This window comes from Malania oleifera, chromosome 5, assembly GCF_029873635.1.
Source record: "Malania oleifera isolate guangnan ecotype guangnan chromosome 5, ASM2987363v1, whole genome shotgun sequence".
Lineage (NCBI taxonomy): Eukaryota > Viridiplantae > Streptophyta > Magnoliopsida > Santalales > Ximeniaceae > Malania > Malania oleifera.
In genome coordinates this window covers 16,605,484-16,677,572 of record NC_080421.1, presented here as the reverse complement: position 1 = coordinate 16,677,572, position 72,089 = coordinate 16,605,484, and the positions used below count along the sequence as shown (strand labels likewise).

General features: G+C 38.2%; 2 protein-coding genes across 2 annotated transcripts; both read left to right on the top strand.

Moving 5' to 3' along the window:
* The first annotated feature begins 21,374 nt into the window (after nucleotides 1-21,374).
* Nucleotides 21,375-59,856, top strand: LOC131156532 (glycoprotein 3-alpha-L-fucosyltransferase A). The gene is made up of 7 exons (XM_058110301.1): nucleotides 21,375-22,082; nucleotides 23,055-23,215; nucleotides 26,801-27,042; nucleotides 57,009-57,113; nucleotides 58,073-58,229; nucleotides 58,395-58,622; nucleotides 59,359-59,856. Exons 1-7 carry the CDS (start codon nucleotides 21,696-21,698, stop codon nucleotides 59,612-59,614), a joined length of 1,536 nt encoding a protein of 511 aa, XP_057966284.1. The 5' UTR covers nucleotides 21,375-21,695; the 3' UTR covers nucleotides 59,615-59,856.
* Nucleotides 59,857-65,465: 5,609 nt separating this feature from the next.
* On the top strand, nucleotides 65,466-68,840 carry LOC131156531 (ferredoxin--nitrite reductase, chloroplastic). The gene is made up of 4 exons (XM_058110300.1): nucleotides 65,466-65,978; nucleotides 66,725-67,079; nucleotides 67,310-67,598; nucleotides 67,706-68,840. Exons 1-4 carry the CDS (start codon nucleotides 65,591-65,593, stop codon nucleotides 68,444-68,446), a joined length of 1,773 nt encoding a protein of 590 aa, XP_057966283.1. The 5' UTR covers nucleotides 65,466-65,590; the 3' UTR covers nucleotides 68,447-68,840.
* The last annotated feature ends 3,249 nt before the right edge of the window (nucleotides 68,841-72,089 follow it).

Genomic DNA, 72,089 nt, shown 5'->3' with positions numbered 1-72,089 from the left:
GATGCGAGGGAGAAGTATGTGATTGCCTAGAACGAGTTGCATAAAGCCTGAGCTGATTCCGAACACCGGGAGAGGGCTCATCAAGAGGAGATAGTGAGGATCCGTTGTGAAGGAATCCCTACTGCTATTTCACAATACCAGCACTCTAAGAAGTTCATTCTGGATACCACGAAAACCTATCGTGAAGGCTCCAGGAGGTGTCGAGAACAGGTCAGGATGATGCACCCTGACCTTTCCCTTGCTGGCATGTGTTCACATGGCTATGACAATGAGAGCCCAGCATAAAAGGAGGAGATGGATTAGGAAGACGAGCCTGGGAAAGAGGATTTTACAGAAGGAAGCTAGGTTGATGATTGAATAGACCAACTGGTGGTTTTATTAATATTGTACTGTTGAAATTCTTATCATACAACTTTTTTGAGTAATGAATTTTCCACTCTATTGTACAACTTTTTGAGCAATGAAATTTCAAGAGTAATATTTTTTCAACATATCAGAATTTCATATGTTTTTTATCTCCCCCCCCCCCCTTATGTCTTCCAAGGTGTATATTCCCGGCTTGACCTCTGATGTCTCCCAATTTGGCTTCAGCTTGTTGGGTCCAGGTTCTGCCGGGTTGGTTCGCATCTTCCTAAGGACTAGTTCTCCTCAGTGGAATGTTCGTACTTTAACATGAGTGTTGTAGTACTTGGCCACTTTTTGTTGGTACACGATGATTCTCATATGCGGTTGCTCTTGCCCCTCCTTAAGGAGGTCTAATTCCGCCCTTAGTTCTTTGCTATTACTCTTTTCATCAAAATGTTGCCTTCGCCAAGAAGGGATCCCAACCTTGGTAGGAATGACTGCCTCTACTCTGAAAGCGAGCATGAATGGGGTTTCGCTTGTTGCTACTCGTTGGGTCATGTGATAAGCCCAGATTATGGACGGGAGCTCTTCCACCCATCTGCCTTGTGAAGTTTCAAGCCGCGTCCTCAAATTGTGCAGTATCGTATGATTCATGTTCTCCACCTATCTATTGCTTTGGGGATGTGCAATCGACACGAATAAAAGTTTTATGGACAGGTCGACACAAAATTTTTTGAAATGCTCATTGTCAAACTGTCTCCCGTGGTCCATGACTATGGTCCATGAGATTCCAAACCGGCAAACCACTGAAACCCACACGAATCAGGTGATGTTTCGCTCGGTTATATGACCTAGGGCTTCAACTTCTACCCACTTGATGAAGTAATCGATTGCCACCAACAAAAACTTCCTTTGTCCAGTTGCTTGAGGCAATGGTCCCAAGATATCCAGTCCCCATTGGGCGAAGGGACACGGACTGGTCAGGGAGGAGAGAAGGCTAGACAGCATGCGTGGTGTTCCCGCATGCTACTGGTGCTTGTCGCATCGTTTGACCATCTCAATTGCATCCTTCCTCATTGTGGGCTAGTAGAATCCTTGTCGTAGGGCCTTATGGGCTAAGGGTCTGCTGGCGAGGTGATTTCCGCATACTCCTTTATGAATTTCCCTTAGCACATATTCTCCCTCTCCGGAACCTAGGCACCGTAGGTATGACAGTGTCAGGGATCTCCTGTACAACTCTTTGTCTACGAAGGTGTATTTTTCCGCCCTCCTTCTTACCTTTATAAATTGCTTCTTGTCTTTTGGTAAGGATCCGTCGAGAAGGTACTGCATCAAAGGGGTCCTCCAATCCTTTTCTTACCTTCAACTACCATCAAGTCGGCACTGACCTGCTCGTAAGAGGGTTCTCCGACTCACTCCAAGTAGACAGTGTCCTTCCAATCTGGCTTTGTAGCTGAGGCTAGTTAGGGCAACACATCAACCTTTGCGTTCTCCGTTTGTGGTACATGCTCTATCTCAAACTGAGCGAATGCTTTGATGTGTTCTTGGGCTTTGGCTAAGTATTTCTTCATTTTCTGATCCTTAATCTCAAACTCTCCTTTCACTTGTTCCACCACTAGCTGGGAATCGCTCGCTACATGAATTTGTGCCACCCCCAGTGCCTCCGCCAAGCGTAGCCCCACTAACAGAGCTTCATACTCGGCATCATTGTTTGTCGTTGCGAACTCTAACTTCAATATGTATAACATCTCCACACCATTTGGTGCTGTGAGGATTAGTCCTGCTCCTCCCCTGGCTGCATTAGACGACCCCGTATACATGTAATGTCCACACCTCCGAGTTCTCTTTTGTTTCGTAGGATTGTTCTACCATGAAGTCAGCCAATACCTAAGCTTTGATGGCAGGATTTGGTTGATATTGTATGTCAAACTTCCCAGCTCAATTGACCACCTCATCATTCACCCGGAACTCTCTGGCTGCTACAGGATCTATCTTAGTGGTAGGTTTGTCAGCACGATTATCATGTGCGCCTGAAAGTATGGTCTAATCTTTCAAGCTACAAAGATAATAGAGAAGGCTACCTTTTCCGCTATGCTGTAATTCACCTCAGCTCCATTTAGCACCTTGCTGGTGTAGTAGATAGGTTTGTGCTACCTTTCTTCTTCTTTAACCAAGACTAAGCTGACCGCGTGTGGAGTCAAAGCCACGTATAGGTAGAGATCTTCTCCTGCTTTCGCCTTTGTTAATTGTGGGGGGGGGGAACCAAGGTAATGTTTGAGCTAATTGGAGGCTCTGTTTTGCTCTTCCCCCCATTCAAATCCTCCTTTCTTTCGTAGTGCTTTGAAGAAAGGTGGGCCTTTATCTCCCAAACAAGAGACAAACCTGCCGAGGGAGGCGATTCTTCCTGTTAAGACCTGGATCTCCTTCTTTGTTCGAGGGGCTTTCATCTCCAGCAGCGCCCTTATCTTGTCGGGGTTTGCTTCTATCCCCCTATGTGTCACCATGAAGCCTAAAAACTTCCCCGCAGAAACACCAAACACGCATTTGGAAGGATAAAATTTCATTTGATACCTGCACAGTAGTTCAAATGTTTCCTTCAAATCCTTGCAATGCTCTCCTGCTTTCAGGCTTTTTACCAACATGTCCTCTATATACGCCTCCCTCGTCTTTCTGAGCTGGTTTTTGAATATCTTGTTCACTATCCTATGATAGGTAGCCCCCACATTCTTTAGACCGAAAGGCATCACACGGTAGTAATAGAGTCCTCTTTCTGTGATGAACGATGTTTTCTCCTCGCCCCTTGGTACATTGGGATTTGGTTATATCCCGAATACGCATCCATAAAGCTCAAGAGCTCATGTCCAGACGTTGAGTCTACCAGCCAATCGATTCGAGGAAGTGGGAAGCTATCTTTTGGATACGCCTTGTTCAAGTTCATGAAATTGATACACGTACGCCACTTTCCATTCAATTTCTTTACCAAAACCACGTTACTTAGCCACTTCGGATAGTTGACCTCCCTGACAAATTTGGCATGCACCAATTTCATTACCTCCTCATTTATCACCTTGATCTGCTCCAATGCGAAGCTCCTCTTCTTCTGCTTTACGGGCTTATGGTTGGGGTCTACCTGCAACCTGTGTTCCATGATTGCAGGGCCGATTCCCGGCATATCATTGGCCGACCAGGCAAACACATTCGCGAACTTGTTCAGTAGTTTGCTCAGTTCCATTTTCAAAGGGTCGGACAGGCAACTTCTGATCTGCACACACTTCTCCTGATTACCGTTCATTAGCATGCGTGTAAGCTCATCATCCAGTGTCCTAATTTGTGGGTACTCTCCCCTCACCTCTAGGTCTTCAACGGTCAAGATTTCCCTTACTTTAGTTTTTCTTTTTGAGGCCATCACGTAGCAATTTCGAGCTGTTGCTTGATCTCCCTTGACCATTCTCGTCCCGTGTGGGGTAGGAAATTTCATCTTTAGGTGGTAAGAGGACGTTATGGATTGGGCCACATTGAGCAATGGACAGCCTAGTATAATGTTGTATACTGATGGTGAATCAACCACTAGGAAATCCGTCAACGAGGTGATTTGCAGTGGGGTCGTTCCCATGGTCACTGGTAGCATAATTGTTCCCACGGGATATACTACGTCTCCTCTAAACCTGACCAACGGGGTGGAGATCAGTTTGAGGCATTCCCTACCGATCTTTATTCCTTCGAGCACTGACCAGAACATTATGTTGGCCAAGCTCCCGTTGTTTATCAGCACGCACCACACTTTATAGTTGGCCAACAGAAGGGATACTACCAGAGCGTCGACGTGGGGCTATTGTACTCCTTCTTCATCTTCACTACTAAAGGTGATAGCGTCTTCATGTTTTAGCCTTTTGCCGTTTGGTTCCCTTTTCTCCGCTAAGAGCACCTGCTTGGCATACTTTCGTGCGCTTCCACTATCACCGCCACTAGTGGTGTCGCCAAAAATCACAGCGATTTATCCAATGATTTGTTCTTCTTTCTCAGTCCCGTTTGGCCTTTTCTGCTCACAAACTTCCCTTTGATGATCTCCTTTCTTAACGAACCTCGACAGATGACCTTTCTTTATCAAGGTCTCAATTTCATTTTTCAATTTAATACACTCCTCGATATCGTACCCGTGATCCCTATAGAACTGAGAGAACTTTGACATATTCAATTTATATGAGGGTGTTCACATAGGTTCATGTAATGATTCAAAGAATAATAGTATTTAAATAATAAAGAGGGAGGGAAATGGAAACAGAAACAGAAGGAGGCAGCAGACTTCATCGACGAACGCGAACTTGCACTTTGGGCTCGTCAATGAGTAGATACCGAGAATATATCTGGGCGACTCTGAATTTCGTTGACGAGGGGGGAAGTTCGTTGACAAGTTGCCTTATTGACCTCATCGACGAGGTGACGTGGCTCGTCGATGAAGGTCAATGTATAAATTGTACCAATCTCAGATTTTTTACGCAAAAAACAGCAAAAATTCTCTCTTTCTCTCTCTCTCCTCCCTACGGTTCCTCTTCCTTCTCTCTTCGATTTTGGCCACGTCGTTTGCCAAATTGACGATCTAAGGCCACCATTATGCTTTTGGGAAAGTTCTCCCTAAGTCTGCCGAAGCAGATCGTCGGTGGGACGAAGTTGGATTTCATCCCAAATTCAGGGTAAGGTCTTCTTATTAAAATTAGGCTTTCCAGCGGTTGTAAGGAATGTAGTAGACGTAGAAATAATGATATTTTGTTATGAGATATTTGGTTTTCAGGGTGTTGAATGGAAAACCCTGCGGGTGCAGGACCCGTCTTAGTAGGGGATTTTTAGTATGAATCAGGTAAGGGAAATATGTTATGCTAGGAAAATCTATTATGAATCAGTATAAATTATATGTTTTCAATAAATTATTATTCAGATTATCTATGCAAGTTCAGAGGCTGATAATGTTGATATTTAATTGTGTGGCATGAGTTAGTAATAGTTCAGTACAAGGTTTCCATAATTTTCAAAATACCATGAATTTCAACATACATGCAGAAACTTGTATTTTGCAGTATTTACAGAATATTATGATATACCTATTTCAAAACCATAACATACAGTTCATACAGTAAATTAAATATTTCAGTTATTCAGTTAAGCAGATATCTCAGAAACTCAATTATTATAGTTTACTCAGCAATTTATATGATGTTATGATTTTTTCAAATGTTCCAACATTATGGTAAAAACAATATTTTTTTTAGAAATATTAGTTATGTATATAGTATTAGACCTTGATGCACCATATTCAACAGTAGAGCACGGTACCGTAACTATATTCAGTTCAGAGTGCAACCCCTATTCAGATAATAGGTGGTTTTCAAAAGTCGATCGTGCCTATGTTGTGGACAGACTCCCCATCAGATATAGGTTAAGGGGGCCGATCTGACTATCAGAGTTCAGTTGACTTACCCTGATCAGCCAGCCAGGTTAGGTCCCTTTTTCGAGCTGCACAACCTTGTCATGAGGGGTTAATTCATAACTTCAGTTATCTATCCAGGGAATTTTCACAGTTATTATTTATACAAATTATGATCAGATTTACAGATGACAGTTATACTTATAAGTATTATTAGTATTATGAATAGAACATTCTGAATAATCAGTTTATATAACGAGTATACAGGTTTTCTCAGTTTTTTTATATATAGTATTTTTGTTTAGATCAGATTGTCCAAGTATATGACTCACTTGCTACACCCTAGTAATAGCATGTTTCTTCTTACTGAGCGTCGCCTCATCGCATTTAATTGATATTTTTCAGGTGATCCAGCCAGGCGAGCAAATCAAGCTCGCAGGTAGAAGGGCTACAGTGCTACCTTGCCCAAAGGGTGAGCATTTTTAGGAAAGAGGGTATTTTTGTATAGCCTTAGTGCAGTTATGTATTTATATTTTGGGAGTATTTAGCCCTCTGGTATTGTATTGTATATGTATATGGGTGTGGATACTTGACTTCAGCTTCTCACTGCTTAGGTTGATGTTTTATTCCATCAGAAGTTATTAGTGCAGAATAACTTAATATATAAATATATAGAATTTTAACAGGTCGTTACAGCTCAGGCCACGACACATACTCCTTCTTTCCTATGTGCATCAACACATTGGTTCGTGGGGCGTTTAAAGGGGTATAAGTTTGAAACTTACTGGTGTGCCTCGTAGCCCGAGAGCTAGCATGCAGTGTGCTGTTCTCCTGTCTCTTCCCAGGTCTAGAAGGTTCATCGATCTCTCTATGACCCTTCCTTTTCAACTCGATCCGATTTCTTCTTGTATCCATCATCTCTTCCAGGTTGACATATTTATGTGCTTTGGCCATCAACTCTCCTATGTCAGCTGGGGGCTTCTTCCCTAATGAGTACAAGAAATTTTCAAGCTGAATGGCTGTGGTTAAGGCTGCGAGCCCCACTACCATGTATAGGTTGCGGATCTCCAGGGTTGTGATGAGGAAGCGGTGTATGAACTTTTTTAATGTCTTCTGTTCTCCTTGAACCAAGCCTCATTAGATGTGCCAAAGTTTTGACAATTCTCCGACTGTTGATGAAGTGGCTGGTAAACTACTGCTCCATCTCTGAAAAGGAGCCGATCGATCCAAGTCATAGGGTTCGGTACCAATCCCTGGCATTACCTTTAAGGGTGGCTGCAAATGTGCGGCACATGATGGCGTCAGGTGCGCCTTGTAATTGCATCAACACTTTGAAGGTGTCCAGATGATCGATCAGGTCAGTCAATCCCTCGTACCTTTTGAAAGTTGGCATTTTGAACTTGATGGGGAGCTGGATCTCCATTACTTCTTTGGTGAATGGTGGCTCTAAGGATCTTAAAGAGGTCTCCCTATAAGAGGGGGATGGTTCACCCCTCTTTCATCATCACTATTTGATTTATTTTTTTTATCCTCTCCTTTAACTCATTCGATCTTTGCTCCTTTACTCTTATGATGTTCGCGTCTTCCACCTTTTTAGTGTGGTTAGTTTTTTCCTCACTTTCCGTCGGGTTCTCTACTTTCTTAGGTGAGCCGGGGCTGACCTGTTGTTAGCAAGGGACATGTTCTTCCTTACTTTTTTACCACAAGAGCAAGTTGAACATATCCTCCATCTTCTTTTGGGAGGCCTCCATTCTCCTTTGGAAAGCAAGGAACCCTCGAATGATCTTCAAGAGTGGAATGAACGGACTAAGGTGATTCTTTACCAACAGCAGGGCTGGAGCTTGAAACATGGGTTGTTGTCATATTCAGGAATCAGAGGTCGGAAGGCTGAGCACCTTTTAGAAACGGTTCCTATAGATAGCGCCAACTGTTGCAGGATAAAAATGGTTAGGACCTATGATGTGGCTCTCCAACTTCCGATGGCCTGAAAAGGGTGAAAAAAAAATAGGCTTGGTGGACCCAGGGTGTACTCCGGGGGATCACTTCGATGCCTAAGTAAGGGAATGTTTCAAAGAGGTTGAATGCAATAGTAAAGTGGGTTACGAATGACTTACCTTGGCCTTTTGCTCAAGTCCCTATTTATAGTGGCAGAAGTTGACCCAAGGGTGTATGACCATTTATTAGCGAGTTATGGCACGGGCTTGAATCGCTCTGGCCATTATGAGGCTGACAACAGCTTTCTATGGTGCGGGTGTGGATTACCCTTGTGACAACCTCCTTATAAACATAAATTCTCTACTATTTTAAATTAAAACAACCTCCTACACAGCGGAAAGCAAATAACAAGAAACACAACCTTATATATATACAATACCAGAGTGTCTAAATATTCCACAAATATTACATATTTCACTGTACTATTAAAAACTACTCTTACTAATACTAGAGCTAACAAGATTGAACCCCAAAACACTCACCCTAAAAAAGGGTAGACTAACAGCTCCTCTATCTGTGAGCCTGCTCTACTCGCCCAATTGGCTCACCTGAAAAATAATTCAACACTGGGATGAGCCAAAACTCAATAAGACAAAACATGCTATCACTAGTGTGTGGCTACTGAGATATGGATCTATAAAAAATTAATATGAGTTAAGAGTAGTACAAGTAACTAAATTTGAAAATGTTAATACTACATAACATATTATAAAACCTTTAACTACATAATTTAACATGTCAAACTGTATGAAATTACTTTTCATAATAATACTACTATTTCAGAAAATCTGATAATACTATAATATCTGAGAATATTTCCCTAGATGGCTGTATGTCATGATTTAACCCCTCATGACAGGGTTGTGTGGCTCGAAGGTTGGATCTATCCTGACTGGCCGCCCAGGGTAAACCACTCTACTCCTTGGTCAAATCAGCCCTCCTCAACCCATATCTGATGGGGAGCCTGACTAGGCACGATCGACCTCATACCACTTACTATCTGAGTTAAGTGATTGCACTCTGAACTGAATATCTGTATATCTGTAGCTACGGTACCGAGCTTTGCTGTCTGCTCCATCAGGATCTGATACTATATAATACGTTTCTATATACAACTAACTGTTTTACCACGATTCTGTAATAACTGTGTAAACCATGATGCTGTAATAATCTGTAACTATATCAACTGTATTTTTCTGAGATAAACTATAAATCTATATGTCATGGTACTGTAAAACTATAAAATCATGGTATTCTGAAATATACTGTAAAGGCATTTCATTGTCTGTATATTTTGTAAAACATATTCCCGAAAATACTGTATAAACATGTTTCTATATTGTGTTCATGCTCCCATGCCACACAATAATTTAAAATATTTTAACATCAATAATAAGTTGCATAAATTCCTGCTTTAAATAATAATCTAGTAAAAACATAAACTTTATACTGAAATCATACTAGGTTTTCCTGGCATAGCATGTTTCCCTTACCAAACTGTCGAAAAGCTCCTATCGTATACTGGTCCTACACCCGTAGAGTATCCTATTCCACACCCTGAAAATCACATTTTCCATAACAGAATATCAATATTTCTTTGCCTACATCATTTCCTACAGCTGCCAGAAGGCCAAAAACTAAATAAAAGACTCGACCCTGATTCTAGGGAGAAATTTGACTCAATCCCACTGACGATCGGCCCTAGCAGACTTGAAGAGAACTCCGCTAGGAGTGTTGTGGTGGCCTCGGATCGTCGATCCGGTGACTGACGAGACCGTCCAGGAGAGAGAGAGAGAGAGGAGAGATTTACGTCAGAAATTATGCGCATAAATGAAGTTTAGGCTATTTATACTACGACATTCGTCAACGAGCCACGTCATCTCATCGACAAGGTCAAAAGACAATTCGTCGATGAACCCTGACCTTCGTCGATGAACCTTGACCTTCGTCGACGAAATTTGTAGTCGCCCAAACATCTTCTCGGTATTTTCTCATCGACAAAGTTCACCCTCGTCGACGAGGTTCTGCTATACCCTTGTTGACGAAGTCTGCCATCTCTTTCTGTTTCTTTTTTCATTTCTATCCTTCTTTATTATTTAAATACCATTATTCTTTGGGTCACTACAGCTCTGGTTTATATGGGGTTGGCCCCTTTAGGTCAACTGTCCTTGATCGATGGTGGTCTTGATTGTGGATGTGCTTTAATGCTACAAATTGAATGTTTGACCTTGATATATTTAGGGTATATCAGAGCCCTTTAAGTTGAGGGCTCATAACTTTTACCTCTTCACAAAAAATTAGTGTAATTTTAAAATTTTGATGTAACTAACAAGTTTGGGCTTAATTCAATTTACTCATATTTAATTATCTTAGTCATACCGTTTGATTCAAATGATGACTTCATTTAATTTTATTTATTATATGTTTCTGAATTATTTCAAACAAAAACTCTTTATACTACTCAAAAGAAAATCCAACTAACCCAATCTATTTGATTCAATTTGTTTGGATTTATCCAATTCCTAGTTAAAACCCTACTAGGACACCTTCCCCAATTTTAGACCACTATATATAAGTTGAACTCATACTAAGATTTGATCTTCATTGAAGTTTCTTAACTTGGAGTACCCTTCAATTATTAATGAAAAGACTATAACTCTTGTCCAACCATTAATAGTTAACCTTCATTCAAAATTTACTAACATTTAACATTCACTTGTTTTCATCTTCTTTCAAAATAGTACACTGTGACAATTGACAAATTTGAGTTTCACTCCAATGAAAAGAAATAAGAAACTTATACTATAAATTGTTAAGAAATCAAACTTTAGAAACTTGATTATCTCAAATTTCCTTAAAAAAAAAAAGAGAGTAAAAAAAATTAGGTTAGTAATTTACAAGATACAAAATTTTGTAAACTCAATTCTAGCTCAAAATTCAGTTTAATAAACATGTGATGTTGCATTAATCAAGTATATTTAACTCAATTTTTGCCATAATTGAACTTATCAAATTCAATTATTTTTATTAAAAAACTCATAATGATAAGGTTAGATAGCTTTACCAAATATTTTTTCTTGATTACAACAACAACAAGCCTTTAATCCCATTAGGTGGAGTCGGTGACATGGGTCCTTTTCTATTAATTCATCCGATTTAGAGCACTTTCTTCTCGTTGTGACGTCCCAACCCACCAAACATTGGCACGGGTGAGGTTGCAAACTGGGAAAAATGGTGTGAATTTTGAAAAAGTATTTTCGTGGGGAAAAACAAAAGGTGTGATGGAGTCTCTACTAACCTTTTGAAGTGTAGTTAGAACACTTGATTACTACCCAATTAAGGGTAGAATCGGTCTGCATTACCAGAGTCAGGCTTGAAAGTTCGATTACGTGAGGGGAAGGTATTAGCACTCCCTATGCGCCTGTTCTTACGAACGGTACCTAATTAATCGAAAATTATCCCAAAATAAATTTAATAAGACTTTGAAAATTACTCCCTTTCAAAAAATTAAAAAAAATGCACAAAATAAAATATTATATTAGTATTCTCTCAAAATCGGGGCATATCACACTCTGAAGAATTCATGCCTCTCTTTGAAATCATCGGGATGAAAAATCAAGAAAATAGGGTACAAAATACACTTCCGACTTTTTAAAATCTTTATAAAATTTTCTACATGAAAAGTAATATTCCGAGAGGTTTTTTGGAATTTATTCGGGATGGAAACAATTTTCAAGGCCTCAAAACTTTTTTCTTATTTTTTTTGGATTTTTGGTGATTTTTCAATATTTTCCCAAAGTATTTAAATAACAAAAGGGGAATTAAGGCAAAACCCAAGAAAATTGAAAAAAAGATGGAAGGCTAAACTAGTTTCATACTGGTTCCGAGGACCCAAACCGGCTCGGGAATGAATCAGCCAAAGGAGGTGTCAACTAGTTTTAGGCCCGGTCAAGGCCATATTCAACACGTGTTGCCTTCCGCGTGGATTGTGTGTGTTCAGGTGTATGTTAGAGGGCATGAATGATGCATGATGCATGTATAAGCATGAATGCATGACTATGTGTACGCATGGATAAGAATGAACGTGCATGTATGGCGTGTGAATGGGCATACATATGCATGCATGCATGAATGAATAATGACCTAGATAATGACATGATGCATGAATATGTGTATGCATGGATGAGAGCGAAGATGCATGCATGGTGTGTGAACGGGCGTGCATATTGTGACGACTTGCTTAATTTCCACATTTTTTCCACATTACAAAATCACAAAACTCAACTCAACATATCATAATCCACCTAGACCCGTGGGTACTAGGGATACGTCAGAACACATAACAGAAGCCTAAACAGCAGGAAACATACAATCACAATATTATAAATGCGAAAACATCCATCACATGACCATAAATACCAAAGTCACTAAATCCACTGTATTTCAGTATATACATCCCAAAGACAAGATCTAGGGACATTTCCCACAAAATCCAACTATCTCTACTAAAACTTATCCTTCAAAGATGGCAGATAAACAGCACTAGATTAGTGGGGCTTTTCCCGCTCTCCTATCTGGGCCTCTTGAAAAGTTTATAAAATTTTGGGGTGAGACACCTCTCAGTAAGGGAAATAAACTAATACCAGTGTGTGGCAACATGAGTATTCCGTGTTATACATATACCATACAGAACATATTCAGTAACTATTTTGTCAAATCTGGGAAAACACATATGTATCATCAAAACATGACAAAACATACTGCATTTTCATAAACATATTTCATTTCATATAATAATAATACAAAAACATTTCTAGTAGGTTAGTTGGCTGTTGTCGTGTATTACCCCCATATAACTGGGTTGTGTGGCCTGAAGGCGGGACCTGACAATGGTTGGTCGACCACTGCCAAGTCAAAAGTATAGTTTATAAGTCTGATGGGTCTGCTAGACCTAGTCCGTACACCAGGGGCGCTCACATACTTCTTAAAAATCACATTGACCATCAAATCTCACACCATTCCATACAACGGCGTTAACACAAATATCATGATCATGATAACCATGGACACATAGCAACGGTACCGTGCAAGTGCTAGCCTAGACCAAGCCAACCAGATTCTGATATCATATAACATATATTGAAACTGTGATACATGGATATTTCATATCATTAATTATCAAATCAATCATATCATTTTGCATATATACGTATATCATGAAAATCATCGGCTTGTACGCCGGTATTACACATTTTACCATAGCTTGGCCTGTACGCCAGCAAATCATATCATAGCACAACCCGTATGCTGGAAAATCACATCCATAGCTCGGCCCGTACGCCGACAACTAATATCATAGCACAGCCCATACGCTGGCAAATCACATCTATAGCTTGGCCCGTACGTTGGTAAATCATATACATAACTCAGCCCGTACGCTGGCAAATCATACACATAACATGGCCCGTACGCCGATTTTCCATTATAAAAATTCATATCATTAACACATTCCCAGAAAACAGTATTTCATAACAATTTTTACTCATACCACACTAACAGGTTTTCGCATATTCAACATACCATCATTTTCAACAGTATTTTCTCAAATATAAATCATATATAAATATATTTATTTCCTGAAATCAAATGATATAACAATATACATAGTTTTCATAGAATACTAGCTTAGTTTATCCCCTTACCTGATTCTTGAAAAGCCCCTAAGAAAATCTGTCCTACACCTGCAAGGTTCCCAACTCAACACCCTGGAAATAAAAACTCTCAGTACTAAACTTCAGTATTTTCATGTGTATATCATTTCCTATAACTACCGTAAGACCAAATTTGACTTAAAAAGCCTTACCTCAACTCAAGGATGATTTTCAACAAAGTTCCACCAACGATCCGCTCCGGTAGATTTGGAGAGAACTTTCCCAGGAGCGTTGTGGTGGCTTCAGATCCTTGAACTGGTGGAAATCCAACCCGAAATCGAAGGGAGAAGAGAGAGAAATCGTAGGGAGAGAGAGAGAGAGTGAGTGAGAGGTTTCTTAATTTTGAAGTTAAAATCTGGATTTTTGATATTTATAGGACTAGATTCATCAACGAGCCATGTCTTTTTGTCGACGAGTCCTTTAATAATTTCGTCGACGAAACACACTCCTCGTCAATGAAATTCAGACTACTCAAAACCTCTCTCGGTATTTCCTTGTCGACGAACCTTGCCTTCGTCGATGAGGTCCTCTTATACCCTTGTTGACGAATCCCTTGTGTTCGTCAACGAGGCCTTGACAAATTCCTTCGGTTATTCCTTCCAAAGTGCAATGCATTCGTCAATGAAGTCGACTGCCTTCTTTTGTTTCCGGTTTCCATTTCCCTTTCTTTTATTATTTAAATAGCATTATTTTTCGGGTTGTTATACATATGCATGCATGAATAAGGACATTGATAATGATGTAATGCATGTGTATATGTTTGCATAGATAAGAACGAACATGCATGCATGGTGTGTGAACGAGCATGCATGCATGAATGAACAATGACGTGTATAATGATGTGAGGCGTGAACATGTGTGTGCATGGATAAGAACGAACTTGTATGCATGCATGATGTGTGATGAGTATGCACATGCATGAATAGATGAAGTCATGGGTGATGATGTAATGCATGAGTGTACGTGTGCATGGACAGGAATGAGCATGCACATATGCATGATGTGTGATGGGTAGGCATATGCATGAATGGATGAAGTCACGGGTGACGATGCATATGCGCATGCATGGGTATATATATATATGCATGAGGGTATGTGAAAACGTGTATGGGTGAGTATAAATGTGTGCATGAATATGTGTAAAGACTAATGCGTGCATGAGTGTGAGTGAGTGTGTGCATAAATGTGTGAATAAGAAAGTAAATGAGTTAGTATACAAGTAAATAAATGAGTTAGTATGCAAGTAAACAAATGAGTTAGTAAGCAAGTTAGTAAATGTTAGTATGCAAATAAGTAAATGTTAGTAAGCGAGTAAATAAATGTTAGTAAGTACGTAAATAAATGTTAGTAAGGAAGTAAATAAAGGGTTAGTAAGAGTTAGTGGAAGTTAGTAAGCAAGCAAATAAGTGTTAGTAAGCAAGTAAATAAATAAATGGGCTAGTATGCATGGGTTAGTATGCAAATGAATAAATAAATGTTAGTAAGAGTTAGTATAAATTAATATGCAAGTAATTAAGTAAGTTAGCGTGTGAATAGTGTGTGAAATGGTGTGTGAAGAGTGTGTGTAATGGTGTGTGAACTGTGTGTGTTAGTGGGTTGCAATATTCACAGGGAGCTAATATCAAACACCTGGTGTGCATGTGTTAGTAGTGTATGTAGTGCTATGTTCAAATAGTGTGTGGGGTATGTGTGAATGTGTGTGCAAACTGTGAGTGTGGAGTGTGTAAACTTGTGTGCAAACAGTGTGTGTATGCGTGCAAATGTGTGTGTTGTGTGTAATAGTGGGTGCCAATGTGTGTGTGAAGGTGTGTATAGGAGTTAGTGTGGGTTGTGTTTGTAACAGTTGGTGCGACATGCACTCCCTGTTACAATATCTAATTTGGGCATTTCATCAAATGGTTTGCAAGTGTCTTCTCTAAGACCCGTTTTATAGTTCATGTCAATGGTGCCATACCCCACAAAAACAACAGCAATTTGACCAGCCTTCACTACGAGTGCATGAAACTATTTTTTAACTATTTCACACACCTTGTTCACAATCTCTAGTTTGGGAGCGCAAGAAACCCGTAAGTGGGACTGCCCCGGTTACAACCTGGGTGATGTATAACTAATTCCCTTGATAGAAAAAGAAATTGAACCCAAATTTGAGATTCTTGTAGGTGCCAAGTTATGCTTGAAAGAGCATGATAAAGGGACCTTCAAAATCGATGTAGCTATGATTGGAGACGAGAGGGCGAGGTGGTCGGAGTTGCAAATAGGGTTGGGATCGTTGGTGGTGAACTGGGTAAAGGAGCAAGGATCCGAGGCGGCGAAGGAGCAGTGAGGCTGCTATGGTGCTTGATGATGAATCAGCAATCCATCCATATCATCAACCTCACCATTATCATTATTGTCATCACCGCCTTTCTCTACAGTGATCAATGCAGCCTCCTTGCAACCTGTAACTTTTCCAAGGGCAATCTCAATGCTGCCGTCGATGGTGACTTCGTGCTTCTCAGGAATTGTGAGGAACTCCTTGGCTTGGTGGTCTAGTGTCTGAATTTTTTGCTTGAGAGCCTCAGACTTCTTGCGCAAGCCCTGCTTGAGCGAAGTGAAGTGATTAGGGAGAGTAAGAGGATAGAGAGGCTGGGAGCACTACGGTTGTTTGCTGGTGCGTGGCCGGTGAATCGGATATGCAGGAGGGAGGTTGTGATGTCGAAAACAGAGAGAGTCGAAGGAGGTTGATAGTGGTGGGAACTACAAACGTGTAGCACCCCGACCCTCTTGGTGGGCCTAGAGTGCCACTAACATACATACATACATACATCTCTCTGATACCATATATAAACAACTTTCCCAAACAAAGGAAAAACTGGTGTTCCACACTGAATTGCTTAAACATACGTTGCTGAAAACATACATCTTCTAATAAAACTTACTAGAGTTTCTAAATGTTTCTCACATACATCCATACAGAATTGTAAACATAAGCTGGTATATATATACAATCCCCAAAATATAGACACTGCATAAAATCTCACCAGCTCTAACAAGGACTGTATACTATCTAACTCTACCTGGCAACACGCTAGGCTTGATCCCTCGGAGGACCAGAAACAACATTTGTATGAATTATTTTAATTCTTTTTAAGAATCCTTAACCTCTTTTACTTCTTTTAATGAACTCTTAACTTCTTATTGATTTATCCAATACACAACAAATATTTAAGTCTTTATACAATTCTAATACACAACCATACACCAACAAAGTAACCAATTAATCAAACATTCAATCAAGAAAGCTTTACAACAATTCTCAGCTTTTGTTAACAGCCATGTGTATATAAATTTGATTTAAGCCTTGTAGTAATGAAACTTGTTTCTTCAATGCAAATCACAACTCAAATTCCCAACAACTCAGAATTTAAATAAACTCTTAGTTAATTTGTCTTTGAGTGTTAACCAATCAACGTACTCCCTTTGAGGTTTCCACAAAGTATTGATCAACCAGTGTACTCCCTTTTGGTTTCCGCAATCCCAAATTAAAATTAAATGGTTTATTTAATTTCCAACCCCCGTAGTTTTTATGATTACGGAATTAAAAACATCCACACAGTTTATATTTTTGCTGGAAATTAAAGAGAGTAAGGGAAAGAGAGAGACACCGGGTTTTTTACGAGGTTCAGCTTATCCTCAGCCTACGTCCTTGCCTTAGGAAAACCACCAAAGGATTCACTAAACCAGTTCCTTTTCAGGTGGAACAAAACCGTTACACACTCCTTCAATAGGCAAGAGCACCACCTCTCCAAGTAATACCCCACACTTGGTTACTCCTTCAGTAAGCTAGAGTTGCACCTCTCCAAGCAATACCCCACGCTTGGGCAACGATCCAACAACCTAGAATCGTCAATGAAATAAAAAACAAGAGCTGTGTACAATAATGCTTTCACACAAAGCAGATTATACAATTTCAAATTATATACTTCAAAGTAATACAATATGAAATTGAAATTGAAGCTTAAGGAAGTTTATCACCGATTAATTCTTTCAATGATTGAAAGATTCAGATTTGAAGCACAAGATCAGTGATTGAAAGTCAGCAACACTCAGTGGAATTCGTGCACATGATGAGAGCAAGAGAGCCTTTGAATGTTGAGAGCATTTGAGAGAGTATGAAAGATGAATTTGATGCTTGGTGTTTAAAATCATTGATCATAAGGCTATTTATAGACTTGGAAAAGTATATTACTTGATCCCCAAGTTTACTTGGAGTAGTGCCTAAGTTTTAAACAAGTTTGAGCCCCAAGCAATCTAATTTTAAAAATTTGAAATCTGTCGCGTGGTAGTAGCCTGATGCTTTTTGGTTAGACGCCTATCACTAAAATACATAGTTTAATTTTAAAGTCAGTAGGGTGACAGTCGCCTGGCAAAACCCAATCAGGCATCTCAGTTTGCCTCCTCAGGCGTCTGTCAGGGTCTAGGCGCTGTTGACCTTCTGTATGTGCATTTTAAAAGCATTTAAATTGTTAGCCTACTGAGGATTTCAGTCAGGTTGCTATCAAGTACAAAAATGCTGATTTTAAGATATTTTTGTAAGAACTCTCTTTGCTTCTTAATTCTTGGAATTTTAATTTGTTTACTTAAAAAATATGTTCCAAGATTAAGTTTTAGGTCTCTAGGTCTCTTGCACCTGATGAGCTTTAAAAATAATTTCATACTTGAGTATACTTCAAGTACTTACATAACATGTCCTATGAACTCTTTCATCTTTTCATTTCTTGAACTCCTTGAAGTTTTCATGTATGAACATGTCCTATAGCTTCTTACAAACTTTCAATTCTTGATCACTTGGATTTGATGTAAGCTTTTAAAAACATTCCATGTGATCATTTTGTTCAAGTTTTATTAAATCACCCTTGAATCCATGCTTTAGGCTTCATATGATCATCATCCTTTGAAATATAAGCTTTCATGAATCCTTTTGAACACTTGACCTTACTTTCTCATAATTGAGTCCCGAAATGTCATCACTTAACCAAATATGTTAAGTTCTACTTATTTGTTAGCATCAAAACAGGATGTTAAGCCTTGTAAGGCCAACACTAGGGTGAGACACCTCTCAGTAAGACGGATTATATTATAATTAGTGTGTGGCTAGCATGAGATTTTGTGTGTACGTATACTACTAACATTTAAATACATTTAATTGACATTTTAAAAACTGTATTACTCTGTAAAACTGAAAATACATACTACTGGCTCAATATAACCCTTTCTATTGTAAATATGCCCATATATGCTTAGAAGATAAAGCCTGGTTTGTAGGACTAGCGTCGTCACGCCATCACATACATATGAGACATGCCTCCCCCCATGATGGGTTGTGCGGCCCGAAGGCTGCACCTAGAAAATAGCCAGCCGACTAATGCTAAGTCAAACATAAAATAGTACGATGGTGCTTACTCTCTCTCTCTGCCTGAAGGCCGTCCGAAGGCTGAGTCATCCGGAATAGTCTGTCGGATGGGACCTCATAATCATTCTTCGGGGAGTACTTTACCCAGATCACCAGTTGACTTTCCCATCCACACTCTAATTGAGCAGTGTGGTTGCACCCCTACATACATATAGCTACGGTACCGTACTCTAAACATGAGATCATCATAATAGGGCTCTATTATCATATATGGCAATTTACATCGTATAAAACTACAATCATCATTCATTTCATAAAAATGTAATATAACATACTTAGTACATATCTCTGTAAAATATATCTATCAGATACTGACTCAATAAAAATCGGTGTATCATAAATTCGGCATTTAGCCACCACATCTCATCTCATCTCTTCTCTTCTCTTGACATATAGCCATCATATCTCTCATCTCGGCTTATAGCCGTTACAATTCAGTATCACACAAAACTTGCTTATTTATTGCCAATTAAAAACTACACTCATGCCACACAATTTTCATCCGATAACTTATACATAACTCTTTTGCTTGAGAACATACATACTGTTGCTAAAACTAGGGTATGGATATCTCCAGATTATTATTTTACTTTATATAAATATATAGCTAAATATAAGAAAAATGGAGATAATCAACCCTACCGTTTTTGATTGGTTTTTTTTTTATAAATAGTGTATGGTTTGAAATAACAACTTTCCAACTAGTGAAAACGTTCATAAAGATCCATACTATACTTTAAAAATATCATACTTAAATTTAAACTGTTGGTTTTGAAAAAAAGTCGGTTAACCGAACCCTAGGCCCGAAAACCCTAGAATAGCCGTAACTGTTTATTTAAAAACCGTTTTAATATTTCAATCCGTTAGAACTCATAAATATAACTGACATAATATAATCCCCTTACCTCTTTCCTGAAAAATACCTGAGACGTTCGAAAACCAAACCCTAGGTTTTTCTCGAAATCAAGAATCTACTCCGCTAGATCTGTAAATATTCGTTGACAATCTCCGATCATTGAAACAAGCAATGAACGACGAAGGATCAAAGAGAGAGAGAGAGAGAGAGTGTGGACGCAAATTCAAGAGGGAGAGGGAGAGATATTTTGATTTCTTAACCATGAAGCAATTGAAAATCTATTTATAGACCCTTTGACCCGTCAAATTCGTCGGCGAAAGACGCCTTCATCGACGAGCCACGAAAGGTTGTTCGTCGACAAAGGAAGGGCCTCGTCGACGAACCTTAAACTTGATATTTTTTGGACTTTATGAATCTCTTCGTCGACGAAACTCTAACTTTCGGCGATGAACCTCATAAGGGTCTTCATCGACGAGAACATGGAGTTTGTCGACGAAGCTTGCTGAAAATCCCCTTTTCCTTTCTTATTTAATTTCCTTGTTTTCCTAATTCGAGTCTCTACAAAATGGAGGTGTTGGCATCGTTGGTGTCGCGAGAGAGGAGGTTGACGAATTGTGAGAACAAGGGAGAAGAGAGCCCACTTTGTGCTCGGTGTATGCACGAGAGATAGAGAGAGATGGGAGAGCCTGCAAGTGGTGAGCTGATGGAGAGGAGAAGAGCGGTTTTTGTGAGTTGGTTGGCGGAGTGGATGGAGACGTCGAATGTGGTGGAGGTGTTGGGTGAGCTTGACAAGGTCTCTGCAAGGCGGCTTGTGAGAGGAGAGGAAAAGGGAGTGCTGATAGAGAAAGTGTGTGTGTGAGAGAGAGAGAGAGAGAGAGAGAGAGAGAGAGAGAGAGAGAGAATGAAGAAGAAGATGAATAGTGCCCCCGAGCCCCCCCCCCCCTGTGTGCGTGAACAGTGTGCCTTTTATAGGCTTCTTTTCGTTTTCTTCTTTTTATGTGTGTGTGTTTTGTTTTGTAGTGATAATAATAATAATAATACCTTAAAATAATAATAGTGATAAGAATAATATTAATAATAATAAACTAATAATGAACTAATGATAATAATAATAGTAATAATACTAATAAAAATAATAATAGTAATAATACTAAAACTAATAATAATAATAATACTAATAATAGTAAAAATATCTTAATAATAATAATAATATGGCGCCTTTGTTATATTTGGACAGAGCAAAATGGGGTGCCTACACTTCTATTAGATTAAGGATTATTAAATCCTTTCTCTTCGAGTATTTTCTTGAGTAGTTAATTTGAAAAATATTTTAATAAAAAAACTCTTGGAACTTTGCCTTGCATTGCAAAATACGGCAATATCCAGCAACCAAACAAGTCTTATTCTCCTAATATTTTCTACATACCCTTACAAGCGCCCACATGAGGGAGATTGAAAGAATCGGATGGTTGTGATCGTTCCATCAGCCACCTTACATGGAAACATCAGAGTAGATGAAATGAATCGGACGGTTGCCATTGTTCCATCAGACAACACAATTCCTTTTGAGAATGTGGACCCTATTCCCTGAGCTTTCCGTAACACACACTATTGTTCTGGAGACGATAAACCCAAGTCCCAAATGATCCGTGGACTTTTCATTTTTGAAGGGAAGAGTCTTCCCCTGAATCCCTGATTGTTTCAAGGGAAAATATTTATAATTTTTTCTTTTCCTCAGCTGCTCTTTCCGCAATAATGTCTTCTGAAGTTCGTTAACAACTCTGAATCTCTGGGGCCGGAGCCTTCAGAGTTGGTTTGATTGTTCTTAACTTCTCCCACAGAGCAAGCACCAGAATAAGAAGCAAAATCGAACAAGAGAGAGAGAGAGAGAGAGAGAGAGAGAGAGAGAGAGAGATTATGGGTACGGTCTCGGGGCAACGAGGCCCCAGAACAGGGACGACCCAAGAAAGCTCAGGCGTTGCTGGCGGGGTTTTGATGGTCAACAGGAAGAAATGTCCCAATTTCATGCCTCTTTTCATAGCCGTCGTGGTCCTAGCCGAGATCGCATTTCTTGGTCGCCTCGACATGGCGAAGAACGCCGCCATTGTTAATTCGTGGACCGGCTCGTTCTATCAGGCATCGCCGGAGCGAGAACTGGTGGGGGAGGAAATGGGGTTGGGCATATTGAGTCTTGATCGGAGCTCAGAAGCAGATACTTGCGAGGAGTGGTTGGAAAGGGAAGACGCCGTCGAGTATTCTAGGCATTTTGAGAAGGATCCTATCTTGGTTTCTGGTGGCGATCAGGTTATTCGATTCTTCTTTGCTAATTTTTTCATAGTTTGTTGACTTTGTTTTCGTTTCTTGTGGCGTCTCTGGGTGGTGATTCTCGTTGAAAGTTGTCGCTGTGTGTCCGCTTATGCACACATGTACCCACAAATTTTAGATGAAACATGTCGAGCTGAAGAATTATGCCGCTTTATGTATATATGTTGTAATACTTAATATTTCTTCAAGTTATCGATCAATGACATGGAAAGCAGATAATGAAAGTGTCATATTTGAGTGGCATTCGAGCTTACTGAGCTACCTCTAGTTGGTTTCTTATTTGCTTGCATGGAAATGACACTTGTCAATTAAGCAACTGGGGTGTGTATTTGATACAACTCATCATCTTGCAGGTTGGCAATCTGACCATGTGCGACATAAATACTGTTCCGTGATCACATTTTGGTGTTAAGGAAATTTAAAATTTTTAAAAATTGAGTCCTTGATAAGTTCACCTTTTCTTACATTAGCTTCCTTTAGCTAGAGAGGAAGGAAACACAAAAAATGGACATAAGGTACAGTATTCTTCAAAAGACCATGTCTATATATGTGCGTTACATAATCTGGCACCCATTTTGGTTGATTTCCTGGATGATTGTAAAGTAAATTCTTGTTGTCATTGTCCTCCTCCTTTCCTTTTTAATTTATAAGCAAAAGGGTCGCCCAATTACGAAAGAAAACTACTTGCAGACTGTTAGACCAGAAAAAAGTCTCAAAATTATCTATAAAATCTTCAATTAAAAGGCAGGTATTACAAACAAAATTTTCATCCAAAAGTTCTTGTTATTGTTCTTCTCACTTTGAAAAAACTTAAATTTTTGAGTTATAATGGTTGTGTTAAGCTTCTACTTTGACTTCACTAAGTTGTCATGGACCTATGACTAAGTGGTTTTTGTCGTTGGTTTTGTTTCATGCATATTTCTAATATTCATAATTCACACATCCTTCTAGGAATGGGAAACTTGTGCCGTTGGCTGTAAATTTGGATTTAATCCTAGTAGGAAGCCTGATGCTGTGTTTGGTTTATCTCAACAAGATGGAGCAGCCACTGTGCTTCGGTCAATGGAATCAGCTCAATACTATTTGGAGAACAATGTTGCTCACGCTCGACGGTGGGTAAGCACAATCTGAAATGCCTTATTGCAAATTCAGTGCTGCAAACTTAAACTCCCATTTGTCCAACTTTCATTTTTGTTTGAAGTTTCCAAAGCCTTGATTCCTTTCTGTGAATAAGATTAATCTACAATTAATATTTCCTCTAGTTACTGACTGAAGGTAGGAATTTTATCGTCTTGATGGTTCCGACTCATCTTTTGCATGGATGTGTTATTTATTTATTTATTGTAATGGGTGCAATCGTTCATTGTTTGTGGATGACAGAAAACAGGGCGAGATATACTGTTAGCAGTATCACACATATTATTTTTGTATTTGCAGTCCTAGCCCCAAAAAGCAATTACCAATATGGTTTCCAAATCATATTAATATTGCAATAAATATTAATAAAAATCAAGTTTTAGTCCTTTATAATTGCCCTTTTTCTTTCAACTTTTTATTTTTGTTTATTTATTAAATTATTAATTAGCCTTTCAATTTTTTCCTTAGTTGGAGCATAAGGGATCTTATTTTTTGTAGTTTGTTTGATGGACAGGATGCGATATTTTGTTCTGGCTTTCAGTTGGATGTGGGGTTCTCACTTTATTATGATATACTCTGTTGACTTGACAGGATAATTGAGCTTAAAAAGATTGAGTGCATGATCTCAATGTGCTTGAGACTTGCATCAGAGGTTTAGCCAAGGTGAAAATTTGAGCATCGAAATCTGGGCTAAAAAAGATACTGGAAAAAGCTGATGAGAGGTTGAATTTAATTGGGGACCTTTGAATTTAAGGGCTCTTATTGGCTCAAGTTTGGTGGGTTAGTTTGGAGAGGTGTTAATATGCTGAAGCAACTGTGGTTGATTATTGATGCTGTGAATTATTTGTTGAGTTTACATGGAATTATGGCTATGCTGGTTGAATACTCATTGGATCCTAAGGGTGAAGCATAGATATTGTGAGGTTCCTTCAACTCCATAGGCTTTAAGCAGGTTGGCACTTGGCAGTTAGTGCGATGTAGTGTAGCTATTGCTTTGTTATTGGGGCTTAAAGTAATCAACAAATAGATTTTGGTTGGTTTTATCTGGAACTCTAGAATCTGGATTATCACTTAGTGAACATGGTCAAGTGGTGTAGGAGGATGTATGGGAGATCAAAGATGGTTTGTGGAGAATTACTCAGCTTATCAGGAATAGCTATTGCTTATCAGTTAGTGAACATGGTCAAGTGGTGTGGGAGGATGTATGGGAGATCAAAGATGGTTTGTGGAGAATTACTCAGCTTATTAGGAATAGCTATTGCTCATTGACTCTTCTTTATTACAGCCTATCATAGATTTCAAGATTGGTCAATCGATACGGAGATTATTTTATTTTTTATTTTTTATTTTTTATTTTTTATTTCTGGGTGCAGATAAAAACATCGTGCCATCCTTTATTTTTAAGTTTTGTTCCTTGTGAGCTGTAGGGGCTCATATGTTTTAGATTTCCTCTTCAGAGACATTCCTCTTTTTTAAAAAAAAAAAAAATCTTTTTCTAGTAGTTGTTTGATTGTGTCAAGCCATCCTTTTTTGTCTTTGTTTGTGTTAGATTACCATTTTACCTAAAAGCTTAAGCTGTTAGGTTGTGGGTCGACATTGTATATCAAACTTTAATGCTCCCTTGTGCGTGCAACTTGTTTGCACATGGAGAGATAAACAAATGATGAGTAACATTCATTATAGGGAATAAGAGGATTTTTAATAAAAAAAATCAATAAAAGCAAGCAACAATATTAGAATCCAGGATCTCTCGGACACAATGGCTTTGATATCATGTTAGATTACCACTTTATATAAAAGCTTAACCGCTCAGGTAGTGGGCCACCATTGTATATCAAACTTTAACAATTTTTGCAGGATTCTTCAATTTTTTTGAAAAAATAATTTGTACAAATTTCTTGCTCATAGAGGAACATTTAGGTAAAAAAAGGAAGCTTTTAGTTTTTCTAAGAGTGGATTTGTGGGGATTAATGTAGATTGGGGTGTTTTTTCCCATTATGCTTTGGTTGAAGGGTGTGGTATCTTGAGTTGGCCCTTTATCTTGGTATTCCTTTGGGAGGTAATTCTGCTTGTTCTTCTTTTTGAGACCCAGGGTATGGGAAGGTGTTAGACAGCGACGTTTTTCACATCAGGGGATTGGATTACCCTCATTTAGATTTTAGGCTCGTTCTCATCTACTTGTTGTATTACTTGTCTCTGTTTAAGATCCTAGTCGGTGTGGCTTTTAAGTTAGAAAAGTCAAAACAAGGGACCTTTTATGGTTGGGGATAGGGGATATGAGTAGAGATCATTTTGTGAGGCAGACATGGCTTGTAGGCCTAATAAAGAGGGATGTTTGTGTTGAGTGTCCAAGAATAATCTCTTGGTGGGAAAATAGTTATCGTGGTTTGTTTACAACTTGAGTCCCTCTTGATACATGGTAATTCGTAGTAAGTTGGTGCAAGGTGGGATGCTAGAGTTAGGGGTAATGTTATTTATGCCGGTCCTTGGACCTTTGTTTCACAGGTTTCTCATTTCCCCCCACATTTTCTATAGCATTGGAAATAGGGAGGGGATGCACTTTTGGGAGGGTAGTTGGTTTGGGGATGTTCCTTTGTTTCGAGCATTTCCCTGTTGTTTTTGTTTGTTGATGGTGCAAGAGACTAATTTCTAATTTCTTCCTTAGAAGACCATGGAGTATTGGGATTTTTATTTTTTGAGGAATCTGAATGTGAGGGATACAGATGATTTAATCCATTTGTTGTGAGACTTTACCGTTCTTTTCGTTGCTCTTCGGTGAGGGGCGAAAGTAGTTGGGCTTTGGATGCTTTTGGAAGCTTTTCTTAGAAGCTTTCTTCACTCACATAATTTGTGTGTCGAATGCTACCCCTTTTCTCCTTTGCTTCAAAGGAGAAGATGATATAAAGCCCTTTTACCTACTCTTGGGAGGTGGGGGTGTGTGCATGTGTTTTCTTATTAGATAGGGAGGCTTAATTATTTGTTTTTATGTTCTACCTGTTCTCATTTGTTTTTACATTGCCCCTTCTCCTTGAGTATTTATAACAACTTGCGCGAGACCAGAAGGCACCAAAGAGAAAGGGGGTGGGGGAGTGGGTTTCTGAATATGGTGTAGTAAAATTTTTATGCTAAGTAGACAATCAAAATATTGCACGGAACAAGCACTAATTACACAAACAATTAAAAAACAATAAAAGTAGAGAGATAGGGAGAGTGACAAACTCAATTTTCTAGTGGTTTGGTCACACCTTATCTATATCTGCTCCCTAAGGTTCACTTGAGCTTTTCCACTATGATATTGACCCTTGCACACATACCTTTTGCACATAGGATACTCAATCGTAACTACGACAATGAGTTCTCAATCTGCAATTGGCAAGGTGAGAGAAGTGCTCTCACAATCCTTGCACAAAATGAATGGACACATGCCTATATGAACAAGAGTCTTTGTGCTCAGTAATGCTGGCTGTTATTTGCAATTCAGTATTTGATGTAGAATTTTATTTTCCTGTGTAAAAATTTAGGAAGGCTGACGTTTCAATTTTTTTTTCCTTGTGTTTTAGGAGGGGATACAAAATTGTAATGACGACTAGTCTGTCATCAGATGTTCCTGTTGGATATTTTTCTTGGGCCGAGTATGATATCATGGCACCTTTGCAGCCGAAGACTGAGAGTGCCCTTGCTGCTGCTTTCATTTCTAATTGTGGTGCTCGCAACTTCCGCTTGCAAGCTCTTGAAGCACTTGAGAAGGCAAACATCAAGATAGATTCTTATGGTGGCTGCCATCGGAATCGTGATGGAAGAGGTGCGCCACACATTGTTTAAGTGACTAAATATTATAACTTAGAAATCTATGAAATGTTCATGTGAGTTTTTTTTCCCTCATTAATTATTTTAAATTTAGATTTGTATGTGTGATCTCCTTAAGGTGAAGCTTGTGTATGAGGAATCAGTGAGATATTGATATACTTACTTGAGACTGATCTCTTGGACTGACATTTGGGCCTAGATTAATAAGGTAGGTTTGGCAGGGAAATATTTTGACAAGGTCGTGATGAAGCTGATGAATGGATAGGTACAGGAATTTATATCCTGGAGCAAAATTCTCTATGAAATGTGCTCGAAGTGGCTTGATTGGCATGAAAGTTTTGGTTCTTGAATCCCCTAACAATAATTGCTAGGACAAAACAGTGAGTTCAATTATTTTGGTGTATATATATATATATATATATATATATATAGACAGGAAGCTTTAGGCTCAATTTGGATCAAGCATTTTGTTTGAATAAAGGAAACTAAGAAAGTAAAATTTTCCATTATATTTTCCCTTTATGTCAAATACTATTTTGAAAAAAATTGTTAATATGGTTAAAAAGCAAGACAAATCAAATATCAATCATGTGTAAAATCAAATTTTTGTTCATTAATTTGCTATATATTTTATTTTCTTCTTATGTTTCTTGATAACCAAACATGAAAATTTTGATTCCTTTGTATTTTCATTTCCTTTTCCTACCGTTTTCCAAGTTCCAAACGGGCCCTCATTGAAACTAGAAAGGATGAACAGATACAATGAAGGAGAAAAGAATTCCTTGCTCATGAAAACAGAGAAAAAGAAAAACTATATCAGTTTAATAAAGTCACCCAATCTTGGTTGACATCTTGAGCCAAAGAGAAGCCAAATGCCTCACCCTATCCCAAAGAAGCCTGCTGATTGTCTCTTTTGAGAAAAAAAGTTTAGAATTTTTTTCCCGCAAAATTTTCCATAACACAGCCCAAAGAGCACTCCTCCACAACCTCTTTGCATCCTTACTTTTCCCCATACCAGTAAAAGAAATTGTCAAGAGGACAAACCTTGATAAAATTAAAGCAGAAGCGAGAGGGAAAATAAGAAGTAAAAATGAATTTCTATATGTTTTATTTCAATTTGTACAACTCCTATTTATACAAACAATTGGGGAACATTTAATCAATTTGTACGCTCCAAGATAAAATGATTTGCCAACTTTTCTCCTCACGTGATTTCAGCCATGATTTGACTCCTTGACTCATGCCGTGGAGTGCGGCATTTCTCGACACTTGATTTATGCCGTGAAGTGCGGCATTCCTCAACACTCCTCCTGAAGTTGGTATGGATATTTATGACGCCCAACTTGCTGAGTCAATAATTAAACTATGCAAATCCAAGAGATTTGGTAAAAAGATCAACAGGTGCTAGCTTGTATGCATGTAGACTATTTGGATGTTGCCACTTTGGAGTTTCTCTTGAACCACATGATAGTCTGTATCGATATGCTTGGTTCGTTCATGGAACACTATATTTGAAGTTATGTGTTTAGCGGTCTTGTGGTCACAGTACAAACTAACTGGTTTAGAATGCATTACTTCAAGGTCTGAGAGTAGAGACTTTAGCTAAGTGACCTCACAACATGTGGAGGCCATAGACCTATATTTTGCTTCAGCTGAGGAGCGTGAAACTGTTGTTTGTTTCTTGGTCTTCCAGGAAATGGGTGATTTTCCGAGTAAGATGCAATACCCGATGACCGATCGTATAGTCTTGCATCGTGCCCAATTTGCATCACAGTATGCATAGAGCTGAATTTCTCTAGAAGCAGATAAGGGAATTCCTTGATCTGGGGTTTTCTTAAGGTACCGTAAGACTCTGTGTGGTGCATTCAAGTGTAGTATTCGTGGCTTGTCCATAAACTGACTTAGCACATGCACTGAATAGGCTAAGTCAGGTCTTGTGATGGTTAGATAAATTCATCTACCAACAAGTCGCCTATATGATGAAGGATCTGAGACAAGTTCGCCATCACTTTCGTTGAGTGCAAGATTTTTATTCATGGGAAAGTTTCCAGGTTTAGCTCCAAGGAAGCCTGTATCTTCTAATATCTTGAGTGCATACTTCCTTTGGGATAAAAATATTCCTTTGGCTGAATGGGCCACTTCGATTCCCAGAAAGTATTTGAGAATTCCAAGATCTTTGAGTTTGAAATGATCGCTTAGGTATTTCTTGATCTCATTAACTTGCTCCAAGCTGTTTCTTGTAACAATAATGTCATCCACATAGACTAGAATGGCAGTGAAATTGCCCTCATGGGATTGGAATAATAGTGAATAATTTGCCTTGAATTGTTTGTATCCTGCATCAATGAGAGTAGATGAAAGTGTGGCATACTATTGCCTTGAAGCTTGTTTGAGACCATACAAAGACTTAACCAGCTTCCTCCGAATCTCGGAGGAAGCTGCATATAGACTGCTTCATCATGGTTGCCATAGAGAGGCATTATTGACATCGAGTTGATGGATGTGCCAATTGCGAGCGGAAGCAAGAGCCAAAATGGTATAGATGGTGGTCATTTTAGCAACCAGAGCAAATGTCTTGGTGTAGTCAATGTCTTCCTATTGACTGTAGCCCTTGGCAACTAGGTGAGCTTTGTATTGTTTGATGGATCCATCAGGGTTGTATTTGATCTTGTATACCCATTTGCAGCCAATGAGTTTCTTACTAGGAGGAAGAGGAGTAAGGTGCCAGGTGTTGTTGAACTCGAGAACATCAATTTCAGTACGCATGGCAGTACGCCAGTTGGGATCTGTCATGGCCTGTAAAAATGATTGTGGTTCTTTCGCAAGAGAGAGAGAGAGCTGTGGTGAAAATAGGGTGAGAAAGGGATAACCGAGAACAAGTTAAAAAATCAGGTAGACAATAAGGGTTACCTGACGAACGGACCATTGTAGATTTAGATGATTGAGCAAGCCGAGATGGCAAAACCTGTTCCACATGAAAATCTTTCAAGTATCTCAATGGCTGAGTAGGACGATTGGATCCTCGGGGAGGTGGAGAAGAGGGTAAAATATTTTAGATGGGGATGGAGGAGAGGTTGGTGGTGAAGATGGTGATGAAGGTGGAACTTCAATGATGTTATCAAGAGAAGAAATAGGACAAGGTAAGACGGGTTCCATGAGTTCGGGAGTAGATGAAGCAAAATGGAAGGAATCTTCATGAAAGAGAACATTTCGAGACACAAAGATATTATGTGTTGCAAGGTTATAAAGTCAGTAGCCTTTTTGGTCATATGGATAACTAAGAAAAGTACATTGAGTCGCCCCGAGATCAAACTTAGATGGATTTTGCGAGTGAGTGGAAGCAAAGCATAAGCATCCAAAAACTCGCAGATGTCTATATGCAGGTTTGATATTATACAATCTTTCATAAGGAGACAAACCACCTAAAATAGGGGAAGGAGTTCAGTTAATGAGATAAGTTGCGGTAAAAATGACATTCCCCCAAAAGTGTTCAGGCATATGTGCTTGAAAAATTAATGCACGGGCAACATTAAGAAGGTGTCGATGTTTGCATTCAATTACTTCATTTAGTTGGGGAGTGTTGACGCAACTGGTTTGATGTATAATTCCTTTCGGAGCATAGAATGAAGGCATGTCAAACTCAAGCCCATTATCACTTCGAATGATTTTTATGGTGGTGGAAAATTGATTTTCGATAAGGTGGATGAAGGATTGCAAAATAGGGCGCGTGTCAGATTTGTGGCGCATTAAGTAAACCCAGGTACAACGGGTATAGTCATGTGCACCACTAGTGGAAGGGACATGATGGCTCCCCCAAATGTCAACATGCAACAAGTCAAAAGGTTTAAGAGAAGAAATGGAACTAGATGGAAAAGGTCCACGAGTTTGTTTTGCCAATGGACAAATTAAACATGGATCTGAATTGGAACTACAAATTTTTGGAAATTTATTGGAAAGAAAAGACAAATTTTTACTTGGCAGATGACCCAAACGATGGTACCAAAGTTGGGAAGTGGATGTGAATGTGGATGTAGCCACTTGACAACGAGCATTCCTGGTGTTGGTGAATTGGTATAAGTCGTCCTGCTTAGTTCCCATCCCAATCATCTTCATCAAGCGTAGGTCCTAAGTGAAACAAAAATCAGAAGAAAAAATAATGAGACAATGATGAATTTTGCATAATTTACGGACATAAATTAATTTGAAATGAAAAGTCGGGACACAAAGGACATTGTATAAAACAAGATTAGAGGATAAGTGAACTGATCCAATATGAGTGACAGTGGCATGAGATTTTTTCCGGTAATTGAACAGTATGACTATGTACTAGGATAGATTGTGTGAGAGTAGCAGGTGAGTAAATTATATGATTAGTTGTGCCATTGTCAAGAATCTATAATAAATCATCATGAGATTTATTTGACAATGGTGATTCAACACTACCCACTAGGTGTGCCATGGGTTGAGAGGGAGCAGAGTTGTTGAGAATGGCCAGAAGCTGTTGACACTGTTTAGGGGTGAAAGGAAGGCTGCTGGTAGATGAATATGAAGAAGCCTGATGAGCACTATGTCTGAGACCCTGATTGGGTTTAGAATTGCGAGGCGCTGAAGGGAAGCCATGGATATGGTAGCATCGATCTACAGTATGACCCTCTTTGCCACAGTGAGTACATTTGAAAGACTCCTTGGGTGGACTAGGGCATCCTTCCCTTCATGGTTGATAGTTGGTGGTAGCCAGAGCAATGCCATCAATAGATGGTGGAGACAAAATGCTGCGATGATGTTCTTCTTGGAGCACAAGGGCATAGGTGTGGTTGAGAGTGGGAAGTGTGTTGACGAATGCCGCACTTCACGACATAAATTGAGTGTTGAGAAATGCCGCAATCCATGACATGAAACCAGGAGTCAAATCATGGCTGAAATCGCGTAAGGAGAAAAATCTGCAAATCATTTTATCTTGAAGCTTACGGATTGACTAAATGTTTCCCAATTCTTTGTATAAATTGGAGTTGTACAAATTGAAATAAAATATATAGAAATTCATTCTTTACTTCTTATTTTTCCTCTCACTTCTGCTTTAATTTTATCATGGTATCAGGGCAAGGCATGCACTCGATTCACTTCACGAAACCGTTGTTGCAATAAGGACAGACGACAACGTTTGGTGGTGCTCTCTGAGTGCCTCGGAAGAGCCAAATTCTTTGCTACCAGCGGATCAATCAACACCATACGCAGATTCGGCGACGATTGCAGTAGCTTTGCCATAAAAAATGACCTGAACAGCCTCTTCGTACCTTTGGGTTTTCGGAACCTAAAATAGAGTCCATTTTACTGCAATCTTCTTGCAGCGTGGAGTAAGCCATTCACCAAGTTAACTCAGTCAGAGATTCATCCTCCGACCTCCTGAAGCTTCGTTCCTCCTAGGCACTTCAATCGTCACGCCGACCAGCCCTAGCGGCTTCCTATGAGCCCCAAACGAAGCCGCTGTCATTGCTGTGGACTCTCACGCCGTTTGGGAGATTGCACACTGTGTGTTTGATTCAGAGAAAGCGAATAAGTTGAAGCAGTCTCCTCCTCCAGGTTTGCACGTGCTAGATCCTCCTCAACAGTTTGTTTGTTTGTTTTTTTTTTTTTTGTTGATGCTGCGTGCAAGCCTTCTCTATATTCCCAAGGAGTTCATCAGCCGGCTAGTGGTTCTGCGCGCCACTCATGTTTGTCGGCCCTGCACTGTTATTCTCTTCCCAAAGTAAGCCCATCAATCTGCATGCATTTGGTAGGGTTATTTAATTTTTATAAAATTTAATTATTATGATGTTGAAATGGGTGGACACATTTGTTGAAGTTGGGGTCATTATTTGATTACTATACTTGTGAAGTTGGGAATAGCATATAACCACTTGCTGTCACTATAAAAAAAAAAAAAGGAAAAAAGAAAGAAAGAGGGGATTTCATTTTTCATGGCCGAAAAGGCAACTAAGATGGAAAAATATGATGATCCTAATCATCACAACAATCAGATCATCCTAGACTGATTTTAGTTTCTCCATCGCTTACAGATGACAATTATTCCACATGGAGCCGTGCAATGATTCTTGCAATTCAAGCGAAGAACAAAAATTACTTCATTGATGGAACACTATCTCCACCATCTTTTGAATCCTCAGAATACTCACAATGGAGACGATGCAACGTTATGGTAATTTCTTGGCTTTTCAACTCTATTTCAAAGGAAATTTCTAACAGTGTGATCTATTGTGAAACTGCCCATGCCATATGGGACGATATGAAAGATCGATACTCCCACGTCAATGGCCCCCGCTTATTCAAGCTTAAACAAGATATTGGTAATCTTGTTCAAGTATCCTTATCAGTTGGTGCATATTTTTCCAAATTGAAGAGTTTGTGGGATGAGTTATGCGCAATTCAAGGAACATCGTCCTGCACCTGTAGCGCACGCAATGAGTCTCTCAAACAACAAGAACTAGATCATATCTTGAAGTTTTTAATGGGCCTCAACGATTCCTACACTGCAATCTGTGGGCAGATACTTCTGATTGATCCACTTCCCACTCTCAATAGCACCTATGCCCTTGTGCTTCAAGAAGAACGCCATCGCAACATTTTGTCTCCACCATCCATTGATGGCATTGCTCTGGCACCACCAACTATCAGCCATGAAAGAAAGGACGCCTCGGTTCACGCAGGAAGTCTTTCAAATGTACTCACTGTGGCAAAGAGGGTCATACTGTAGATCGATACTACCGTATCCATGGCTTCCCTTCAGGGCCTCGCAATTCTAAACCCATTTAGGGTCCCAGGCATAGTGCTTATCCATCTACCAGCAACCTTCCTTTCACCCCTAAACAGTGTCAGCAGCTTTTGGCCATTCTCAACAACTCTGCTCCCTCTCGACCCATGGCACACCAAGTGAGTAGCGTTGAATCACCATTGTCAGGTAAATCTCATAATGATTTATTATGGGTTCTTGACAATGACGCAACTGATCATATGGTTTACTCGCCTACTGCTCTCACACAATCTATCCCAGTACATAGCCATACTGTTCAATTACCAGATGGATCTCATGCCACCGTTATTCATATTGGATCAGTTCACTTATCTTCTAATCTTATTTTAGACAATGTCCTTTGTGTCCCGGTTTTTCATTTCAACTTAATTTCTGTCCGTAAATTATACAAAATCCATCATTGTCTCATTATTTTTCTTCTGATTTTTGTTTCATTCAGGACCTACACTTGATGAAGATGATTAGGATTGGAATTGAGTGGGACGGCTTATTCCAATTCACCAACAACAGGAATGCTCGTTGTCAAGTGGCTACATCCACATCCACATCCACTTCCCAACTTTGGCACCGTCGTTTGGGTCATCTGTTAAATAAAATTTTTATTTTCTTTTTGATAAATTTCTGGAAATTTGTAGTTCCAATTCAGATTCATGTTTAATTTGTCCATTGGCAAAACAAACTCGTGCACCTTTTCCATCTAGTTCCATTTCTTTTCTTAAACTTTTTGACTTGTTGCATGTTGACATTTGGGGGAGCCATCATGTCCCTTCCACTAGTGGTGCACACTATTTTCTCACCATTGTTGATGACTATACCTGTTGTACCTGGGTTTACTTAATGCGCCACAAATCTGACACATGCCTTATTTTGCAATCCTTCATCTACCATATTGAAAATCAATTTTCCACTACCATAAAAATCATTCAAAGTGATAATGGGTTTGAGTTTGACATGTCTTCCTTCTATGCTCTGAAAGGCATTATACATCAAACTAGTTGCGTAAATACTCCTCAACAAAATGGAGTAGTTGAACGCAAACATCGTCACCTTCTTAATGTTGCTTGTGCATTAATTTTTCAAGCACATATGCCTAAACACTTTTGGGGGGATCCCATTCTCACCGCAACTTATCTCATTAATCGAATTCCTTCCCCAATTTTAGGTGGTTTGTCTCCTTATGAAAGATTGTATAATATCAAACTTGCATATAGCCATTTGCGAGTCTTTGGATGCTTATGCTTTGCTTCCACTCACTCACAAAATCCATCAAAGTTTGATCCCAGGGCGACTCGATGTGTTTTTCTTGGTTATCCATATGGCCAAAAAAGCTACTGAATTCATAACCTTGCAACACATAATATCTTTGTGTTTTGAGATGTTCTCTTTCATGAAGATTCCTTCCTTTTTGCTTCATCTACTCCCGAACCCATGGAACCCGTCCTACCTTGTCCCATTTCTTCTCTTGACAACATCACTGAAGTTCCGCCTTCATCACCATCTTCACCACCAACCTCTCCTCCACCCCCATCTAAAATATTTTACCCTCTTCTCCTCCTCCCCGAGTATCTAGTCGTCCTTCTTAGCCACTGAGATACTTGTAAGATTTTCATGTGGAACAGGTTTTGCCATCTCGGCTTGCTCAATCATTTGACTCTGCAATGGTTCGTTCGTCAAGTAACCCTTATTGTCTACCTGTTTTTTTTTTTTTTTCTTGTTCCTGCTTATCTCTTTCTCACCGTGTTTTCACCACAGCTCTTTCTCTTGCCAAAGAATCACAATCATTTTTATAGGTCATGACAGATCCCAATTGGCGTACTGCCATGCGTACTGAAATTGATGCTCTCGAGTTCAACACCTGGCACCTTACTCTTCTTCCTCCTAATAAGAAACCCATTGGTTGCAAATGGGCATATAAGATCAAATACAACCCTGATGGATCCATCGAACGATACAAAGCTCGCCTAGTTGCCAAGGACTACAGTCAATAGGAAGACATTGACTACACTGAGATATTTGCTCTGGTTGCTAAAATGACCACCATCCGTACCATTTTGGCTCTTGCTTCCACTCGCATTTGGCACATTCATCAACTCAATGTCAATAATGCCTTTCTCTATGGCAACCATGATGAAGTAGTCTATATGTAGCTTCCTCCGGGATTTGAAGGAAGCTTGTTAAGTCTTTGTATGATCTCAAACAAGCTTCAAGGCAATGGTATGCCACACTTTCATCTACTCTCATTGATGCTAGATACAAACAATCCAAGGCAGATCATTCACTATTCGTCCGATCCCATGAGGGCAATTTCACTGCCATTCTAGTCTATGTGGATGACATTATTGTTGCTGGAAACAGCTTGGAGCAGGTCAGTGAGATCAAGAAATACCTAAGCGATCATTTCAAACTCAAAGATCTTGGAATTCTCAAATACTTTCTGGGAATTGAAGTGGCCCGTTTAGCCAAGGTATATTTTTATCCCAAAGGAAGTATGCACTCGAGATATTAGAAGATACAGGCTTCCTTGGAGCTAAACCTAGAAACTTTCCCATGGATAAAAATCTTGCACTCAACGAAAGTGATGGCGAACTTGTCTCAGATCCTTCGTCATATAGGCGACTTGTTGGAAAATTAATTTATCTAACCATTATAAGACCCGACTTGGCCTATTCAGTGCTTGTGCTAAGTCTGTTTATGGACAAGCCACGAATTGGATGCAGCACACAGAGTCTTACGGTACCTTAAGAAAGCCCCAGGTCAAGGAATTCTCTTATTTGCTTCTAGCAAAATTCAGCTTTATGTATACTGTGATGCAGATTGGGCACGATGCAGGGATACCAGACGATCGGTCACCGAGTATTGCATCTTACTCGGAAAATCACCCATTTCTTGAAAGACCAAGAAACAAACAACAGTTTCATGCTCCTCAGTTGAAGCAAAATATATGTCTATGGCCTCCACATATTGTGAGGTCACTTGGCTAAAGTCTTTACTCTTAGACCTTGAAATAATGCATTCTTCACCAGTCAGTTTGTACTATGACCACAAGGCCGCTATACACATAGCTTCAAATCCAGTGTTCCATGAACGAACCAAGCATATAGATATAGACTGTCATGTGGTTCGAGAGAAACTCCAGAGTGGCATCATCCAAACAGTCTACATGCATACAAGCCAACAACTTGCTGATCTTTTTACCAAAGCTCTTGGATTCACATAGTTTAATTATTTAAATATCCATGCCAACTTGAGGGGGTGTGTTGAGGAATGCCGCACTTCACGACTAAAATCGAGTGTTGAGAAATGCCGCAATCCACGTTATGAATCAAGGAGTCATATCACGGCTAAAATCATGTAAGGAGAAAAGTCAGCAAATCATTTTGCCTTGGAGCATATGGATTGATTAATTGTTCCCCAATTCTTTGTATAAATAGGAGTTATAGAAATTGAAATAAAACATATAGAAATTCATTCTTTACTTCTTATTTTCCCTCTCGATTCTGTTCTAATTTTATCAAGGTGGATCAATAAGAAGTATCCACCCACGAATTGCCGTGTAGGAATCGTCGAGGCCCATTAAAAACTTCAAGATATAATCTAGTTCTTGTTGTTTGAGAGTCTCCTTGCGTGCGCTACAAGTGCAGGTAGACGTTCCTTGAACGCATAACTCATCCCACAAACTGTTCAATTTGGAAAAATATGTACCAACTAATAAGGCTCCTTAAACAAGATTAGCAATATCTTGTTTAAGCTTGTGTAGGCGGGGACCATTGACTTGGGAGTATCGATCTTTCAAATCGTCTCATATGTCATGGACTGTTTCACAATAGATCACACTGTAAGAAATTTCCTTTGAAATAGAGTTGAGAAGCCAGGAAATTACCATAACGTTGCATCATCTCCATTGTGAGTATTCTGAGGATTCAGAAGATGGTGGAGGTAGTGTTCCATCAATGAAGCAATTTTTGTTCTTCGCTTGAAGTGCGAGAATCATTGCACGACTCCATGTGGAATAATTGTCCTCCGTAAGTAGTGGAGAAACTAAAATCAGTCCAAGATGATCTGATTGTTGGAGACATAAGTGATGATTGGGATCATCATATTTTTCCATCTTAGTTGCTTTTTCGACCATGAGAATTGAAACCCCCGTTTATTTTTTTTTACAGTGACAACAAGTGATTATATGCTGTTCCCAACTTCACAAGTATGGTAATCAAATAATAACCCCAACTTCAGCAAATGTGTCCACCCATTTCAACATTATAATAATTAAATTACCCTACCAAATGCTTGTAGATTGATGGGCTCACTTTGGGAAGAGATTAACAGCGCATGGCTGACAAACATGAGTGGCGCGCAGAACCACTAGTCGGCTGATGAACTCCTTGGGAATATAGGGGAGGCTTGCACGCAGCATCAACAAAAAAATAAATTAAAAAATAACAACTGTTGAGGAGGATCTAGCACGTGCAAATCTGGAGGGGGAGACTGCTTCAACTTATCAGCCTTCTCTGAATCAAACACACAGTGTGTAATCAGAGGGAGGAAAACGCTTCCAAATGGCATGAGAGTCAGCGGCAACGGCCATGGCGACGACGATGGTTCGTTCGGGGCTCGGAGGAAGCCGCTAGGTCTGGTCGGTGTGATGATTGAGGTGCCCAGGAGGAACGGAGCTTTGGGAGGTCGGAGGATGACTCTCTAACTGAGTTAACTTGGCGAATGGCTTAGTCCACGCTGCAAGACGACTGCAGTAAAATGGACTCTGTTTTTTGTTCCGAAAATCCGAAGGTACGGAGAGGTTGTTCAGGTCGTTTTTGATGTTCGATGCTGCAATCGCGCGGAATCTGCAGGTGCCGTTGATTGATTTGCTAGTAGCGAAGAATTCGGTTCTTCCGAGGCACTCAGGCAGCACCGTCGGGCGTTGTCATGTGTCCTTATTGCAACGGTGGTTTTGTGGAGTAGATTGACTCTGCGCCTTGCTCTGATACCATGATAAAATTAGAGCAGAGGCGAGAGGGAAAATAAGAAGTAAAGAATGAATTTCTATATGTTTTATTTCAATTTGTACAACCCCTATTTATACAAAGAATTGGGGAACATTTAATCAATTTGTACGCTCCGAGGTTAAATGATTTGCTGACTTTTTTCCTTACGTGATTTCAGCTGTGATTTGATCCTTGATTCATGCCGTGGATTGCACCATTTCTCAACACTCAATTTATGCCGTAAAGTGCGGCATTTCTCAACAAACCCACACTTAAGAAGGCCTCTGGCTCTGCAGCAGATTGTTGGTATTAATTAAGTGCCACCAGCCATAAGCATACTTTTATCTCAGAAGGAACTTTAGCCTCCCATATACACCAATAGATAGGAAAACCCATGTCAGCCTTAATAAGTAGAGAAAAGAAAATCTACATGTATAATTCTCTGATGTATTCAAAGACCAAACTCTACCATCTGTCCTGCTGGAGATTGGCAACCCTCCAGGACAATGAGCAAAGAAGACAGCTCCTCCAGCTCTCTATCATTTAAATTCCTCCTAGAATGGAGGTCCCAAGAATAGGAATCCCTCTCAATGATAAGAAGAGGAATTACGTCATTGTCATGAGAAGAAAGATGATGCAATGAGCAAATGGAAGCAGGCCTGCCCATACATCTTCCCAGAACGTAATATGTGATTACCTCTATCCAATTGAAACTTTGTTAAAGGAAGAAGAGAAGGATATACCTGCAAAATGAGCATCCAATGACTCTTTGAAGAACTTCTTAAGCAAAAATTAGCATCCAGCTCATTATCAGGTATTGTTGAGAATATGAGTGACCATCTATTCCTATGTATACCATATTTACTCTTTATTACCTTGTGCCATAGGGAATTAGATTCTAAGGGAAACTGCCATAACTATTCCCTATTAAGTATATGTTCTTAGGGTATACATAGGAATAGATGGGATTCCAAAGGGAGTGGTTATGCCACTCATGCGAGTCCTTGGAAGTTTGTCTCCCAGGTTGATAGTATTTTCTTTTCTCTCACTCATTTTAAAGCAGGTATTGGGGATAAAATTCAATTTTGGGAGGACATTTGGGTTGGTGAATCTTCGTTGGAGCTGTTGGTGCTGCGGCTCTTTAGACTTTCTCTGTTCGCAATTTTTTATTCTTTTGAGGGGGCTCTGTTTCTTGGGATTTTCATTTCTTTAGAATTTGTTAATAAAAGAGAGGTTGGTGAGTTAACTCTTTTATTGGGGAGCTAGATTCTTTTGTGCCAAATTCGCGGGGGGATACAAGGCTTTGGATTGGGGACACTTTAGGGTCTTTCTCTTCAAAGTCTTCTTTTCCAATCTCATAAAATCCACTTATCCTAGCTCTTTGCTGTTAGACAAAGCTCTTTGGAAATAAAAGATTCCTTTTAAAACCCAGGCCTTCATTTGGACTTTAATTCTTAACAACGTCTACACAAATGATTTGCTACAAAAAAAAAAAGAGGCCTTACAAAGCCCTTAGTCCAGACATTTATATGCTGTGCAATGAGTAATGAAACTATTAGTCATTTGTTCAGTCATTGTAAGGTAGCAAGATGCATGCGGAACAATTTGTTTTCATACTTCAGTGAGGTTTGGGTGGCTCCAGCTACAATTCAGGATTTTTTGAAGATGAAGTTTTGGGGTTTCGCGAAGGAGAAGGGAGAGAGGATATTTTGGTACTGCTGTTTCTGCAATCTTTTGGTTGCTTTGGCTGGAAAGGAATGCTAGAGTTTTTAAAGATCAAAATACTTCTCCAAGTTTGCTCTAGGAGAAAGTTATTTTTCTTGCTTTTTTTTTCGGGCTCATTCTTTTGGGGTTTTTGGAGGTCTTTTGCTGTCCAATATTCAAAGTGATTGGAAGGCAGCTTTGATGTAATTTGTTTCCTTTGTGCTTTTTCTTGGGGGATTTCTCATCCTCATTTCATTGTAATTATGTTTTATTTTTAATATATTCATTTTATTATCTTAAAAAATATTTTCTTTTTATTACTTTAAGCGGAGGAACTTCACCTCCAAGGGAAACTGCAGCTAACTCATATGCCAAGACAATATCATAAGATGGCCTGTCATAGATTGTTGTTGGATTTGGAGGATTGACATTCTATGTTGCTAGGGAGGGAACACGTAGAAGCTAAAGTGTTTGAGAAAATACTCGGCATGGTCAGAGATGGACATGGTTTTGGACCATGGTCTTTGACAACTTTGCTACAGTGGCTTGTTTCGGATGGCGAGGGTACATGTCAAGTGCCTCAATGTCATATGGTGCATGCTCATGTGTGGGATAAGTCATGATTAAAGAGGAATCGTGCACAACACAAGGGGTTGACCCGTATTTATTTGTAATGTCTGTGACAAAGAAGAGGAGTTGACGTGTTGATTAGACAAGGCAGTTAGTTGACAGTTTTCCTCGTAGGGGCTGATATGCATGCTTGTCTAAAGGCTACATTGTGGGATGTCATATGGCAATGTCCTAGCCATAAAAACATAGACATAGTTGGTTATGCCTTGTTGTCAAATGCTGACTGCATCCAGCAATGCAGTTAGGTTGTCAACTGCTGAGTGCTGGCCAAGATAGTCAGCTGTATAAATTGTCATGTGGTGTGGCATGGAACAGTTGGGAATTCGTGGACAGTGTTCGTGTACATGTACTTGGTGTGTATACTATATACTTTGTCTTGAATAAAGAATATAGGTCAGGAGCTGTTGCTTTTGTAAATTTGTTGCCTTCTGTGTATGCCACTCTCTTTTCACACTTTTAGGATAAACCAATGTGTTTGTTTGTATGTCATTGGCTTAACCAAGTGGGTCTTGGTGCCATCAGTGTCAAGAATTGGTGAAAAAACTTAAAAGACTCTGTGACACCTCACAAAGGGATTTAGGGAGGTCAAAGGGCTTTCTAAAACACCACACCCAGCTAGGGAGGTGATGCAGGACAGCATCATGGGATTGCAGCCAAGAGAGAATGCAGGAGAGAGAGAGAGAGGAGCAGGGAGGGGACGAAGAAGAAGAAGAAGGAAGAGGAGTAAGGAGATACAAAGGGGGGAATCTCGCTTCACTCTCAATTCACATTCTTAAAAAATGAACTCTTACATGGCTTTCAGACCCTATTTATAAGAAATCCTAAAGGATAAGAATTACACATAAACCCCTAAAAGTACATGAAATTACAAAAAAACCCCTAAAATGGACATATATTACAAATAAATCCCTAAATACATAAAATTCTATGACTGAACATTCATAATAAACTAATCAATTGAGCACAACAATCCTCACTGGAGCTTTGGTTGCCAGCTCTCCTGTCATCAGGTTAACAACTTCCTTGAGTGAGCCCACCCCAAGATGAGATTCTGACTTCCCCAGAGCCTCCGGTAGCACAGCCGAGACAGCGATGGGTTCTTTGCCCTGCAATCCAATTCTTGTGAATTAGTCTCCAATAAGGGTCTACCCATGGTTCAGCTTCTTGTCCTACGTCAAATCTTCCTTAATTGGAAAAGCTCGGCCTTAAAATTTGAAATGTTGGAGAATCAATACTCGTACTCAGAAATGCAGCAAAATCTGATTCTTATTGATGGTAGTGATAAGTTGATGCTCCAGCGCTAATGGAACACTAGTAGTCAAATTTCAAGCTTTTCATATCAAATATCATTCTTGTTCACAAAATATCATGCTCGAAATCAAAATATCATGCTGCAAATCAAAATTTCCAGTGAAAAATACCAAATTCTTGTGGCTAGAATCAATTTAGCAAGAGTTTGGAAGTTGCAGGGGACTGGCAGTTTTCTCATGTACATCACCAGCATGTGAGGCACATGTTCCACTGGCTAGTGTCCTCCTGCAACACAATTTTGGGTGGTTACTCCAGTGGTGATGGAAATGTGAAGAAATAATTCCAGGAAGTTAGGGGTTTTGAAGGGGCGATGGCTGGGGATGTGGCCATATGGCTTGTTGGAACGGGATGAAATTTTGAGGGAAGTTCTTTCGGGGTTGTCTGCTTTTTTTTTTGGGGAGTGGGGGAATCTGGACTGGAAAATTGATGTTGGACAAGAATAGAAAGTCAGAGATACAGAGAGGGATGGAGAGAAAAAATAAAAAGATGAAGAATGAAGAAGAGAAGAAGATGGTAAAAGAAAAAAGAGGCAGGACAGTGACAGAACAGACAGAACCGAGAGAAACAGAATGAAATAGAAACTGGGAGATGCATAGGATGAAGAATTGAGGACAGAGAAGAAATATAATTAAAGAGATAGAATTGATGGGAAAGAATGGAATGAAGGATTGAGAAAAACGAAGTCGAAGACAAAAGAAGGGAGAAGTAAAGAAAAGAACAACACAGAAGTTAGAGATGCAACAGAGGAGAAAGTTCAGAAATAGAACAGGGGAAAGAGACAGAAGGCGGAGAACGAAACAGAACAGAAAGCAGAAGGGAAGAAGGAGGGAGGAAGAAAAAAATCAGAGATGGAAAAGAGAGAGTGAGAGTGGAAAATGGGGGATTGAGGTGGAAGAAGAGAGATCTATTTTGGGTTCTGTTACCAAATGATGTCAGACAGCATCATGAGATTGCAGCCAAGAGAGGGTGTGGGGGAGATAGAGGAGAGAAGAGGGGAAGAAAAAGGAAGAAGGAAGAAGGAAGAGGAGGAAGGTGTTACAATGGGGCGAATCACACTTCACTTTCAATTCACACTCATCAAAAATTTATTTATAAGAAATCCTAAATTACAAAAATTACACATAAACCCAAAAAAAAATACATAAAATTATGAAGCCATAAAAATAAAAAATGTTACAAACAAGTTTCTGAATTCACATAATCCTACTGCTAATTATACTAAACACATAATAAACTAATCAATTAAACACAACAATCTCTTGATCCAATTCTTCTGAATTAGTGTCCAACAAGGGTCTACTCATGGTTCGGCTTCTTCTCCTACATCAAGATACCACATGATGTAGGACAGCATCATGGGATTGCAGCAAGAGGGAATGTGGGAGAGAGAGAGGAGGAGGAAGAAGAAGAAGAAAGTCGGGGAAGGAGATTCAATAGGGGGAGTCACACTTCCCTGTCAATTCATATTCACCAAAAACTAACTCGTGCATGGCTTTCACTTCCTATTTATAAAATGACTAAATTACGAGAATTACACATAAACCCCTAAAAATACATGAAATTACAAACAAACCTCTAGAATGCAAAAATATTACAAACCCCAAATACACATAATCTTACTACTAATTGAACTAAACACACATAATGAACTGATCAGTTAAGCACAACTATCCCTTGATTCAAGTCTTTTGAACTGGTGCACAACAATGGTCTACCCATGTTTTGGGTTCTTTACATCAAGAGGTCAACTCCAAAACCCTCTCATTTTATAAGTTAACTGGCCCAACGCCACTGTTAACTATATTAGTTCTAAGACCAGTGATTGTATTAAAATCTGCAATATAGTGAGAATGCTAACAAAAGACTCAACATGGTCATCTAAGATAATAACAGTGTCATCAGCATACCGCAATAACCCTCACAACCCCCTGCCCCCAGGAAAAAATGTACTGTCATATCTATCATTCTACTTAACACATCCACCACAAGGGCAAATAAAAAAATGGATAAGGATCCCGTGCTCAATCCCCAAATGAGGCAAACCATTCTTTAGGCTGTCCTCAATAATCATTGAAAAATAAGCATTAGATAAACATCTCTTGTCCAATTCCTCCACCTAACTCCAAACCCTTTCCTCCTAAGCTCCAGAACACCCTGCTAACTATATCATAAGCCATATCAAAGTCTAATTTAAACACAATATTCTTCTTTCTATGACAAACATCCTCCACCACCTCATTTGCAATCAAGATATGATCCACAATTTGCCTCCGTCCCACAAAAGCACTTTGAGCAGGAAAAATATTGTTACTTAGCATCAATCTATTAGCAAGTACTTCTACAATGGTACGCGCTAGATACTAAACTAGTAGGTTGAAACTCTGATACTGTAGTTGACCTACTTTTCTTTGGCACTAAGGCAATAAAGGGTAGAAATATCTCTCTTCCCCAATTTTCCATTACCATGAGACTCATAAAAAACCTTCATTTGGTCCTCTCTCTCTAAATTCCAATGTAAGCCCATCCAACCCAGGAACCTTGTCCCTCCCTCAATTACACAGTACGGCCCTAATCTTGTCCTTTTAAAATCTCTTTTGGGAGCACCTAAAAAAAAGTGCTCATAGCAGTTATCACTTAAAATAAGTACATTTATAAAAAAGTAGTGCTTGGCTTGCACTAGAATAAGTGCTTAAAGAAAAAATTGGCACTGTAGAAGCACTTATTTAAGAAGAAAAAGTGATTTTCAAGAAGTAATGGAAGAGCTTTTTGGTCACTTATATAAGTGGCATATGGTAATTTCTATGACAGTTAATGGAAATTTTTTTAATTTTGAAAAACTTCCTCCCCCTCTTTTTCTCTCTTCCTCTCTTCCCCACTGCTGTGTGCTCCGCCTGTGCCAACCATGGTCTGCTGCCATTGTCGACCTCCCGCTCCCTTGCAGCTGCTGTCCTCTCCTCCTCAGGCTGCTGCCATCGTCCTCTCCTCCTCTGCCCTCTGATGCTGTTGTGGATTTTTGGGTTGGGCATATTGAAATAAAGGATAAGGTGCTGTTAGATATGATGCTGCCAGTTGTATGCATTTTAGGTTGTGCAATTGGGTTGGGGATGCAATGTGAAGTGAATAAGATACACCATTAAAATTGTTTGTTTGTTTTTTTTTTTTTTTTTGTTTTAAAAAAGATAAACAATGTTGGTAGGAACTGGTTAAACAGATTAATAATAGTATTATTGGTAATTAGAAAAAAATTGTTATTTTATTTAATAGAAAATATTAAAGGTGTTAATTAACATAAATATTAGTTATATTGTTTATTAAAAATATTAAAATATTAATTAGGACAAATTAATTAAAATATAAGCTTATTTAATAATATTATTAGCATAATTTAATAATCATATTTTATTATACACACAATATGTTAATTCTATGTTGAAATATAACAATATTATTTATATAATAACATACACGTATATGACACTTATAATAAAATCGAGTTCCCAAATGCCACTTATTTATTTATTTTTTTGATAGCAAAAGAAGATGACTTTATTAGAGAAAGAAGAATGTGCAAGAAGCAGAACAAGAAATCCTCTAAAACAGAAGAAAGAAAAAGAGAAAAAAAAAATAAAAGAAAAACAATCAAACTAACAATCCTGTTAAATATCCGAAAATCTCAATCCTTTAAAACAACCAGCAGAAGCACACCAAAGCGAGGCCAAATAATGAATCTTCTCCCATGTTTAAGATATGCTCAACCTTTTTTATTTTTTCAATAAATATACGAGCGAGCATTTCTTTCAATCCATAAACCCCTCAGAACTGCAAAAGCCACACACATCTACAAAGCATGGGCATCCTTCCTTTTACCAAATCCAGCTAAAGAAGTGGCCAACAAATCCTCCTCTGACTTCGTACAAACCCAATTTTCTCCCAGAAGACCAAAAAGCTTATTCCATATACTCCAAGCAAATGAGCAGTGCAAAAACAAACGAGACACTGTTTCAAAACTATCACACGATAAAGAAAACATATATAAAGAGAAAGTGCCTTTGAAGGTCTCCTACTCTGCAACAGATTGTTGGTGTTAACTCTATTAAGAACAACCACCAAATAAAAGCCTTGATCTTTGAGGGAACTTTGATCATCCAAATAATTCTATGGAGCGGAAAGGAAATATTAGCATAAATCAATTAGTCAAAAAGATTTGCAAGAATAAGCCTCTGAAGAGTCTAAAGACCAAGAACGCCTATCCACCCGAAAGGAGGACAAAAATTCCCTAATGCATCAACAAGAAAGACAAATCTTCTACCTCTCTGTTATTAAGAGTTTGATAGAAATGGAAGCCCCAAGAAAATGAGTGACCTTCAAAAATCAAAAAGAAGGAAATAACGTGATAAAGACGAGGAAAAGAATGTAATAAAAAAGTATTTCTCACCTAGAAGTCTTCCCAAAAAGCGAATTCAAGACCATTACCTAAGACAAACTTAGTGTGAGGAACAAAGAGGGAGTAGACTTGAGAAATATGCCTCTCCACGGGCTTTTTGAACTTAGCATAACCACTCACATGCATACCAAATTTACTTTTAATTAGGGCTTCAAACAAGCTGAGCTGAGCCGAGCCGAGCCGAGCCGAGCTTTAAGATGTTCAGGTTTAGCTTGAAAGAAAAGTATCTCGGCTCGGGCTCAATTTAATTTGCGCTCCTAAAATCAAGCTCAAGCTTGGCTCGAAATGTTAATTAATGGTTTGGGCTCGGCTCGAGCTCAGATCGATTTAATGTTTAAAATTTTAAAACCCATTCCAAGCCCGTTTTGTTGGCTTAAAATAGATTATCACAAGCCCACATATGCATAGAAACACTATAAAAAAATAAAGTAGCAGGCCCACTGAAGAGCAGACCTGCAACCTGTACAGAGTGAAGGAAAATGTTGGGATGGACAAGGATTTTATAAGCAGGCGAGGAGGGAGTTTTACGTTGTCTTTCCGATGTGAGACTATTTCCCTTCCTTTCTCCCCCACTTCCAATTCCTATTTCTAATTCTATCCCACATTGGAAGATGAAACTTCCTAGCGGCCTCCCCTTTTTTATATAATTACCCTTTCCCATACATTTTATTTATGTATTAATAAGGCTAATTTTTTTGGTTAATAGTTTGATTGATTTGTGTGTGAAACAATAGTTAATTTAGCAACAAACAAATAAATAAAATATCTAACTACTAAATTTGAATTGAGCTCATTACCAAGCCTAATCAAGTTGCTCACTAGCCAAAACGAGCTGAGCCCAAACGAGCTGAGAAATTGGGCTTGGGAATCACTCATTTGAATAATAAACGAATCCGAACGAGCTCTTACTGAGCTGAGCTCCCGAGCCGCTTGGTTCGTTTGCAGCCCTACTTTAAGGACTCTATGCCAAAGTGAGGACTCTTATGAGGGAAACCACCATAACCATTTAGCCAAATTAGTATTTCTTATTTATTCAATACTTATAATCAGTACTTTTTCCAGACAACCAAATAATACTTATATAACTTTTAGCACTTTTCAGGGGGCTGATTGAAATATGTTCTTTTTATGCATACTTAATGGTTATTCAGTCATTTATCATTATTATATTGTGTTAAGAGTTTTGTTAGTAATAAGTGTGAGATAGTAAGGGTATTATGGTCATTCCTATTATACTTGACATATATCGTAAATAGAGGGGGAGACCTATAATTGAGTTTAGGTCCTTCATTTTACCCAATTATTCAACATGGTAAACCTTAAACCTACTTGTTACCACCACCATAAAAACCGAAGTGTAAAGCCCAAAATCTGCCGCATGTCCACCGTCACAGAAGAAATTCCAGCAATACTCTAGCCCTAGAAAACAGCCGGTACAGCCGAAAGTCAGACCAGTCACTGGAATTTTCTGGGTGACACTGCCAGTTCAAGAACACCAAAGTTGCTATAGATTTTGCAAAAACAACACCATAGTCACCCACAGACCCACCCCCCCCCCCCCACTGAAATCACATTCCAGGCAGTGTCCCATGTGCCCTCATGTGCTGGTCGAAGACTGCCAAGGCTGACCCCATGTGCTGGTGCGTGAAGCTACTTTCAGGCATGTTTTTGAGCTGAAATCATCCACCAGTGATTTAATCCCTAACATGTTATTGGAGTTCTTCGTGATGTTTTTTGACCAAAAATCTCACCTTTTTTAATTGCTCATGTGCGGTGCCCAAGGAATGGTTGTTTGATGCTTCGTGAAGCTGTTTATCAGTGGTTATTGAGTTTATTGGGTTTGAAACAGTGGGATTTGCTGTTTTTTTTTTTTTTTTATTCAGTGTTCTAATTCCTTCCATATACCAAAATATCAAGCTGTTTGGGCATGTGTTTTGCTCAAAGATCCAATCTTTGTTGTGATCATGCACTTGTGGTAATTTGTTAGGTTTGCTAGGTGTTAGTAACAATCATTGGTGACTTTCTTGGAGCAGTGGCGGTGCTCATAATATGCTTTTTTTAAGGCTGTGGCAGTGTTATATAGGTTTGTTGGTGATTTGTCCTGATAGTTTCGGTGGTTCACCTCTCCAATTGTTCCAGTGCTGTGTGTAGCTTTCTTGGGGCTTGTCTGAGTTACTTGGTGCTGTGGTAGCCTTGTACTGATTTATTTGTGACTTGTTCATGGTGGTCACTTTGTTCATGGTTGTTCTGATTGTTCCAACAATTAATCTTGTGACCATTGGTCTGAGTTTGTGAATGTTGGGATGGAGTTTGCAAATCCTAAAAGTATGGTTCCCTCGTTAGTCACTTGTTTGAGTGAACCATGTACTATGACTATATTAGAGGAGTAGTATTCAAGGTTTCTACCATATCAATCGTCTCAAAAAGCATCTTATCACATTGCGTTTTTGCCCAAAAAGTACAGTCTGTATGTCATCTGGTATCCTTCCTACTAGTCCTTGGGTTATTGATTCTGCTGCCACTAACCATATAACGGGTGCAACCAACTTTTTTTTGATCTCCAGCCTCCTAAAAATATCCCTCAAGTTACCCTTGCTGATGGGTCCACTATTGCTATTAAGGGGATAGGAACGGTAAATCCTACTCCTTCTATCTCTTTTTCTTTTGTTTATACATTCCTAAATCTCCTTTCAATCTCATATCAGTTAGTAAGCTTACAAAGTCACTAAATTGTTCTATCACATTCTTTCCCGATTCTATGGTTATTCAGGATTTGAAGACGAGAAAGACAATTGGCACAGGACGTGAGGCTTGTGAACTTTACTACTTTGAGTCGCCTTCTCCACCCATTGCTTGCACAGTCACAGCTACACCATTTCAAATTCATTGTTGCCTTGGCCATTCGTCCTTGGACAAGTTGAAACAACTAGTTCCTACATTGAGTTTTGTGTCTAATTTTGAGTGTGAGTCTTGTCAATTGGGCAAGCATTATTGTGTTCCCTTTCATGGTTTTAAATAATGGCCGCGACTATTACGTTACGCTGTTACGTAACGGTTTTTTGGGTTATCGATACCGTTACACCCTGCGAAATCGGTGGGAAGAAAAATCACGGCTATAGCGACCGCTAAGAATCGAAACCGTTACATAAAGGCTGCTATGGTTGTTAGGTAACTGCTAAAGGATGCCAAAAAAATTATTTTATTTTTTACTTTTTCTTCTCACTTTTTCCCTCTCTTTCATAAATCATTCTTAATATACTATGTGGTGAGAGGGGAAAAGATTATAATGAGGATGACAATGACACAGAATTTACTATTTCTTTAAATACTCACAAGAGATGCATTAATTAATACTAACTTGTTATGAAAATATTTAATTTTAATAATAATAGTAATTTGATATTTATGTTCTATATTTTTCAACTTCAACCTTTTTCTTTTCTAGTTATTTTATATTTGTATTATTCGTATGTCTTATGTGTTTAATAGATTAATGGAGTGCATAATGTATTTTTTTTTATTAATTAATTCAGCACGAATTTATCACAGATAGGAACAATGAGAAGTATAACTCAATGGTGGTTTAAAACAAATGTAAACTTGTTGCGCGACTCACTCTAAAAACGTTAGAGAGTAACTCCCAACTATAAAAGTGTCATCAAGTAGCATTAGGGGAGTCCCTAAGTCATTTCCTCAGGAAATGGTTTGCTTAAATTCCAAATTTAACTACTATAAAAAATAAAGGAGTGTTATATCCTATTGTTATTCACCATACTATTTGCAATGAAAATTGGTTCTTGGGCATATCTGAAAATGATTTGTTCTTTTGAAATGGTGAAATGAATACTAAGTAAGCTAAAGAAAATTTAAATGAAGCATTGCATTGAACTCAATTTAGAAGTGGAAAACAACTATGTAACAAATTAGAATTTATGCTCCAATGCACCTTGACACTAACAATGCTCTTGTCCATAAATTGGAGGAGTTTGCGGATATGTGTTGAATGAATTATGGTTATCTTTGCTTGAGGAGTTAAACCACAATAATCAACATCATCTAATCCAACTATTCCCAACAATGAAAAGAAAATTATAATGATTAATGCTCTAAAGGAAATTTTATCAAACACCTCTGGTGTAACAATTTAGAATTTATGTTTCGATGCACATTGGCGCTAACATTACTCTTTTCCATAAATTGGAGGAGTTTGCAGACGTGTGTTGAATGAATTATGGTTATCTTTGCTTGAGGAGCTAAACCATAATCATCAACATCATCTAATCCAACTATTCCCAACAATAAACAGCAAATCGTAATGCTTATACTCTAAGGGGCATTTTTTCAAAAACCTTGTGCACAACTTGTAAGCCAGCTTGTTTCCATTCTCTTTGAGTTTCAAAACAGCCCACAAACACTACTCAAATTGGCAAATGCAACAAGAAAAAATGCAGAGGAACAAAAACAATAAGTCTTGAGAACAATTTTAAGCAAAATCACTATCATAAATCTAAGATAACACAAATAATGTCAGAAATCTAAGTTATCAAAGCAGCAATTGTAAATCAAATGAAACACGAGTGGGTTCGGATTCAGCCAACAGCTCTTGATTCCGAACCCAAAATTAACCCAGAAATGGAAAGATGGAGATGCAAGGAAGCTTTGAGCACTGCTGTCTGGCTGGGAGTAGTCTGAGAACAAGGAGGGCTCGGGCATTCCTGCTGTGTTTCGTTGCCAGAAATCTCCCAAAACCGAGAGCTGCTGTTTTTCTGGCTGGGTGCCATCTGCGAACACTCAGGAGGCTCAGGCTGGAGTTTGGCTGAGAGCAGTCTACGAACACCCAGGAGGTTCCAGCCTGCATTTTATATAAAAAAGGTGCTGTGCTGCTGCTGTGTGCAAACATCAGAGAGGCTCGGGTGCTGCTGTGTGGCCAAGAGCTGTTTGTTGTGCTTTGTTGGTGCCCGTTGGTGTGCTTCTGTGTGCTGGCTGCTGTCCTGGCTGGCAGCATTTGTGTGAACCCAAGTGGTCTTCTGGTGGTGGTCTGATGCCAGAAAATCCCCCCAAATTCCGAGAGCCCCATGTTGTGCTGTTCCCATTTGCTTTTGTCCCCCCTAAGATTCCTTCCCAGCACGGGGCTTCTATTTCCTTGCTGCATTTAGCCAAATTGCCTCCAGCTGTTGGGAGCACATGACTTCTCCAATTTTTTTAAGGCAAGGAGTTGCTACTATTGGACTTGGACTGCTGCCTTTTGGGAACTTGAAGTAAATTTTTCTGCCATTTTAATGTGAAGAGAAAAAATGAAATGGTAAATTGTATTTGTGGAAAATAAAATAAAATGACACTGGCAATTTAAGCATTAAACTGTGTTTCAATATCACACAAGTGCTAAGCGTTTTATAACCAGTTCAAGCTCTAAGAAAATAGCCAATAAAATGAAAACACAGTTGTTTCTTAAGACCCAAATTTAAACATGCTTTTTCTCTTCACAGCTTAATTTCATCAATTACTAGTGAGCAAAACTGTGATTAACATGCAAAACGATTGCAATATTATGGCTCAATCATTGCCCTTACCAAATAACTTAGTTAGTCGAACTAAAGGATCCAGAATACCCTAAAACTCTTTCTAAGAAGGGTTAAAAGCTTAAAACATGCAAGTACGCTAATATGCACAAGGTTGTGCGTGCTTGAAAAAAAAAATTGCGGCTATTACACCCGCTTCCCGTTGTGTAACATCTACTACTCCTGCTTCCCGTTATACCTGCTACCATTATGTTACGCTACCCGCTACCCGCTACCGCGATTTAAAACCATGTTCCCTTTGCTTCCCGAGTCGACAAATGGATGGTTAGTACTTTCATGCTAGTCCATTTTGATATTTGGGGTCCTAGTCATGTCATATCAAAGTTGGGGTTTCAATGATTTGTTACATTTGTTGATGACTACTCTAGGATGATTTGGTTATATTTAATGAAAGATCGTTCCAAGTTGTTTGATATCTTTTGTGCCATTTGTTCCCAAATAAAGACTCAATTTGCTATGCCTTTTGGGATACTTCGTAGTGATAATGCTAAGGGGTACTTTAGTACCCAATTTAGTACTTATATGACTAACTTTGGTATGATCCATCAGTCTTATTTTGCTCACACTCCACAACAAAATGGAGTTGCAAAGCTGAAGATGGACATATTCTTGAAGTCACTCATACCCTATTGTATTAAATGAATGCTCCCAAAGTTTTTTGGAGTGATGTTGTGCTCAAAGCTTGCTTCCTCATCAATAAAATGCTATCCTCTGTCCTTGATGGTAAAATCCCATATTCAGTTATCTTCCCTGAGACTCCTTTGTTCTCCCTTGCTCCTCGTATATTCGGTTGTGTGTCCTTTATCCATTAGTTAGCTTTAGGAATGGATAAGTTGGATCCTCATGCTATCAAATGTATTTTTCTTGGCTATTCCTATACTTAAAAGGGATATCGATGTTGTAGTCTTACTTTATATCGATTCTTTGTTTGTGCTGATATCACCTTTTTTGAGTCTACACCACACCACTCTAATTCATTAAGTTATTCTGACCTTGATGAGTCCCTTCCTCTGCCTTCCCTTCTAGATCCAAACCTATTATTTGTTCCCAATCCTCCTACATCTTCATCTAATTTGAGTCCTTGTCGCTTGAATCATCCCAATTTGCAGGCATACACACAACGACTCAAGGGGGAATTGCCTTCTCCAAGTTCTACAACTGTGCCTCTAGTTGCCTTGTAGGATGATCTTATTGTGTATGATGTTGATCCTCCTATAGCTGTTAGAATAGGTAACCCAACATCCGATCTTTAATTTTGTTTGTTATTATTTTTTATCACCCTATTATTACTGTTTTGTTAGTACTCTATCTTTTGTTGCTCTTCCAAAATCTATTTCTGAAGTCTTATCCCATTTTAGGTGGAGCTGTGGAGGATAGCAATGGTTAAAGAGATGTGTTCACCACATGACAATGATACTTGGGATTTGGCACCTCTTCCTCCTGATAAGTTTGTGGTTGGTTGTTGCTGAGTGTACAATGTGAAAGTTAATCCTGATGGTTTTGTGGCTCGTTTGAAGGTCTGCCTTGTTGCTAAGGGGTGTACTCAGGTGTATGGTTTGGATTATTCAGACACATTCTCTCTGGCTGCTAAATTTGCCTCAGTACGTTTGTTCATTTCTTTAGCCACCACTTATCATTGGCCTCTATATTAGTTAGATGTGAAGAATGCTTTCCTACATGGTGATATTCATGGGGACGCATATATGGAGCAATCACTTGGGTTTGTTGCTCAGGGGGAGTCAGACTCAGTATGTCGACTCAAGAAATCATTGTATGGATTAAAACAATCTCCAAGAGCATGGTTTGGCCGTTTTGATGTTGTGGTACTTGAGTTTAGCCTCCATCTAGGAAGGCTAAGACGGTGCTTTGCATTTGGGTAGCAAGAGGGTGTGCCCTGATGGTGGGGCCTTATGGGGAAGTGCCCAACCCAATAAGGACAGCGCACCCTCCACTTCAAGCGCACCTCTATATCGACTGAATTACCCCAAGGGTGTTCAATAGATCACTCTATATTTTATCGTCATACTCCATTTGGTAGGATTTTGCTTATGTGTATGTGGATGACATCGTGATCATTGGTGATGATGATCGAGGCGTCTAGGACCTAAAGCTTTTCCTACAGAGTAAGTTTCAAACCAAAGACTTGGGATTATTGAAATACTTCTTGGTTAAGAAGTATCAAGATCTCGTATGGGAGTTCTCTTGTCACAGAGGATGTATGTTCTTGATCTTTTGGATCAGATGGGCTGTTGGGATCCAAACCTATTGATACCCTCATGGATCCCACAAGTAAGTTAGTGCCAGATTTGGATGATTTGTTGCCTAACCTAGGTTGGTATCGAAGACTTATTGGAAAGTTGAATTATCTCATAGTCACTTGACTAGATATATCCTTCACAACAAGTGTTGTGAGTTAGTTTCTTGATTCCTTGAAAACAAGTCATTGAGATGCACGTATGTTGAGATATCTCAAAGGTGCACTAGGGAGAGGTCTTTTATATCATGATTGGGGTCACACTCATATTTAGGCATCTATAGGTGCATATTGGGTTGGGTTACCTTTCAATCGAAGATTCACAACTGGGTATTGTATCTTTGTCAGTGGTAATTTGGTATCTTGGAAAAGTAAGAAACAAATTGTGGTAGCCAGGTCGAGTGCTAAGTCAAAGTATAGGGCTATGGCACACACTACATGTGAACTTGTTTGGTTGAAGAACATGTTGAAAGAACTAGGTTTTCCACATTCTCAGCCTATGGAGTTGATGTGTGATAATCGAGCTACTATTTATATTGCCTCCAAACCGGTCTTATAAGCGGACAAAGCACATTGAAGTTGATTGCCACTTTATTCGAGAGAAACTTGTACAAATGCTCATTACAACCACTCATGTGAAGTTCGAGTTTCAGCTTGCTGATTTTTTCACTAAAGCCTTGGAAGGTGCTCGTGTGAAATTCATTTTTAAACCCGTTTGAGGGGGAGTGTTAATGGTTATTTAGTCATTTAGCATTATTATTATGTGTTAGAGTTTTGTTAGTAATAAGTGTGAGTTAGTAAGGATATTATGGTCATTCCTATTGTACTTGACATATATTATAAATAGAGGGAGTGACCTATCATTGAGTTTAGGTGTTTCATTTTACCCAATTATTCAACACATACATGTGGTTGTAAAACACTTACCTAGTTTGATTTTGGAAAGATATGAATAACCCAAAATACCATTGAAAGTTTTTGATTCATCAATCATTATCATTATACATGACACTAACAAAGATAGAGTAACACAACATTTATTATAAGCACTTATTAAATTCTACACTTATTGGAAAAGCACTTTTCTCACACTGGTTACAAATGATCCCCAAAATGCCTCTCCAACCAAGACATTTGTGTCCAGAATAGGCTTTTCTAAATCTCTCATAAAAACAAAATTTTAAGCAGATTTATGGCCTCTTCAGCTATCATTCTTACAATTCGTGATTTGATTCATATAATTTGTATCAATTATAAACCAAATTGACTTGAATCTTACTAGTGAATCTAAAAACTACCGAAGCATTGTTGAATCTATCAATTCTACTTATGAATCTAAGGAATCGATCTGAATTGATTAATTCACATGATTTTTGGCCTATCATATCCTGACAAACCCAACTACTTTAAAACCCCCAAAACAAATTTTTTTTATTGCTTTTATTTTACATGATTACCTTCCATTCCTTGTCTACATCTTTTGTTTCTGTCTATAAAAGAGGAGAAAATAAAATTTTAGGTCTTATGTTGCCTTCACGAAACCATTCTTTACTCTAGGAGTATAGTGTTGTATCATGGAGAAGAAGGGGTGGAACACTCATTGGCTAAGGTGGTACTAATGTTTTGTTGTATTGCAAGATTCAAAGTTGGGTTGTTAGTAGTTTGTTCAATTATTTTCATTTTTTAGAGATTAATTATTTTTTTGTATTTTAATTCGAGAATGAGTTTGCATAGAATATTATTTTTTCAATTGTTGATAAATACCGGTAGTTAAGTTCTTTTATTATTTCTTCTTGATTCCTTCCCTTAAACAGGATAAAGTTCATTTATTAATATTTCTTGACTCATTCTCTTGTCATTTGGTTGGGGAAATCATACAGGAAATATGATATTTTCTTTTATTGTCAAAATTAAAATTTATTTTATTATTTTTCTTGTTGTTTGAATATTGATATATGCAAGTCATTTAGAATTGATATTGGAAAATTTTACCAAATCTTATGATTCAATTCAATTAATGATTCCCAAAATTGGAATTTCAATTTTCAATTGACAATTCGAATCTCAATTTGACAACTGTCAGTCACTATGCATATCTGAAGTGTTAGTGACGCTTCTTAAAGAAATCAGTGGCCTTTCAAGATTTTATGTATATCTAAGACTTTCTAGGCTTTATAGCTAAAAAAACTTGTGGACAATAATCACTTATTTATTTATTTATTTAATTTTATTATTATTTTTTTTTGCAGTGGACAAAGTACAAACTCTGAAACGTTACAAATTTAGCTTGGCATTTGAGAATTCCAATGAGGAGGACTACGTCACTGAAAAATTCTTTCAGTCTCTTGTTGCTGGTAAGATGATTTCCTTTTTTCTTTCCTCTTCCCTATTTTAGTCCTGACATGTTTTTATATCCTAGATGGCTCTGATGTTACCACTGAATTTTACATATTTTGGTAAATTCTTTCCTTTTTGGTGGTTGGCAGTCAATGTTTTCTGGGATAGCTAGATTGTATCCACATCATTCCTTTTCTGTTATTTTTGTTATCTTAATCATAGTATGTTATTCAGATGCTTTGGAGCGTGTGGTATCCATCTTGATGTGACATGCTATTATGTTAGAATGCCTGCTATTCAACACCTAAAGAGTGAGTACCTATCAAGGGAAAGGAAGAAATTAATGCATTCTTTGTTTGATAGAATTTCTTTAGAATGCTTGTATGGCTTTCCGTGTGAAGATTTTAGAATTGGTGAAGTCTCGAATTAGGTCATGCTATTTTCATACAATTCATTCACAGCAGAAAAAGAAAGTTAATCAGCTTCACCATTATAGCTGTCTTTTATGTACCACCTGCCATATAGTCTTCTACTTGCACCCGAGATGCATGCTTGTCAACTCTATATGACATTGGTATCACAAAGTTAACTTTGGGAACTCCAGCTTGGGGAGTAAATTGGAGATAGTGAGGAAAATTCTGCAGAGGTTAGGAAAACAGTGATGTCAGTTAAACATGACAAATTTTGGAAATTATTCAGATAAAATGAACATATCCAGGAAATAGCTATCCTTGCTAATAAAGGGCATTATTTTTGAATTAGCAGTGGTACTTCCCCAAATATTTCTCAGTTATTCACAAATCCCCGTACTCCCATTTTTTTACACAATTTGGAAATGATAAAATACATGGAAAAGCTTGAAAAACAGATTTTAGTGAGAAACAAAGTATAGTATGTAAATATTTGCAGAAGCTTGAATTATATGAAAAAGGAGTTGGTGGAAACTCTATAAATAGTGGGAGCTTCTAATTTGCAGGAACTGTCCCTGTGGTTGTTGGTGCTCCAAATATTGAAGATTTTGCGCCTTCTCTTGGCTCAGTTTTACATATTAGGGAGGCAAATGACGTTGACTCAGTTGCCAAGACTATGAAATCCCTTGCAGGAGATGATGATGCATTCAACAATTTGTTGAGGTAAAATTTCAATCTTATTTGGTTGAAACAGACTATTTCCCAATCTTTTGCTTTATTGTGATTTTACCCCACCTTTTTTTTGGGGTAGTTTTTTTTTTCTGTAGAATTAGCCCAATTTGGCCCCCTCAAGCAATTTTGATGACAAAAATTTATTTCATTGATTAGGTGGAAGCATGAGGGCCCATCTGATTCTTTCAAGGCCCTTGTGGATATGGCAGCAGTACACTCTTCATGCCGTCTTTGCATTTTCCTGGCAACAAGGATACGAGAGCAAGAGGAAAAGAGCCTAGGGCTCCATAAACGTCCCTGTAAATGCACCAGAGGCTCTGAAACAGTGTATCATTTATATGTAAGAGAGAGAGGAAGATTTGAAATGGTCTCTGTATTTTTGAGGTAATGTCACTGCCTTGATGAATTCTATTTTGTTTGTTTGTTTGTTTGTTTTTTTTTTTTCAATTACCTTCCTTCATAAACACTTTTGAGAATTGAAGACTTGTCATCATTGGCTTCCCTTTTGTTTCATCTTGAGACTGGCTGCAAATGAAAGCTTGCATTCCTTTGATTTTAAAGGTGAAAGTGAAATCTAGGCATTTTAACCCTTAGGAGGCAAGGTGGAAGAGTTATAGAGATTAACTCATATTAAGATTGTCTTTTTCATTAAAAGCATGTGGTTGAAGTTTTTTAGCCAAATCTAACTTGAGACAATCTTTTTGGGATTTGGTATTTTATTACTAGCCTCTCGAGGCATTTTGGCATGCTCATCTTGAGGCGAGCCTCAATTGAGCTTTTCAGAACATTCGTCCAATGATATATTATTTAGATTTCAGGAACCAAAATCCATAGAGGAAGGAACCAATGATATTGAGAGTGATAACAGTTCTATTAATTTCTGCTTTTGTATGTCTTGATGTAATGATTTTTTGTGAAATAAGCAGTCAAGCACATGGCTGTATTATTTTTACCCCCCCCCTGCCTTGCTATGGTGCACATATTACAGAGTTGATAATGCAATTGTAGCTTATGATTTCATTATCTTTTTGGGGGTCCAAACATTCCCTGGTTTTGTTTCCCCACCTTTATTAGGCTTTTAAAGGCAGAGAAGTTTATGATATTTGAGCATGCTGTGCAGGTCTGAGAATTTTACGCTGGAGGCCTTGGAGTCTGCGGTGCTCATGAAGTTTAAGTCTCTGAAGCATGTACCCATTTGGAAAAAAGAAAGACCCGAAAGTATAAGGGGAGGGGATGATTTTAAAGTGTACCGAATTTATCCTGTTGGAATGACACAGAGACAGGCCCTGTATACCTTCAAATTCAAAGATGATGCAGATTTTAGAAGCCACGTGGAAAGAAACCCGTGTCCCAAGTTCGAAGTCATTTTTGTGTAGCAGATTTAGATCCACATCTCCCCCGTGCAGCGAGCAGTAATTTGACAGTATCCACTGCATTTCTTTTTTGAGGGTTGAGGTGATTTCATCTGGGTATGTTTCTCATGCCCCTCATAATTTATGTGATCAATGATTTGCTATATGTAATGTGGGGACGAAAGGATTAATGTAAGAATATTTATGGCTTATTGAGTAAGCCCCCTGAATGCCACTAATTGCTAATCCTCCCAAGGAGTTTCATCTTTTTGTGTTTTTTTGTTTTTTTTGTTTTTGTTTTATCAGTTAATGGTAAATAGTATTGATCAAAATGGATATGTACAATATACATTGGGCATACCTAGGCAAGGGGAAGCCAAACTCCCAATTAGAAATCAAAATGAAAACCAAACAATAGCTAGATACAGAACAATGGAAAGTAAAAAACAAGCAATTCAAAATTCAATCACAAGAGTATAATCCAAATTTATCATAAACGACTCTATAAGAGTGACTCTAAATCACCTTAAACAATCCCTTTGGTTCAATTGATTTGTTTTTAAACTTCCTTTTGTTCTTGAAATGTCAAAAGAAGTACACAGTAACAACCAAACAAATTTTCTTTCCAAAAGATTTAATTCTTGTGCCCTTTGCCTTTTTATGCAACTACTTCAGAGCAACTTTTAGGGATGAAATAACTCTAGTGAGCCTCATTCAGTGTCGGATAAGATTCCACACAATTTTAGAAAATTTACATTTTAAAACGATATAGTCAATAGTCGCGGTATCAGTTCTGCAAAATACAAAGTTCTGGTCAATTTATTCAACAAGCAGTTTAACACTTGTAAAAAGTTTTCCTTTTATTTCCAGTCACAATGTGAAGACATGTTTAGGCAAGCTATCACATTTCCAAACCTCTTTGTGCCATGTGACTTTTTTTCCCTTGTTCCTCCAATAATTGTAAATTTTTGAAGAATAAATCTTACTATCTACAACCCATTGATTAAACAAATTGTCTGCAGTCACATGACCCCCACATCTTAGCAAGATCTGATTTTTAATTTCAATGATCCTCTTCAATAAATGGGAGTTTTCATGTTTTGAAGAAGCGTCCCAAAAGTTAGCACCCTTTAGGTAAATCTGGTGAACCCATTTTGACCATAAAACGCCTTTTTTTTCCTAGATGTTCCGAAAGGCTCCCAAGCTTTAATATCGAAAACTCCTAGGCCTCCTTTAGTTTTAGGGAGGCAAACCTCCTTCCAGGCCACAAGAGGCCTCTTCCTTCCACCCCACAGAAAAGCTTTACAATATGATCCAGCACAAAATTTGGGATAAGGAAAATAGCCAACCAAAAACACTCACACCTTGAATAACATAATTAATCAGTTCCAGCTTGCCTGCATAAGAGATTGTGTGTCCTGGCCATCCACTAAGCAGGCTAGTGATCTTGTTAATCAAAGGTGAATAATGCATGAAATTCAATCTTGAAGCTGCCAGATGTATTCCCAAGTAACGAAAAGGAAATTCCCCTTCATTGAACTTTATAATTCCTTTAATCCCATCCAAGTCTTCACTTTTCACACTAGCTGAAAACAAGTTGGATTTAAGACAGTTAGCAATCAACTCTGAACACTGAGTAAAGTTACCAAGGCAATCCAGAAGAAGTTTTATTGAATTAAAATCCCCTCTTAAGAACAAAATCAAATCATCTGCAAAAGCAAGGTGGGTGATTTTAAGATGTTCACATTTAGGACGGAAATTAAAATTTGAATTTTCCTCAAGAGATTTCAAATGCTTAGAAAGGTACTATAAGTAGATCACAAAGAGCAGAGGGGAAAGGGGATCCCCTTGTCTAAGCCCTTTCCTCCCTTCAAAGAACCCAAGGTAGCCTCCATTCAAAGAGATAAGAGTAGAATGTAGTAGACACGCATTCCATGATCAAATTGACCATGACCTGAGGAAAATTAAGCTATACCAACATCTCATTCAAAAACTTCCAAGACACTGAATCATAAACTTTCTTGAGGTCTATTTTCAATATGCATCTGGGTGACACCCTTTTTCTAGCATATTTCCTCACAAGTTCTTGGACAAGGTATATGTTCTCCACCATACTCCTATGTTTAACAAAAGTTGATTGAACTAGGTTAACAATCTCCTCAAGGCAAGGCTTGATCCTTGCAGCTATGATCTTTGCAATGACTTTATACATCACATTGCAACAGACAATAGGTATGAAATCATTAACAGTTGACACATGACTAGACTTAGGAATCAAAGCAATAATAGTGTGGTTAATCTGCTTCAAAAGTTTCCCAACTGAGAAGAATTCTTTAATAGCATTAGTGAACTCCTTCCCCACAGTTTCCATGATCTCTTTAAGAAACAAGCTGAAAACCCATCAGGACTTGGGGATTTGCCATCATCAATATTGAACAATGCTTGATTGATCTCTTCATCAGTAATAGGAGTCATAATCTGGTCTCTTTGAGAATCATTAAGGATACGTAATAATTTGATCATCAACCATAGTATATTATTCACCTCCTTCCCCAACAACTCTTTATAGAAACAAAGAAACTCCTCAGCCACCTGCATTTGGGAGTTTGTTTGTTCTCCATTGTTCTTCATAACAACTGAAATATGATTCCTGCTGGTGTGCCTTCTCATAAGGGAATGAAAGAAAGACGTACTCTTGTCACATTCTTTTAAATACTTCCCGTTAGCTAATTGAGCCAGAAACATTCTATTTGCTTCTCCAAGTCTAGAAGCCTCATTCTTCTTCTTAACCATCCTTTTCTAAATATCAGTATCAAAAGGATTGTCATGCAAAAGTTGCTGTAGGTCCATCAATTCAACATTGGCTTTATCTGCTCTAACTAAAATATGGGAAAAATGCACAACATTAAGATTTCTCAAAGGTTTCTTTAAAGCATGCAACTTCTTAACAAATTTGAACAGGTTGCAGTCCCTGATTCTGAACTCCCAACCCTCCTTGACCACTTCCTGGTTGTCACAGTGCATAGTACACATATTGAAGAACTTGAAAGGTCTTCTCCCTAGCCCTTCCTCTTCAAAAATTGAAACAATACAAGCTGAGTGATCATAGAAGTGCCCTAGTAACTAGAAGACTGCATGAGCATTGTAGCCAGCCAACAGCCAGCTAGAGTTCATCATAGTCCTGTCTAGCTTGCACCAAACCTTACCATTAGACCACGTAAGGTGACAGCCAGTAGACCTAAAATCTGAGAGCCCCAGATAAAAAAAAAAAAAAAAACATTCCTTGATGTCTTTAATTTCATAAGTAGAAACAAGTTGTCCATTCCTTTTCTCATCAGCATACAAAACACAATTAAAATCTCTCAAGAGCAGTTATGGCCTTGCATTTCGTTTACTAGTTTGAACTAGATCCTGCTATAGTGATATCCTAGCCACAATGGAGTTAAAACCATAAACAAAACTCACAGTAAATCTTTTAGTAGAAACTGAACATTTAAGAGTACAATGAATTGCTTGAGCATTCATATCAATAACCTGCAGCTGGACTTTCTGGGAATTCCAGAGCACCAGAATCCTTCCAGCCCTGTGATGATTAAAGTTGTTCACTTGTTCCCACTTTCTGAATTTTTTATTTAGAAAACCCTCCAAACTATTTATTAAAAATTTTGTTTACAGCAAACAAAGCACATTTATTTTATTTTTCTAATGAGGTCTTGGACTCCATTCTGTTTCAGGGACTTATTAAAGTCCCTTATGTTCCATGTAGAGATCTTCATGGGGTAGGTTGGAGGCATGAGCCTCCATTCCTGACTGCTTGCTTGGAAACCATACCCATCTTTGTTTTCTTCTTACTCTTCACTTGCACAAATCCCTCTTCTATGGCCCTTCCCTTCTCTTTTAGAGCCTTTGAGTCTTTACTCATGATCTTACCCTTGTCTTTTGTGGGACTATTTGTAATTTCATTTTCAGATGACCATGGTCGGACAGCTACAACAGAACTCCACCAAGTTGTCCTCCTTGAATGACATCTCAGTTACAACATAACCTCCTTACTTTTGTCCTCCGAGGAGTTTCATCTTGATGTGGTGTAAAGGGTTCCTTCTGCAGTTCTAGCTTTATACACCGATAGTGATTTTTATCAAATATGGAGTTTTGCAGTCTGTAGATGAGTTTGTAATCAGGAAAGAGGTTGATACTGTGTTCCCAAACATGTTCTTTGGACAGTGACCTTTGGCTTGTTTGATAAATTATTTTTCGATCTTAAAAAGCTGGAGAGTTGGGGCAGAATGTTTTGATATTTTTGAATTGTAATGTAATGAGGCTCTGTGGGGGTTGGGGGGCAGTGACCCTTCGCTGTTTGGAGGGGCCAATCTGTTCTCATCTCTGCTCTTTCAACCTCATTATAGGCCACTTCCGCTGCCGCCGAAAACCCATTAAAGATTTGTTTATTTTTGGATATAAAACAAGGTGGCATTTTAGAGAGAGAGAAAGAGGACAATAAGGATGGAGGGATTGCAACTGGTCAAATGATTCTGCTGCTCATAGTAAGCTCCTCAATAAAAAAATGTAATTTCAAAAAGCTTACTTGAGTGAAATATGAGTTAGTTCTTAACCAATCTTCTATGTATGTACAGATGCACCCCCTGATTAAACAATTAATTTATGGATTAAGTGACAGAAATATCTTTCATTAGACTCCAAAACCCTCTTAAACTTCCCTTTGATATTTTATTTTTGAGGTAATTATATTCTTTTTGTCAATTTTATCTTATAGGATGTTTATAATCAAGTTCTAAGATATACATACATACATACATAGAAAAATCCAACCATTTTTTTCTTTTTACCGCAACATAACTTTTTCTATTAATATATATATTTGAAAGGAATTCAACCTCAAAGATTGATCTGCACTTTTAAGAGCGCCTTATAAAGATTTTATTTATTTTTGAATATTTAAATAATATTTATGCAATTTTATGTGGTAATGGCAAAGAAGGATAAAATAGTTAATTTCTTTAAAAAATTTATTTGGTTAATTTTTCCCTCTAAAGTTGAATAAGGTTAGTGTCTAATGTCTATGAAGTATGACTCCAAAGAGTAACTAACAAAAAGTATGTTCTTATGATTAATTTTATAAAAATAAAAAAAGTTTGCAAGTATTTTCAAAAATAAAGAATTGAGGGGCATGAATTTTTTTTTTTTTTAAATTAACTAAGAAGCTTACTTACATGTCATCATCAAATGTCTTTAATGGAGAAAAACTTTTATGTTGTTGAAGTATTAATGAATGAAGCACAAATTGCTTTAGGCAAAAATAAAGAAAAAGAAAAAAAAGTACAAAAAGAATAAAGCAGTCAGTCGCATAGCAAATTTATGTTAAATGATTTTAACAAAAAGGGCACAGTACTCTCATGTCACAAAATTTTCTATACTATAAAGGGGTTTCCTCTATGGTATCATCTTTCTACAATCTAAAATTAACCTCATGTAAAATATTTTTTCATTTGTTAAAAAATAAACACTTAAGAGTATAAATGTAAAAAATACATTATAATTCAAGTTTAATAATTTCTAAAAAATTGGGAAGTAATTTTCCTTATCCTTTAATCCATTCATTTAGTTTTCAAAATGTTCTCATGCTATTTAATTTTTTGTTATTTTTTTTTTTATAATTTTAAAAAAAGTTCAAAAAATAGAAAACCGATAAGGGAGCCGGGTCTCGCCCGGATGGCCGGATCTATGTTTAGTTGTTCCCGCATAAAAAAACGAGGAGCGGTTAGGGGCATTTTGGTAAAAGCAAACCAACGTTCTTTTCCCTCCCAGACAAAACCCATGGCCTTGGCCCCAAACAAAACGACCCTTTGCAGCTACCAAGAGTCCACCCCCAGACCACCCCTGTCCCTCTCCCTCTCCTTAACTCCAGTCTCCGTCTCTACAAAATGCACCCTCACCACCCTTCCCCGCCGCCGCCACCGGAAAATAGCGTTCTTTTCTTCAATGTTCGCTGTCCCCATGTCTTCGTTCTCCGTTCGGTTCCTTTTACCTTCCGTGCTGTCTCCCAACCGCCCCAAGACAAGAATATCGACGTCTCAGGCGCCGGCGGCGCCACCCACTTCGCCTGCGGAGGGGGTGGACGCTGGGAGGCTGGAGCCGAGGGTGGAGGAGAGAGATGGGTACTGGGTTATGAAGGAGAAGTTCAGGGAAGGCATAAATCCTCAGGAGAAGGTCAAGCTGGGGAAAGAGCCAATGAAGCTTGCAATGGAAGGTGGTATTGAGGAACTGGCAAAGATGTCTCTTGAAGAAATTGAGAAATCTAAGCTCGCTAAGGATGATATTGATGTGAGGCTCAAGTGGCTTGGCCTCTTCCACAGGAGAAAGCATCAATGTAAGCTCCACCTCTACTTATTCTCTTTTTTTTTTGTTTGTTTAAAATTTGAGTAGTTGAATTGAAGAGCTTGAGTCGGTTGGGTGTTCATAAAATTCAATTTCTTGTAATTTTCTGATCGTTTGCTGAGGAATTGTTAGGACATACATGAAGGGAAAGATCTTGAGTAGTTGAAGTGGCATTTCAAAAGTACTCTGTGCTCTTAAAAATGTAAAGCAGTCCTGTATTTGTTTTCAAAAATTGCAGGTAGTACTTTGTAAATGTTAATCAAACATAATTCTCATATATGGGACGTAGATGATCTTGGAAAACTACAACCTTCACTCAATTGAGCTGCGCAGGATGCAATTATCTGGTTTGACAGAGTTTTCTATTTTAGAAATTGAAGCAGCAAGAAACATCATATTCAAGGTTACTTGATTATTTATTTGTTTTCCTTCATAGCCATATATAGGGCATTGGACAAAGCTCCATTTGATTGCTAAAAATTCGAACAAAACAGAGAGAATTTGAAATCCTGCAACGGACATTCTAATTAACCCAAATCTATTTTAATAATTGAAAATTTCATTTTTTTCTTTTATGCTTTCTTTTGCCATCCGATGGAGCAAATTGCCCCGTTATGCCCGTCCCTTCCCCCAGATAAAATAAAATAAAAAGGAAGAGAAGAAGATTAGCCTTGAAGGCTCGAACAGATCAATATATATTAGTTATTGATTGAAAATGATTTCATTGATGATGCTTAGATGGTAAATTTATGATGAGGCTGAAGCTACCAAATGGGATAACAAGCAGCTCGCAAATCCGATACTTGGCGAGTGTGATAAGGCAGTACGGGAAAGAGGGGTGTGCTGATGTGACAACCAGGCAAAACTGGCAAATTCGTGGCGTGGTACTGCCTGATGTGCCGGATATTATTAAGGGTCTCACAGAGGTTGGCTTGACTAGCCTGCAGAGTGGCATGGACAATGCTAGGAACCCTGTTGGTAATCCTCTCGCTGGCATTGATCCTCACGAGATTGTCGATACAAGGCCTTACACCAATCTGCTCTCCCAATTCATTACTGCCAATTCGCATGGGAATCCAGCCTTCACTAACTTGTAACTATCTCTACCTTTTCTGCTTGTATATATATTTCATTATATTGTTTTGATAGATGAGATACTGCATATTGAAAAAGAAGACAATCTAAAGATTTTCATTAATATTGTCACTAATATGAAATCTTTTGTTGGATGGCAAAATACAAATCTGCAAATTTAAAAGGAATTGGCAAGAAACGCACATTGAATTGTTTGTAATGTCTTTGTTTATCTTTTCATGTGAGCAGGCCAAGGAAATGGAATGTGTGTGTAGTGGGCTCTCATGACCTGTTTGAGCATCCCCACATCAATGATCTTGCTTACATGCCTGCAGTGAAGAATGGACGGTTTGGATTCAATTTGTTGGTGGGTGGGTTCTTTAGTCCAAAGCGATGTGCAGAAGCAGTTCCTCTTGATGCTTGGGTCTCGGCCGATGATGTGCTCCCAGTGTGCGGAGCTGTACTAGAGGCTTACAGAGATCTTGGAACCAGAGGAAACAGGCAAAAGACAAGAATGATGTGGTTAATTGATGAACTTGTGAGAATCCTTCCATTCCACATGCTTTAACAAATCAAAGAATCAAAGGACCATCTAAATGCCTTTTTTCTATTCCCCATCCAATTCACATTTTTTATTGAATGCAGGGCATAGAAGGATTCAGGTCAGAGGTAGCAAAGAGGATGCCCCAGCAGGAACTGGAGAGAGCGCCTTCTGAAGACCTAGTTCAGAAGCAGTGGGACAGAAGGGATTATCTTGGTGTTCATCCACAGAAACAAAAAGGCTTTAGCTTTGTTGGTCTTAATGTGCCAGTGGGACGGGTCCAAGCAGAAGATATGGATGAACTAGCTCATTTAGCTGACATATATGGCTCTGGTGAACTACGGCTTACTGTAGAACAAAACATCATAATTCCCAACGTTGAGAATTCAAAACTCGAAGATTTGCTGAAAGAGCCTCTTTTGAGGAACAAATTTTCACCCGAACCACCACTTCTGATGAAAGGGTTGGTAGCCTGCACAGGCAACCAGTTTTGTGGGCAAGCCATTATTGAGACAAAGGCTCGAGCATTGAAGGTGGCCGAGGAGGTTGAAAAGCTAGTTTCGGTGACTCGGCCGGTGAGGATGCACTGGACAGGCTGCCCAAATACCTGTGGGCAGGTACAAGTGGCTGATATTGGATTCATGGGGTGTATGGCAAGGGATGCAGCTGGGAAGGTCTGTGAAGGGGTGGATGTTTTCTTGGGAGGGAGAGTTGGCAGTGATTCCCGTTTGGGAGATGTTTATAAGAAGGGTGTCCCCTGCAAGGACTTAGTACCCTTGGTTGTGGACATTTTGATAAACCACTTTGGAGCTGTCCCTAGGGAGATGGAAGACGGGGAAGAGTAGCTCAAATGGATCTTTGTTGATCATTGTTTTCTCCAACATTTGAAGGTATGGCTGTTGCAAACATTTGGATTATGAGAAGAATGTATAATAGAGGGTTCCATCTGGGACGAGCTTGGAGAACTGATCAATGGGTTGAAACTTGAAATGGCAAAGAATGTTACGAGGATTCCTCAACTTTAAACCCCTAAAGCATCTATGAGATATTTGGATGAGACATCTAGGTTTAAATTACATTTGGACAAAAGTTATAATTTTATCATGCCCAATGACACTTAACACCACTATCATGCCTTAAGTCTTGTTAGGTGAGGTTGGCAAATTGGCTCATGATTCTTTTCTTGCTAATTTACATTGGCTTTAGCAATATTATGTTATAAATACAAGTCTTTATCTATGATGGCTCCTATCTCATTCTTATGTTTTTATTGGTGTATTAAATGTAAATTTTGATTTTTAAAACTTCTCTAGCTTTTTCCATAGCCCACAGTGTTTCATGCAGGTAGATTATGTTAATTTTTCTTATAATTGTAGTGTTTACAATCTCCAAGCTCTGATTAGTAAGTGTACCTATGTTTCAAGTTGCTAATCTAACCTTATCTCTTAAATTACCCTCTTTACTTGCCAACATCTAGAACAATACTACAATCCTTGCATATTTGAACTTGTACTTAGGCATCGACACAATGAGTCACTTTTCAAGGTGATAACCTAGCCCACTATTGCCCAATTTTTGTTAGTTAGGTTCTATGATAATAATTTATCGCTCATAAGCTCAACCATTGAATAATCAATAAAGATTTGAATCATAAAGATCTAACAAATTTCACTGGTTAACCCTTTTCCTTCACTTGGGCAATTGAATAGATTGTGTGATGCATCACAAATTTTTCATCATGCTCATAAATAGAGCATACTAAAAAATTATAATCGTATTAACTTTAACTTTTAGAGGAAAAAAATTCCACCAAAAGAATATAAATTTTCTTATGTAAAATAAAATTCTTTTAACAAAAGAAGTTGAAAAGAATAAGAAAAAAGACATTAAATGCTTACCCAAGTAGAAGAAAGGAAATCCCCTTTCACGAATGGCTTCAAGGGTGCTTGTGCTCGTTTCATAGACTAAGGTTATATTTAGTAGGTCGAGTAATTACTCTTTTATGTAAGATATAATATAATAGAAATTTTGAAAATAAATGGAATGACTACTTCTTATATATTTCTAATTATTTCATTCAACATGTAATAAAAAAGGAATACATTCTCATGATAAATTTGGAGAATAATAATGCCTTATCTATTCCTTGTCATGTACGAGTAAAAATTTTCATATTTTTATTCATTTTTTGATAGCAACATAATTTTTTATGTAATTAACTATAATTAACCTATTATAACTAATCTATAATTAGGAATATGCATTTCGCAAAGTAGCGTAATCTCCTAAAAATTATAGGATTGGGCTGCGGAATAGCACTGAACAAAATTAAGAGTGCTTAGCAATATAATCAAATTTAACTCATAAACAAAGTAGCCAAATTCAACATAGGTGCACAAGCAAATTGACTTTTGGCTATTTGGGTGAACGTGGGCTTTTCTTCAATGCTTTATGTTCACTGTTGAAGCCACAAGTCCACATTTGCCTGGGCTTGGGCTTTTCTTCAGTGCTTTGTGTTGAAGCTTAGCCCAGCCCATTTCAGATGGACAGACACTCCTTGCTTAGGGTTTGAATTAGGCCCAGTGTCTTTCTAATGGCCCACTTCATGGTGCTAGACTGAACAGTTATTCTCATTAATAACACAAGAAAAAATATTATAAGGTTCTGTTTTGAGTTTCAAATTTTGAGTTTGAATTTGAATTTATGGATAGTTGAAGCGAAAAAAGAAAAAAAAAAAGACAAAGAAAAGCTCATTGCATCAAAAGTGAATTTAAAGGATAAATTCAATGCAACTTTTGGTATTTTAAGTATCATAACGATAGTGTTCTAATTAGCACCACAAAAATATTCAAATTTCTAAAAATATAAAATGATAAATTAAATTGTCAATAATTATAATACATCATTATAAAAAAAAACAAAAAGACAAAGTAAGTCACAGAAACAAATTGGTGCAAATATATGTACTTGGTTCCTAGTCTTCTTTAGATCCTTCCTCCATGGCATGCCTTAATGTAAATGAAATCTAATGATAGAAATGATATATAGATAATAAATTTATGAAGTATTTTTCAAATGTACATCTTTCGTGGTAATTAATAGAAGTTTCGTCTTGAAAGTGACAAAGGGTGCTTAGAAGGGTATGAGATGTGCTTAACAGGCTACCTCTCATTATGTAGTCGAACTATTTAGACCTTTAATGAATAAAAAACAAGATAAGTAAATGTCACGTCAACCAAAAAAAAAAAATAAAAGTAACAATTTTAAATATACAATATGGCTCAACAATTTTTTCTTAGGACAAAGTTGAAATTTTACAATTTTTAGGTATTTATCAAAAGTGACAGACTTGAATTGAGTTGTGTAAATGAAATTATTCTCTCTATCTATTAAAAAAATGTTGAGAATTTTACTTATGAGTTTGTATCGTATTGAAAAAATTGAATGGGTGTTATGTGTTTATATACATGATTGGGTTTAAACCTAATAAGGTTAACCTTTTGGGTCAAATTAGTGCTCACTCATGTGTATCAAGCCTATCCGTAGACTCCTTCGGTGCTATAAAAAAATATCATAAAAAAGATTATAATAACATAAAATGCTCTCTCTCTCTCTCTCTCTCTCTCTCTCTCTCTCTCTCTCTCTCTCATTGACTTATAAAGGTCAGAAGTATAAACAACTTTAGTGACACAAAAAACTTTAAATTTTAATTTTTTAAAATAAAAAACCTTACACATCCCTAAAGCCCAAAAGGAAAGGGGATAAATGAAATCTTCACACAGGAAATTTGGATTGGCAAGTGTATCTAATGTTCTAATGTCAAATTAATATCTTGACCAAATCCATTTATTAATTAGTCAATAAATAAATAAACAATGTGGCGAATCCACGTACCAAAATTCCACTGAAATAATTGTGCACTTTTGAATCCCTTACCTCAGAAAGAGCTGAAGGGACAGCTTCTCCACGCTCATGCAATTGGTGGTCTTGGCCTCCTCTGGACATCAAAATATCTTGAAGGAGATTCCTTCCCTCACCATTATGAATTGTATTTTCTTTATAGGTCGTACGTGGTAATCATGTCTGAACTCACCATATCTAGAAACCCTGCATCTAATTTTGGATTGTGATCTCTTGATCCTTCACCACAAAAAGCACAGCTCATGCTTTACATCTACATAGAAATATACTAGATTTGGAATTCTAAAAAAATGCTGACCTTTTCCTTAGTTATGGCAACCTTGGAGGACATGATTGAATGGAGGTCCAAGGCTCTTTCATTTCCTCTAATAATTCATATGCTTTATCCTTCCTTTGTAAATAGAATTTAGATCAAACTATAAGGGCCAATCCAAAAGTAGGTGATGCGTCTATGTCCACAACATCACATAAATGATCACCCCTATATTTTATCGTAGGATTCTTTTGTTTCTTTTTAACTTGGGCTCTATTACATTAATCTCTCAACCACTTAGGAATTAGCTTCTC

Bases quoted from the DNA above. Each gene is read 5' to 3' on its own strand.
- LOC131156532 (XM_058110301.1), top strand. From the start codon at position 21,696: ATGGGTACGGTCTCGGGGCAACGAGGCCCCAGAACAGGGACGACCCAA. The intron at 57,114-58,072 runs GTAAGATGATTT...TCTAATTTGCAG, and splicing joins CTTTCAGTCTCTTGTTGCTG to GAACTGTCCCTGTGGTTGTT. The intron at 58,623-59,358 runs GTAATGTCACTG...CATGCTGTGCAG, and splicing joins ATGGTCTCTGTATTTTTGAG to GTCTGAGAATTTTACGCTGG.
- LOC131156531 (XM_058110300.1), top strand. From the start codon at position 65,591: ATGTTCGCTGTCCCCATGTCTTCGTTCTCCGTTCGGTTCCTTTTACCT. The intron at 65,979-66,724 runs GTAAGCTCCACC...GATGATGCTTAG, and splicing joins CCACAGGAGAAAGCATCAAT to ATGGTAAATTTATGATGAGG. The intron at 67,599-67,705 runs GTGAGAATCCTT...TATTGAATGCAG, and splicing joins TGTGGTTAATTGATGAACTT to GGCATAGAAGGATTCAGGTC.